This window comes from Malaclemys terrapin, chromosome 13 (genome assembly GCF_027887155.1).
Source record: "Malaclemys terrapin pileata isolate rMalTer1 chromosome 13, rMalTer1.hap1, whole genome shotgun sequence".
Lineage (NCBI taxonomy): Eukaryota > Metazoa > Chordata > Testudines > Emydidae > Malaclemys > Malaclemys terrapin.
Window position 1 is genome coordinate 38,335,637 of NC_071517.1, and position 70,441 is coordinate 38,406,077.

Here is a 70,441-nt window from a genome sequence, read left to right on the forward strand (position 1 = left end):
GCAGCTATCCCACAGAGCATCTCTTCCTATTCTGATGCTGAGGCTGGTGGGAAGGGGGAGGGCGGGCGCGCGGCATCCTGGGTCCAGTCCCAATGCCCCGTCCTGCATTGCTTCGCATCCCAGCAGTCCGTTCACTTCCTTCCGCATTTGGCGCCATCTTTCAATGGTTTTTGTACAGCGCGCTCTGTCTTCCCTTTCGATCTGCGGGAATGGATCCCAAACTGTTGAGGAATATGCTGATGGGTCTCGCCAGCATGTCATGAATGGCAGTCGAGTTATTCCTTAAACTACAAAGTGACACTGAGGAGTCTGACTAAGAGGTCCACCTGCATAATGCATACGACACGAGATTGCTTGTGGCATTCATGGAGGTGCTGACCAGAGTGGAACGCCGCTTTTGGGCTCAGGAAACAAGCACCGAGTGGTGGGATCACATCGTCATGCAAGTCTGGGATGATGAGCAGTGGCTGCAGAACTTTCGGATGAGAAAAGCCACTTTCATGAGACTGTGTGCTGAGCTCGCCCCCACCCTGCGGCGCAAAGACATGGAATTGAGAGCTGCCCTGCCGGTGGAGAAGTGGGTGGCGATCGCAATCTGGAAGCTGGCTACTCCAGACAGCTACTGATCAGTCGCTAACCAATTCGGAGTGGGCAAGTCTAACGTTGGAGTCATGTTGATGGAAGTGTGCAGGGCCATTAATCTCATCCTGCTGAGAAGAACCGTGACTCTAGGCAACGTGTGCGACATTGTGGATGGCTTTGCACAAATGGGGTTCCCTAACTGCGGAGGGGCGATAGATGGCACACACATTCCAATTCTGGCACCCAGACTACCTGGCCACCGAGTACATTAATCAGAAGGGGTATTTCTCGATGGTTCTTCAGGCGCTTGTGGATCACCGTGGGCGTTTAATGGACATTAGCGCAGGCTGGTCCGGAAAGATGCATGACGCATGCATCTTTCGGAACACTGGCCTGTTCAGGAAGCTGCAAGCCGGGACTTTCTTCCCGGACCATAAGATCACCACCGGGGAAGTCAAAATGCCCATTGTGATCCTTGGAGACCCAGCCTAGACCTGGCCGATGACAGCATCCCTACGGTTATAGCTGCATGCTGTACCCTCCATAACATTTGTGAAGGGAAGGGTGAAAGCTTCACTTCGGCATGGACCGCTGAGGTTCAGCGCCTGGAGGCTAAATTTGAACAGCCAGAGATCAGGACTATTAGAGGGGCCCAGCGCGGGGCCGTAAGAATTAGGGATGCCTTGAGGCAGCAATTTGATGCTGAAAGCCTGTAATATATGGTGCCCTGCATAGGAATGCAGTGGTTCCAATGCTAGTAGGCATGCTTGCTTTTAATTAATGCAATAAAGAATGTTTCCAAAACCAAAAAATTCATTTATTGAAAAGAAACACACATGGCATGACACATCTGTACTATGTGGGAGGAGGGAAGGGCGCGGGGTGGGGAATGGAACAATCACAGATTTGCATATGCCCTGGTATCATATTCAGCCTTTCTGTCTGTGTGCTACACTTCAGGCTGGCTAAACTGCATGGGGATGGGGGTGGAGTGCAGTGAGCAAGGGTTGGAGTTTGAATGGGTGGACGGTGAAGGTAAAGGTGATGGAGGCAGCTGGTGGAGATAAGCCAGGTGTTGGGTAAAGTGGGTTGGCGGTGACATTGGGGCGTAAGGGAAACAGTTTTGGGACAGGGGCTGGGGGTGGGTGGGGGCGGGCACGGATCTGCTCCATATGTGGTGCTACTAGTGCCTGCATTGAGTCTGCTTGGTGCTCCATGATGCTTAGGACCTGCTCTGTGGCTTGTTGCCAGCGATCTGCATTCTTCTGGCGAACCCTCCTTTTGGTGTCCCACCACTCCTGCACTTTTTCATTTTCGGTAAGGGACTGCTGCATGACTTCATGCAGAAGATCCTCCTTGCTTCTTCATGGCTGCTTCCTGAGGCTGCGGAGCCATTCGGCCATTGGTAACAAGGACAGCTGGGATCTCAAGGTTGCATCTGTAAAGCCAAAATGCAACATTTTACAGAGGCAGCGTTGTTCACACTAGACAGGGCAATGATTCGGCCGGACTTAAAAAACAGGCACAGCTCACACAATAGCACAAACTGCCTGTCCCAAGGTGAGCGCACATAACCCACAAGAGCCCTGAAATGGTGAGTAACCACAGAGGCAGGGGGGATTGATTGTTCCTGGGTTGTACTGTCCTCTGGGGTTCTGTTTCTTAGGGACAGCCAACAGGTGCAGGGGGCCCCTATACTCAACACTGTCCCCACATTTTGCACAGGCTGGGTGCGTCCTGGAAGATATCTTGCTGCTGAGGGTGACCTGGGAAGCAAGGGAGGATCTTCAGCAATAATGCGGCTTCTGCCCTGACCCTTATGCGGCTTGCCTGTGTGCAGCTATGGTCCCTGCACTGTCACGGCACAGTGGCGTGGGTATGTTACCCTTACTGGGACAAGGAGCACAGTACCTCTGGCAAGGAACCTCCGCAAGTGGATTGCCCAGCTTCTGCATGAGACCTTTGAAGAGATCACTGAGGTCGATTACCATGATGTGAGAGAGCACATCAACGCCCTATGCCGTATCTAGGCATGCATGCAGCCCCAAGCCTTCTTTCTGCAACCCTCCTCGCCCCAACAGCCCACACCCAACAACTCCCTTCTCAAAATAAAAGCCACTTACCGGGCACCTCCTCTGCTGTTTGCTCTTCCCCAAGCACCGCCTGCTGCAACTGGCTACCTTCCTCCGGGCTTGAAAACAGCTCCTGGCTGCATGCATCTATGGATGCCGGGCCGTCCTCTGGCTCTGGGCCCCCCCCCCTCAGCACCCTCTCTCCCACTTTCCTCCTCCTGGCTCGTTGCACTCTGGGCTGGCACAGCCTCTGAAGTGTCCATGGTGCTCTTCGGAGTGGAGGTGGGGTCACCCCCAAGTATCGCGTCCAGCTCTTTGTGGAACCAGCAGGTCATGGGGGCAGCACCGGAGTGGCGGTTTGCCTCCCGCACTTTGTGGTAGGCGTTCCGCAGCTCCTTTGCTTTCACCCTGCACTGCACTGTGTCCCGGTCATGGCCCTTGATATCTGTCCATAGTTATCGTAATTCCTACGGCTGAAGCGCAGCTGGGACTAGACAGCCTCTTCTCACCAAATGCTGATGAAGTCCAGCACCTTGGCATTGCTCTAAGCAGGGGGTCACCTGGCGTGTGGAGGCATGATCACCTGGAAAGATGCACTGAGAGCACTCCAAGCCTTGTTGAGCAAACAGGAAGGGGACTTTCAAAATTCCCAGAGAATTTAAAGGGCAGGTCTAACGGTTGGTCACATGAGGGCAGGGCAGTAGAGTTCAAACTGATGACCAGAGTGGGTAGAACTGGAGCTGGTCAGAGTGCACTAATAGACCAGGGCGTCCACACTGGCACCACGGCGCTCCAGCCTGGACGCAGCAAGCTCTATGCTTCTCGTGGAGGTGGATTACCAGGAGCGCTCCAGCCACGGAGTCCGGGTGCTCTACGTGCCTTGCCAGTGTGGACACCTCAGGAGTTAGGGTGCCCAGGGGTGATTTAATGTGCTGTAACTTGCAAATGTAGACAAGGCCTAAGTCTTTTGCGGACCCCTTAAACAGTGCATGGACCCCCAGGGACCTGCAGACCACAGGTTGAAAAGCACTGCCATACGCTACTGTAAACTATTATTCTTATCTACTGTATATTAACTACTATTCGCTTAATTAAACTCTCTTTATAGGTAACAATTTATGAACTAACAGATTTTTGAAGCAGAAAATCCAATGCACTAGAACAAACCCCCACTGTTACACGTTCACTGCAATCTTGCAGTTCTCTGCCCCTGTCAGCCCAGAGTTTGGAGGATGTTTAGTTTTGTCTTGAGGAATCCTCTTGTGCGATTGTTTACTGTTCTGAGTTCCAGCTTAAATAAAGCCACGTATTCCTGGGTGTGATGTGTTGGGTTCTATCCCTCCGCTCCTTTCTGGTTTACAGTTCTTTTGTGCTCTGACAATTTCTCCAGGCCTGTCATTCACCTTGTATGCTTTGGGGTGCTGTCCAGATACGTTGTTTTACAGTCCTTACTAGTTTCTTATTTTCACTACAACTCTCACCCTCCTTCTTTCTTATGTCAGTTTCTCTTTAATTACAGTTTATATTTTATGACAGCTTATATCCTTCACATTTCACTCTTGTGAATAATTGCTTTGTGGCCTTGGGGAATGTGGACTTTTGTCTGCTGCTTCATGATCCTGGAATACTGTGTGTACGTCTGTGTGTATGTGCACGCACATCCCTACAGATGGCCTGATAACTGCTTTCCCTAGAAAAAAGAACAGGAGTACTTGTGGCACCTTAGAGACTAACAAATTTATTTAAGCATAAGCTTTCATGGGCTACAGCCCACTTCATCGGATACATCGAATGGAACATATAGTGTGGAGATATATACACATACAGAGAACATGAAAAGGTGGGAGTTCCCCTACCAGCTCTAAGAGGCTAATTAATTAAGATGAGCTATTGTCAGCAGGAGAAAAAAAACTTTTGTAGTGATAATCAAGATGGCCCATTCCAGACCAGAATGTGTAAGGATACTTAACATGGGGAAATAGATTCAATATGTGTAATGACCCACCCACTCCCAGTCTCTATTCAAACCCAAGTTAATGGTATCTAGTTTGCATATTAATTCAAGCTCAGCAGTTTCTCGTTGGAGTCTGTTTTTGAAGCTTTTCTGTTGCAAAATTGCCACCTTTAAGTCTGTTACTGAGTGGCCAGAGAGGTTGAAGTGTTCTCCTACTGGTTTTTGAATGTTATGATTCCTGATGTCAGATTTGTGTCCATTTATTCTTTTGTGTAGAGACTGTCTGGTTTGGCCAATGTACATGGCAGAGGGGCATTGCTGGCACATGATGGCATATATCATGTTGGTAGATATGCAGGTGAACGAGCCCCTGATGGTGTGGCTGATGTGATTAGGTCCATGATGATGTCACTTGAATAGATATGTGGACAGAGTTGGCATCGGGCTTTGTTGCAAGGATAGAAAAGCGTAACATGATCCTCTTCAGATTCTAAGATTTCATTTCCATTAATGAATTAATTTCCAGCCATTGTGGCTGTGATAAAAATCTTCCCAATGTGAACTGAATGTATCCAATGCAGAGCTCTCTGCCTGAGCCTGCAGTTTTTTGTGTCAGAGTTTCACTTGTTATTTTTTCTCCCCACCTGCCTCTGTTAACGTGGTTCTGAGCAAAACTTGGCAAATACCAGATCTTTCCCCCTGACTGATTTTTTTTTTTTAAAGGGTTGAACCAAAAATGATTTTTGATTTGTTGAAAATTTTATACACAAATTTGACTTTTTCTTGGTCAAATGAAATGTTTCATTTTTGACAAAATCAAAATGTTTTGTTTCAATTTTGACCATTTCTTTTAAAATATATAATTATATTTAAAAAAAAAAAAACAAGGACACTTTCAAACAAAAAGTAATTTGAACTTTAAAATCCTGGAAAAAAATTAAAAGAAGAAAATGTTTTGATTTTTTATTTTATTTTATTTTATATATATATATGGAGATATACCTATCTCATAGAACTGGAAGGGACCTTGAAAGGTCATTGAGTCCAGCCCCCGCCTTCACTAGCAGGACCAAGTACTGATTTTGCCCCAGGTCCCTAAGTGGCCCCCTCAAAGATTGAACTCACAACCCTGTGTTTAGCAGGCTAATGCTCAAACCATTTTTGTAACAAAACAACTGGGTGACAGTGACAGGAATTCATGAAATGTTTCAGTGTCGACAAATTTGCATTTTCCTTGGAAAAAAATTTAGCACAGAAAAGGTCACCCAGCTCTAGTGTTGAGTGCTACCCCCTGCTGCTTTGGATTTGAATCTCCGAGGCCCTCGATAATGCACTGTCCGAACCATGTCAGACATGGGAAAAAGATTCAGGAAATGTTTTTTGTCAAATAGATTCCTTACTAGGCATATAAATACAGAACTTTGAGTAATTAATTTGAACTAGAATATAGAACCATATTTTCTGCCCCCCCTCAGAAGCAATGCAATGACTTGGGGGAGTCAGGGGAATGGAGGAGCTGAGAGAGAAGAAGGAGCCTGGGAGTGAACCTGGAGGATTGTTGACTGTGGGTGAGAGAAATATGGAACAGGATTTTGGCGGGGGAGGGGAGAGAGGCTGGGAGGGATTTTTAGGAAGCCTCCCCAATGCAGACCTTAGCTTACCCCTAGCCTCTCCCATTCAGTCAGCCACATCTGCCACTGTCCCCATGTGCCTTATACCCCCTCCCCATTGTCACCTTATGTCCCTCCATCCCCAGTCAGACACCCACTCCCCTATCCCCATGTGTCTCTGTGTCCCCACTCAGCCACCCCCTTCTCCCATGTGGCCCTGTACCCCTGTCCCATGTGGCTCTGTGCCTCCACTCCCATGCAGCCCCTGTTCCAATTGTCCTTCCTCAATAGCCCTTAGAATCCTTGTCTATGACCTGCCCCCAACCCCACGTGCCTGTCTCTCCGATATATATCCCTTGTCTCCTGACCTGGGGCTGCTCCCACCCAGGAGCGGCTGCTCAATTCTAGTGCCACAGCGGCCCCTGGTGGGCAAAAGACAGAACTGCAGCAACTTTCTGGCAGAAGTTACTTTCTGCAGTAAAAAATAAAAATGTGTGCAAGCCATTAATTATGCATGTGCATATGGCACAGAATTCCCCCAGAGTAGCTCTCCCATTGGAGTTTCTCACTCTCTTTCATTTATTGGGGAGATGCTCTCCCTCTGATGCTGCTCCCTTCCCTTCCCTTCTCTCTGGGCTGGGGTTGGGGTTACCCCACTCAATGACACTTCCTACTCTCTGGTCTTAAGCGGCTCTTTCCCAGTGCTGCACCTTCCTCTCTGTTCCCTGGCCTGGGAGTGGAGGCTGCATTAGGGGAGGGAGTTTCCTTCTGTGGGGTTTATAGCTGGTACCTGCTTCCTCTGCTCCTTTCTCACTAAAACTTTCTTGACACCTTCCTGGCTGTGTCTCTGATGCTAGGAATGGAGCAGCCCCAGCAGGGGGAGCTGAAGCCCCTGCAAGGAATTGAGAAACCAATAAAGTGTCTCCTATTAAACAGGCTGAAGAACTGCAGTGACATCTCTACTCATACTCAGGTGCCCAGGACAGAGGCAGCTCCCTGGGATCCAGGCATGTCCCAGCCAGAACGGTGCTGGGGAATATGAGAAATGGTTCCAGCCTCCCCCAGGGCTGAGCACTGCAACTAACGCTCTGATTTTCTCTACCCACAGCGAATGTGACTCTGGATCCAGACATGGCTCATCCCAAACTCGTCCTGTCTGAGGATCGGAAAAGTGTGAATGGTGGAGACACGCGGCAGCGACTGCCCAACAACCCTGGGAGATTTGACACTGTGTACTATGTGCTGGGCTGTGAGGGATTCACCTCGGGGAGACATTGCTGGGAGGTGCAGGTGGGGGATGGGCGATTCTGGGCCGTGGGGGTGGCAAGAGAGTCTGTGAGGAGGAAGGGATGGATCAGCCGTAGCCCTGAGGATGGGATCTGGGCTGTGGGGCAGTGGAAGGGTCAGTTCCAGGCCTTCACCTCCTCTGAGACCCATCTGCCCTGGCGACGGGACCCAAAGAGGATCCGGGTTTGTCTGCACTGTGACCGGGAGAGGTGACATTTATCACTGCTGGTGACAAGGCCCCAATCTTTACTTTCCCGCCGAGCTCCGTCCCTGGGGAGAGAATCCAACCCTGGCTCTGGGTGGGGGACAAAGACTCATGGCTCATACTGTATCCCTGAGGGGGATTTTCCCACCCATTCAAGAATACAAGAGTCACCAAAGAAGAAGTTTCAGAGTAACAGCCGTGTTAGTCTGTATCCGCAAAAAGAAGAACAGGAGTACTTGTGGCACCTTAGAGACTAACAAATTTATTAGAGCATAAGCTTTCGTGGACTACATCCGAAGAAGTGGGCTGTAGTCCACGAAAGCTTATGCTCTAATAAATTTGTTAGTCTCTAAGGTGCCACAAGTACTCCTGTTCTTCTTTTTACCAAAGAAGAAGACATTTTGATTACAAGGCACGGGCTAATCCCATAAGAGACTCCAAACAATAATTCAAAGTTGAATTCTTTAACCAGGTGCTAGATTGTGCAGTACAGTCAGTTGAAGAACGTTTCATGCAGCTCAAGGAACACAGCAGTTTATTTGGGATGTTGTAGGATATTCCAAAACTCCTCACTATACCTGAAGAAGACCTACACCAGCAATGCAGGGCACTAGAGACAGTGTTCACACATGATGACATGTGTGATATTGATGCGAGTGATTTAGGTGATGAACTGAAAGCCCTTTCAAGATACATTTCAGCAGGATCAACTCCAAAGGCAGTTCTGGAATATATGTGCACAAATAAGATGACCACCCTCTTTCCAAATGCTTTTGTTGCTCTGCGCATACTTCTAACACTTCCTGTAACAGTCGCCAGTGGAGAACGCAGCTTCTCCAAGCTGAAGTTAATAAAAACACATCTACGCTCCACAATGACACAGGAGAGGCTGGTCAGCCTTGCAACTATCTCAATAGAGCATGAGCTGGCCCAGTTTGTGGACCTTCAGCAGGAAACAGTTCAAATATTTGCCAAGAAGGCACGGAAAGCACCACTTTGATTATTCAAACAGATAAAAATGCCAGTGTTTATTATGCAGACAAGAAAAGTAACATTTGCTGTTCAGGCGTTTGAAAGTTAAGTGTTACTTAAAATTTTTGAACAAGGCATTTTAAGTTGTTAGTTCTCCTTTATTGGGGTAGGTAGCAGAGCAGTACCATGAGAGGAGTAGAACAAGAAGAAGGCAGAATTGAGACCTTTCAAAGTTTTGGCCCAAGTGAGGGGGCATGTAAGACAGGCATCTGTAAAAGCTACACAGAGGTTGAGTAGAATCCAGAGGTCGCTGTTGTAGATTTGTAACAATCAAATCTGCGTACTTTTTCAGCTGGCTTAACAAACATTTCTTGTCCTCTTCACTTAAGGATTCAATATAAATGCCTTCATTAGTCAACTTCTGGACTGAAGTCTTTGCTTCTTCCAGTACGTTTTCAATGGATTTCTCTCTAACTGATCCAAATGTAGCTTCAATTGCCGGACAGAGATCAACTATTATTGTAGCAGATGTCTGGATGCCATTGTTTAATGACCTGAGTGGTTTCATTAATAGACTTACAAGAGAGAGAATTGTGATTGTCTTCTCTGAACTTGAAAGCAAAAGTAGTCCACCAGCCTCACTACTTAGATCTGTCCCATCTTGGTAGAAACTTTCCACAGCCAATAATAATGGTAGCAATAATTTTAAGACTACAGTCGTGGATTGCTCATGAGAGAGTGAGTGGGTTTTCCCAGGTTGGACTAATTTGAACTTCAGTCCCAATGTATCTTTTATTTTTCCCCAAGATGTTCAGTCCTTTTGGACTCCTGCTGAAAAAAGAAAAAAGTATAATGAAGACATTACATTTATATCTTTTGAAGATTCTACTGCTCGTATTAGCCCTAGCTGGAGTAGATGGTCTCTGCAGTGCGGATAGGAGATATTAGGGTTCCCTACTTTTCTCTGAGGAAAGCTTGTACTCCACCATGTCTTCCAGGGAAGTTTGCAGCTCTATCAAATGAACAAGCAGCCGTCTGTTTTGGGTTCCAATTGACAAGCATTTAACTCTTCTAACATGCGGGTGGTCACAGATGCAGGCAATGTGTCTTCTATAACCTGAACATCTAGAAATGCATCTACAGGCCCACCGCTGACATCATGATAATGTACACAATGACTCAATACTTGATGCCTATTTGCATTGGTGCGTTCATCAGCCATGTATGCACATTTTTGGAATATGGTGAGAGAGTTCTTCACTTTTTCAACTGCTGAGTCTTTCATTGTTGCACTCCATGCTTCTAACCAGTCAGTTGAGTTTCTTGCAGAAAGATAATGAGCATTTGCAGGTCTTGTTCGGAATCACTGTCCAACTTCAGGATGAACAAGTGACAATGCACTTAACCCTGGCCTCCAGTTTCTAGTGTATGGTATCTCTTGCTTAAAGAGAAAGTATGATGTGGCAGCCATGTTTGTTCGCATAAACTGAGTTGTGTCTCCAGCATTCTTAACAGCCTCATTAAGTACTTCTAAAATTGGCTTTGACATTGACTGGCTTATAAGGCTTTTTGCATGTCAATGCAGTCCAGAGGATTGGTGTTTTGCAGCCTTTTCACATAATTGCTGATCAGTCTGGTAAACCAAGCTCCTCCACTTTTACTATATAAATCCATGGTATGCTCATATCTTGAATACTGTGTGCAGTCCTGGTCGCTCCACCTCAAAAAAGATATATTGGAGTTGGAAAAGGTACGTAATTCAAGTTGAAGTATCTGCTTACCACAGGGTCCACACCGCACTGGGTCAACAGGAGAAACTCTCCCGTCGACTCCCCTGATTCATCTCGTTCTGGTAGAGTGACCAGGGGTTGATTTAGTGGGTTCCCCGGTGGATTGATCACTGCAGCATTAATCCTGAAAAGCTCCATGCAGAGTTGTGGTTCTATGTAGCTATTTCATAATACTGATTCATGTTGCAGTGAAATTTTAGTGACAAGTCCCACAGCTGGGCTCCAGTTTTGTGTACATGTAAAAATCCACCTGATTAAAGAAGCTAAATAAAGAGTAACATTTCACCTAGACTTTGTATTAATCTTTAGCCTACGTTTGTGGAGTGACATAAGACCTGACAACCATCAACAGAGCCACCATTTACTCAGAAAGGTGCAAAGGGGTCATCCCCCACTGCCTATCTCAGGGCAGCTCTACGCTACAAATTTACAAAATTACATTGCGCTGCTGTGGCACTTCTGGGGAAGGCTCTCTAACCCATCGGTTTAATAACTCAATTTCCATGAGAAGGTAGCTATGTCAGCGGGAGAAGCTTTAGTCAATATGTCTTCATTGAATAACCCACACCCCTGATAGATGTGGTTATACCAAAGTAATTTTGTAGGGAAGACCAGGGCTGAATGTCCTTCTCTAACTAGCGGGGCACTCTGCATCCTACAGTCAGAGGAGTTATATACACCTCTACCCCACTATAATGCGGTCCTCGGGAGCCAAAAAATCTTACCACATTATAGGTGAAACTGCCTTATATCAGGTAGGGAAGGCTCCTTGTCCCCTGACTGCCCCCCGAGACCCTCTGCTCCTTATCCAACCCCTTGGCCCCGGCCAGGCACTCTTAACATGCCGCTCAGAGCAGCGTGTCGGAGCCGTCCCTAGAGGGGTGCAGGGCCCGGGACAAATCAGCCTCCCTGCTAGTCTCTTCACTGTCTGCCCAGCACGCCTGGCCACCACTCGCCTCCTCACCCCACCTACCCGCCCACCTGCCTGCCGCTCGCCTCCCCGCTAATCTCACTATCTGTCCAGCACGCCTCCCCGCGTCGCCCGACTGCTGCTCTCCTGCTCGCCGTCTTCCCGCCTGCCTGCCTCCTCACCCCCTTCCTGCCTGCCATTCACCTCCTCACCCCGCTTGCCAACCCACCTCCCACCCTTAACACGCCGCTCAGAGCAGCGTGTCGGAGCCAGACACACTGATGTGCTGATCCGCCGGAGCGCACTTTACCGCGTTATATCAGAATTCATGTTATATCGGGTCGCGTTATATCAGGGTAGCGGTGTATTGTATCCTGCTATTTATGATTTTTATTACTATTATAACGCTCCTCTGCTTTGAAATACAGAGAGAAAGACCCAGGTACCTGAGCCAGCAGCAGGGTGAATGTGTTTGATGGATCACTACAAATCTGAAGAAATACAGGCAGCAGCACAGTGCTGAGCTGGAGCCGGTTCGCGGGAACCGGTTGTTAAATTTAGAAGCCCTTTTAGAACTGGTTGTCCCGGTTCTAAAAGGGCTTTTAAATTTAACAAAAGCTCCAGCAGCTCCCTGCCCTGCCCCCGGCCCCAGCTCACCTGGCTCCGGCTCCGCCTCTGCCTCCTCCCCTGAAAGCTCCCGCTCCCAGCTTCCCACAAATAAGCTGTTCGGGCGGGAAGCCTGAGAGGGCTGAGAAGGAAGCAGCAGCTTCCTGCAGGTGAGCTGGGGTAGGGGGCGCGAGGAGGGCTCCAGGCGCCGCGTGGCTCCGGGCGGCCCCGGCCCTGACTCCGGGCCAGCCCCCGCCTTCAGGCCAGACAGCGGATCCGGACCAGCCCTTGGCTCAACCCCCGGCCCCAACTCTGGGCTGGTTCCGGGCCGGCCCCTGACTCTGGGCCAGCCCCCACCTCTGGGCTGACCCCCAGCACCAGCCCCTGGCCCCGACTCCGGGCTGGGCCCCGACTCTGGGCCAGCCAGCGGCTCCCAGCTCCCGGCCCCGACTCCGGATGGCGCAGCCCCCGCCTCCAGACAGTGTGGTAAGGGGGGTCGGGGGGGGTGGATTAGGGTCGGGACTCGGGGCTGTCAGATGGCAGGGAAAAGGGGAATTGAATGGGGGCAAGGGTCCTGGGGGGGCACTCAGGAAGGAAGGGGTGTTGGATGGGGCGGTGGGGGGCAGTCAGGGGCAGGGGTTCCAGGGGCAGTTGGGACAGAGAGAAGGGGCGGTTGGATGGGGCAGGGGTCCCGGGGGCCATCAGGAATGAGAGGAGGGGTTGGATGGGGAGGCAGGGGGCAGTTAGGGGACAAGGAAGGGGGGTGGATGGGGCAGGGGTCCCGGGGGTGTCAAGGAATGTGAGGGGTTGGATGGGGCACGATTTTTCACACTTGCCCTCTGGTCACTCTAGCAGCAACGGAGCAGCAGTGACTTCCTTCCCCTTAAAGAAAATCCTTCAGCCAACAGCAGCCAGGGAACAGCTGGGCTGGGGCAGTCACAGGTGTGGATCTGCTTTACTCACCTCAGTTGCAACATTATCTCCCTGAGCCACGTTGTTCAATTCCTGCCACATCAGTTCCAGAGAACCAGCTACATCCCCAGCAGCTTCTCCAGCTATCTTCACGGCTTCCCCACCACACTTGATTTTCCTCTTCTCAGGTGGCTTCTTCCAGGCTCCCAGATGCACACACCCCCCTTCGCCCCCCAATGGATGAGTGGCCTGAGCCCCTTGGGGCCCGCAGTTCTCTGTTTACCCCGTACCTGGGCAAGGCAGGAGACCCAATGCCAGCTGCCCTCACATATGCTGCCCTCAGCCAAAAGGCCCCAGCCTGACGTGGGGGCAGGCGTTCCTGGGCTCCAGCAAATTCAGGGCTGGGGGCAGGGTGGCTTCACCGTCGTTCGGGGCCAGGTCTCTCCCCCAGCCCCGCCTGCCATCCCTGTGCACCTCCCCCGAGCATCCCTGCCCCCTGCAGCTCCACACTGCGCTCCCTGGCTGGCCACTGCTGCTGCTGGCTACAAGGGAGCAGTGCCAGGGCCAGGCTGAGGTGGCTGCTACAGCTGTGGAGGGAGAAGGTGCAGGGCAGCCCCACCCCCCCCCAGTAGGTGACTCCAAGTCGACTCTGGGTGGGGGGCTTATCCTGGCTGGACCTCCTGAGTAGCATTCTGAGGGGGCCTTGGGTGAGTGTCGTGCCAGGAGGGGAGAGGAGGGGGACTGCTCCCCCAGAGCTCTCTGCTGCTGGTGGGGAGAGGGTTGTGGGGAGTCCTCTCTGACCCCCAGCCCTGGGGCAGCCTGCCTGCTGCACCCCAAACTCCTCATCCATGGCCCAGCCTCATGCCTCCTCCAACACCCCAACTCTCTGTCCCAGCCCAGAGCCCAAACCAAGCACCCAAACTACCTGCCAGACCCCACACCCAGTAGCCAGCACCCCAACCCCCACTCCTGCATCCCAATCCTCTGCCCCAACCCACTGCCTGCACGTAGTACCCAAACTCCCTCCCAGAGCCTGCACCCCTCCCAGACCCAAACTCCCTCCCAGAGCCTGCATCCTTCCCAGACCCAAACACCATCCCAGAGCCTTAGGCAGTTGGGGGGTGTGGAGGGGAACTGTACCTGTTCTGGGCATCACCAAAAATTATACACCCCTGCCTGGGGGAGAGAGGAGCTCCACACTCCATTGAGCCCTTGGTTTCTCCCCTGAGACTGATGACAAGGGGGCCAATCAGCACAGAGGTTCATGGAATCATGGAATATTAGGGTTGGAAGGGACCTCAGGAGGTCATCTAGTCCAACCCCCGGCTCAAAGCAGGACCAATCCCCAACTACTTTTTTTGCCCCAGATGGCCCCCTCAAGGGTTGAACTCACACCCCTGGGTTTAGCAGACCAGTGCTCAAACCACTGAGCTATTGTTCCCCCAAGTAACATCAAGGAGGTCTCCAAAGAGATATTGGGGAATAGTTCATTGCCTGACCAGGGACTTGAACCCTGGACCCTCAGATTAAAAGTCTGATGTTCAACCCACTGAACTAGCCAGGCTGACTAGTTACTAGCTATGTTTATGTATGACGGGAGACCTGCCCCACTAGGGACCAGGCCGAGATCCCGGCACATTCCAACCTTGCCCCTGAGCAACCACATACGGACTTTCAGCCACTGTCCACATAGGTGCAATTTGGCTTATTAAACCTGAGCCAACCAGCTGTGGGAGCTGCTGGGGAGGAAGCAACTTCGCCAGCTTAGAATCCAAACAGACTCTTTTTTACTGTATTTCCCCACCAGATCAGGAGCAAGGACTGGCAGAGATTGTGGGTGAGGGAGAGATGTTTGTTTCTCTGTTTCTCATCTCTTCCTCCCAAGGGCTCTGATTAGAAGCAGCGGTCACAAGTGGAGAAGTTTCTCTAGGGAACACAAACAGACCAGGAGAGGGGAAGGGCTGTGGGCAGCTGGGCCCTGAACACACAACATGACTGGGCATTGAGAGGCAGCCTGAGCATTGTAGATCAGGCCTGAGGAAAATAATCTATTTTCAATCTCACCATGTTCTCGATTCCTGTCCACTGTGACCAGCCGAATCTGCACAGGGCTGGCCCAGTGATTGTGGGGAGGGTCAGTCAGAGGTTTATTAGACAAACTTTACTGATGTATTGTCCCTGCGTGTATCTTTGTCTTTATCCTTCTGTGAAGGGGGGTGTATACCCCATGCTAGGCAAGAAAGAGCTAACCCAACACTATGGGTGGTGGAAGTTGCACCCCTCACACCATGCTGGGTATGTGCAAAGTGCTGCCTCAATGTAAAAGGGAGTGGCCCAGCTCATTCGCGGCTGACCACTGAGGAGGGAGGACATGTGGCGGAGGATCCTGCCCAGGAGTGGACTCAGAAGCTTAGGGAGCTCCCTTCACTGAAGAGCTCGGAGACCCCGATGACATATGGAGCCCGGCTTCAGGGGACACGGTAGGAAGTGGCCCAGGGAGGTGGGGTGAGTGGTATCTCCCACCCAAGGAAGGCCAGCGTGTTGCGGTAGGACCCCTGCTGACTGGAGGGTGACCACACTCACTGCTGACTGGGCCTTGGGCCAGGACCCCCGATCCCGGCAGTCACCTCCCCATCCCCCAGCCACTGGGTCATGCAGCTCTCAGCCTAGGGATAGTTGGGTAGATTGTAACAGCGGTAGCATCACAACCATGCCCTGCCCCAAAAGGGGATGGGTCTTGCATACACCATGACACCTCCTTTCCCAGGCTCCTAATGCAGACAAAAAGTCTGGTCTGGTGGTTTAACTCTTCGCTTGGAAGACCGAGGTTCAATTCCCTGCTCTATAACAGTCTTCCGGCGTGGCTTCAGGCAATCACTGCTCTGCTCTGCGTGTTCCTCTCTTTGAAATGGGGTCACAGCACTTCACCACCTCGTAGCAATGTTGTGAGGCTAAACACATGGTACAGGGATGGGAGGCAGATAAGGACCTTCAATAGTCAGAAGTGCAGCCTTTTCTTTTCCACATCAAATCACATTGGGGTTGCCACAAACTCATGATTTCAACTTGAGTCATTCAGTACCCAGTGTGTTTCCTAAATCCCCAGCTCCTGGAATCCTGTGATGCCATGAGTATCTCAGCTCTCATTTGAATAAAATGGGAAGCTTCTTGGGCGCATGGCAAAGTAGAAACGGTTGAGAACATGACCAGAGTTAAACTTCATCACTCAGAAACAAAAGAAACAGTTTGTTTTCTGGCTTGAGTTCTCCAGCTAAGGTCTAAGAACCTAAATATAAAAACAAACATTTTCCTTTCTCTTTTTAGATAAAGATTAAGATCTTTTCCCTGCTTCTGCAGGCTCAGCATCACAGGGGGACACGGATGCCCCTGTCAAATCCCACTGACCCTCCACACAAGCTAAAGGGCTGATTTCAGGACCAGAGCCTTAGTGGTACTTTTTTCACTAAAGCCTCCAGGGCTGAAATTCACAATGGGCTTATTCCTCTTTAACCAACAGCACGAGTCAGTTCCAGGAAGGGAAACACCCAGTTGTTGCTGCAGGTGGGGCATAGTGTGAACTCAGAAAATTGAAACATACGTTGTAACCATGTTCCACTGCCCAGAGAGAGCCATGGCTGCAGAGAACCCCGTGGAAAATCTCCAGGAGGAAGCTACATGTCCCGTCTGTCTGGAGTATTTCACAGAACCTGTCACTCTGGAGTGTGGGCACAATTTCTGCCGAGCCTGCATCAACCAGTGCTGGGAGGGATCCGATACAGCTGCCTCCTGCCCTCAGTGCAGAGAAACTGTGCAACAGAAAAACCTCAGACGCAACAGGCAGCTGGCAAATGTTGTAGAAATCGCCAAGCGGCTGAGTTTACAGGCAGCAAAGGGAACAGGACGGGATGGGGTGTGTGGGGAACACCAGGAGACTCTGAAACTGTTCTGTGAAGAGGATCAAACCCCCATCTGTGTGATCTGCAGAGAGTCCCGGGCTCACCGCGCTCACACTGTGGTTCCCATACAGGAAGCTGCCCAGGAGTACAAGGTACAGAGTTGCTGTCCAGTCTAATGGGTAATAACTTAGGCTTTTAATTACAGGTTAATGGCATCACAAGTTGCCCAAGACAGGTGTAACTGTGTCATTCAGCTCTGTGTAGCCTTCATTGCATGAAAGATGCTGTAGAAATAAATGATACTCCAGCCTGGCAGGAAAGGCAACAGAGGAGGATTTTAAATTTGTCTGATATGGGAAAGTTTTCTCTGAGCAGCTGAATCCTTTTCAAATCCAGCTTCCACCAGTGAACTATGGGAACTACAGACTGGAAGTTGTTAAATGATCAGTAAGGTTTGATCAGCGCTGCAGGCTAGTCTATGTGAGAGTGCTGCATTCAGACTAGAGAAGGGGGAGTTACATACTATGGCTGTTATTACTGATTTATCATAGAGTTTATAATTGTTATTTGCATCCCAGCAGCCCCTACAGACCCCAGATGAGATCTGACCTCGATTGTAGGGGGCCCTGCACAAATCCCAGTGAGGGACAATCCCTGCCCTGGGCCGTTCACAGTCTAACTGGACAAGGGAGACAAAAGGTGGGAGGAGAAACCGAGGCTGAGTGAGGGGAAGTGACTTGTCCAAGGTCATTTAGTGGGTCAGTGGCAGAGCTGGGTATAAACTACTTTTCTAAGGCCCAGTCCAGCATCCTAAGCACTAGGCTACGCTGACCCCCTCAGCAGCACTGAGCAGTGATGAAGTGCGGACAGTGGGAGGAAAAGACTCCTTGATAAAGGCCCCAGGCTCAGCAGGGAGAGTAAGTTTCCCACTGGGATTCTGAACTCCTGTGTTGCTCCATGAAGGGTTAAACTCAGATGCTGCCGGCCTGCGCTAGAGGAGGTCACTGGACTAAACGCCATGTGAACTCCAAGCATCTTGAGTCCACACACAAAAGGGCTCCAGACAGCTCAGGTTCATGCCAAGTACCACTGGGATTTCACTGGATTGTAGCAAAACTAACCACAGGCTGGAGCTGACCAGTGTCAGTCTGAACTGTTCTAGTGTGTACGTGGGCAAGGACCAGCCAGAGTGGTTCCTTTAGTCCCATAATGCAGCTTATGCAAATCTCTCAGGATCCACTGCTTCCGGGACCTTTGCTGAGGATGGTGGGGTAGCTACCTAGAGGCCATTGCCACGGAAAGAGGCTAGGACAGCGCTAGGGAAAACCCCAGCTGTTCCTAACACAAATCAACACATCTAATGGGGTTTGCCCTAGGCCTTCGATCAGTGTCCAACTCATCCCATCCCCAGGGGTACAGGGCTGAGAGTCAATGGAGTTGGGTTCTTTTGAGCATTGCAACCTATATGGCTGCCCCAGAGGCTTCTGGGATTGATATCACTGGTGTCACATGGTGGTGAATATTTAAGAAACAATTTCCTGCCAATTTAAATCAATGGAGAAAGTGGACGTAATAACTCAACTCTGAATATAAAACACTCCCAGTTTCCATTAATAAGGTTTCATTTCCTTGGTGTCTCTGATGTTCAACATCTAGAAGAACCCACTGTTGTACACAATGTTGTTGTAACTGTGTTGGTCCCGGGATATTAGAAAGACAAGGTAGGTGAAGTAATATCTGCTCATGGCCAGCTTCTGTGGGTGAGTGACAAGCTTTCAAGCTTACACAGAGCTCAGGTCTAGGAAAGAGTATGTTCCCCAGAGCTGAGCTCTGTGTAAGCTGGAAGGCTTGCCTCTCTCACCAACAGGAGTTGGGCCAATACAAGATGTTACCTCCCCCACCTAGTCTAGCTAGGAAGACTGACATATCTTGCATTTGAGGTGGGAAAATGCCCCCTACAAACAGACAGTCAGCCTCAAAATAAACCCACTAAATCATTTCTGTTTGTCAGGAAAAAATCCAGGCCCATTTGCAGACCCTGAGGGAAGAGAGAGAAAAGCTGCTGGGATTTAAAGAGGCTGTAGAGAAGAGAAGCCAGGAGTATCTGGTAGGTGCCTGTTGTTCTTCACCTGCTGGGACTTGGAGATGGGAGGGTTGTTTGCTGGTAGATTTCTCTGTGGCCTTGGTGAATGTGGGTTTGTGTGTGTTTCTCCATGATCATGGGATACTCTAAGTGTGTGTGTGTGTGTGTACACAGGTGTGTGAATCACAAATGTTCTCTCCCCGGAGAAAGACAACCGCACCTTCTGCAGCATCTAAGATGTGGCTTAATTAGTGAGTTAATTACTATTCCTTATGGTGTTCACAAAACTTCTCCCAGACTACACTGATTATATCCCAGTAGCTCCAGCTGGAGGCCCAATGTCTACACAGCTGTTGTTGGTGTGGTAGCGTGAGCTGCAAGAGCCTGAGTGTTGCCATGGGCTTGGAGGCTCGCTACTGTTTAGATGTACCCTCTGAGGCCATTGGACACAGTGTCCGAACCACGTCAGACATGGAGACATCCCTTTAAGAGACATTGGGGCCAAATGGGAAGCTGTAAGAAAATCCTCTCCTGTGTGATGAGAACATAGAGTCCAGTGCCACAATGTGAAAGATTGCAGATTTTGAACTCCAGTCCACGGGCCCCAGACAGTCACCACAACCCAGCAGCTCTCCAGAGCCAGCAGGGGAGGGGCTAGTGGAACTGTGGCCCACCAAAAGATCTGCCTACCAAACTCCTGATTGGAGCAGACGTTCAGATGCACGAGTTACACCAGCAGGAGTCACGGGAAGTTGTCCAAACAACCGAGTGAACTCCTGGTCTGCTGCTGGACTGGCCCCTGACTCTGGCTTGGCCCTGCCCTGGCTTTGTTCCTGGCTGAGGTTTGACCTGGAGTACTGCTATCTGACTCTGATTCCGGCCTGACTCTGCGTGGCTGACTGACTCCGACTCCAACCCTGACCCCCCTTGGTGAGATCCTGACTTTGACTCCAGCTCTGACTTTGGCTGTAGTTCCTGACTTCCAACTGCAGCTCTGAGCAGCAGGCCTGACAGCTCATGTCCTGGTCTCTAACCAGATGTGTTAGAGATTGTAAAGAAACTCTCTCTTGTAAGACTGTATGAAAGGCCCTCAGGCTTCATCCATGTTCCTGACCAGCCCTTTCCTTATTTATTCTAGAAACAGACAGAAATCGGGAGGCAGAAGATTGTGTCTGAATTTCAGCAACTGCGGCAGTTCCTGGAGGAACAAGAGCGACTCCTGCTAGCCGGGCTGGACAAGCTGGATGAGGCAATTGTGAAGATACAGAATGAAAATGTCAGTAAACTCTCCGAGCAGATTTCCCGTCTCAGTGAGCTGATCAGTGAGATGGAGGGGAAGTGTCAGAAGCCAGCGAGTGAATTCCTGCAGGTGAGACTGAGTGAGAAACATCCCATATCCCCACACAGGGAAGGGAGGGCTCCTGAATCATAAGCGCTGGGTCCAGCAGTCGGAGATCTCAGTGTAACTCAGCATGTGCGTTCCTGACATGTGAACGACTATTGTTCTTTACAGTGTTACAGAAACAGAGATATTAGAGATGGGGAAAACCCCATTAGCTCAGCGATTCATGGCTCTGGGTCAGGGCAGGCGTTCTTTTCCTCGTACTTGCTAAATCCCTTCCCTAGGATCCCCTGTGTGCATCAGATGGGACTGAGATTGTTTTCTCTCTCTCTCCTCTAGGATGTCAGAAGCACCTTGAGCAGGTATGTGGCTCTCTCACTCCCCCTCACACTTCACAATGCTGGGAAAGAGCTTGGAGATGGTTAGAGCCGCATCTCCACAGGGCTCTACAGCCAAATGTGTGAGGAAAGGTCATATTTTGGATACAAATCTCTCTGATCAACTTCATCCTCAGGTTCTCACCCTTTTATAGAAGACTCGGGAATTATCCCTTCATTGGGAAAGACTGACCTAAAGTATTTCCTAGCAATGTCACATCCCTGTGGGACTGGCTGCCTCAGGACTGTGGGGATGGAATACGGGCCTGTCACTGCTGGGGCACTGGTCACCATTCAGTCCAGGGCAGCAGTGGTCAAGAGACTTTCCCTCCTGATATCTGTATGGAATGAGCTGGGGAGGGGGGAGTTGGTGTCTCAGTCTAGTTCCTAGTGGATCAATTTCTACAGCACTTTGCATGGGAACCTCCTGTCCCTCAGAGCATGGAGGCCAATGAGTGAATTCACCCCGGAGACTCAATTCCCCTCTTATCTCCAGAGCTGGTCTCTCCAGGTGAGAGCCGAAGAATATTAATGGGACCGTAAGTGGGAATGTTTCACGGCCAAGGGCTGTGTTGCACCTGCTCTGACGGTGGGAGGTGTAGATGAATTGTAGCTCCAGGCCCATTAGAGCAGCAGCTCACTAGCCAGAACTTATAATGAGTCACTACATGAAAGATAACCATGTGACATTGTTTCTGTCTAGATTTGAGAAGGGGAAGTTCCAGCAGCCAAGGGAGATTTCTCCTGAACTGGAAGTGAGACTCAGTGATTTCTCCCAGAAAACTATTGCTGTAATGGAGACTCTGAGGAAGTTCAAAGGTACCGAGAAGGGACCTAGGAGGGGAAATTGGGATGAGCCTCTGAGACTGGGGGAGGAGAATGACTCTGGCCAATTGGTTCATAATTAGATGATGGATCTATTTAATTGTTGGGTGAGAATGCCACAGACTTGGGGTGCAAGACACTCAGGTTGATTAATTCAAACCCTTATTTCTACCAAAAGCCTGCCTTGCCATTACAATTACGGTTAAAGTAAGAAATGACTCATAGACTTTAAGGCCAGAAGGGACCATCACGATCATCTAGTCTGACCTCCTGCACATTGCAGGCCTCAGAACCTTGCCACCCACTCCTGCAATTGACACCTAACCTTAGGCTGAGTTACTGAAGTCCTCAAATCAGAGAATGCATCATTTATTCTAGTTTAATATCTGCTAACGATCCATGCCCCATACCGCAGAGGAAAGCGAAAAACCCCCAGGCTCTCTGCCAATCTGATGTGGGGGAAAATTCCTTCCCAACCCCAAATATGGTGGTCCGTTAGACACTGGGCATTTTGGCCAGACACCCGGCAAAGAATTCTCTATAACTCTGAGCCCTCCACGTCTACTGCCCCATCACCAGCCATTGGGATATTTGCTACTTGCCATAGCATATAGAAAGAAGTGCTGGCCAGTTCCCTTCTCCTGGGGCGTAGGCAGGTCATGGAGGATTTCTCCTATGAAGCTCTGACTATCCCTTACACTGTCTGACATATTATACACATCCAAATTACATATTTATTAGTTCTTTTCCAATCACCTTTGAGTGTTATTTAATATTCATATCTTATATAACTCATGCAATTCACATGCATGAACTTTTTTATTGGTAGGACTTTGCACTCCAAGATATTTTCATGTTATTCTCTTTTCTCATTGGTTTATTACCGCTAATTATGCATAGCTCACTTTGACTCTTTCCTCCGCATAGGGATTTTAGGACTTTGCTTACCACTCCTGGGCAGTACATTTTGGGTGTCTGTTCTTAAGCATATTGTGTGGTCAAAACATCTCAACTTAGGAACACATCACTTGATATGAAGGTCACTTAAGGCAACAATTCCCTTATGTCAAGCAAACTGCTAACCAGGCCAAAGCCAAGTCAGTCAGTATAAACGCTGAGTAAACAGACCCAGCAGCTCACAATTAAAGCCAGGATTTTGCAAACTCTCAACATCCAATTAGTGTCAAAGGGATCAAAGTGGGTAAAGTTACTGTGATGCCAAAGTCTTTGTATGATCTGGGTCTAGGTTACAACAAAAGCCCATAAGTGAATGAGACAAACCAACTGGAATCTGAAAGGTGGGAGGGGTTGATGAGGAGAAAATAAATCTGTTTTATGGATTATGTGTCCTGGGACGGTTGTGAGGCTGCAAGGACGTTGGTTCCATTGCTGAGAGATACCTGAATGAGAGAGGAAAGAGAAGGTTTTAGATTAGTTTATTTTAAATATCTGAGTGTGTCTCTGTGCCTCTCTGTCTGTTTCTCTGTCATGATGAAAATACAATTCTAAGAGTTCAGAGTGGTGATGCTGTTATAAATATGAAAGCCTGAAATCTCACCTCTCTTATCCTTTCCCCCTCCAGACATTCTGCCAGCTAAATTGGAGATAAGAAGAGTGGAACCCCTAGAAGTACATCGACAGGGTGAGATTGCAGATGGAGATAGTTTTACATTATCATAAAAGTCCCATGAAAACATTTTCATGAAATTGTACCTAAAGTTACCAACCAAACTGATAGTGGCCATGATGTTCACAGCCCTAAAAATGAAATCATAAATATGGAGGAGATCCCAAGCTGAAGTCACACAAACAATCCTGACACCAACTTTGGTGCTGAGTTCATGTCCATTCTGATGAACAGAAATGCTCTCCCTGAGCAGCATCCAAACACCCTTAAATCTGACCCTGGAATTTGTATAGACATTCACTGGCTTTTAAATATTTAATTGAGAGGAATGAGTAGAGAACTCACTTCGAGGGCTGACACATCCCTCTCCTTAACCTTGGCAGAGGAAGTCTCCCTCATCACTCTTCTCCAACATCCTACCTTTTGTTTGGGCAGGCTTGGGCTCTCTACTCCTGGGGGAATTCTGCACTAACACATTAAAAGTTCTGTGCCAAAAAATTACAAATTTTGCACACAATATTTTAAAATTCTGCATATTTTATTTGTCAAAAGAACACAATATAATCACAATAGTTTCAATTATTTTGGCAATTTATTTCAAAGTACCTGTCAGCAAGTATGTCTGTAACAATACAGACAATGAAAAAGATTCAGGAAATGTCTTTTGTCAAATAGATTCCTTACTAGGCATATAAATACAGAACTTTGAGTAATTAATTTGAACTAGAATATAGAACCATATGTTCTGCCCCCCTCAGAAGCAGTGCAATGACTTGGGGGAGTCAGGGGAATGGAGGAGCTGAGGGAGAAGGAAGGAGCCTGGGAGTGAACCTGGAGGATTGTTGACTATGGGTGAGAGAAATATGGAACAGGATTTTTTTGTGGGGGAGGAGAGAGGCTGGGAGGGATTTTTAGGGAGCCTCCCCAATGCAGACCTTAGCTTACCCCTAGCCTCTCCCATTCAGTCAGCCACATCTGCCACTGTCCCCATGTGCCTTGTACCCCCTCCCCATTGTCACCTTATGTCCCTCCATCCCCAATCAGACACCCACTCCCCTATCCCCATGTGTCTCTGTGTCCCCACTCAGCCACCCCCTTCTCCCATGTGGCCCTGTACCCCTGTCCCATGTGGCTCTGTGCCTCCACTCCCATGCAGCCCCTGTTCCATCTGTCCTTCCTCAATAGCCCTTAGAATCCTTGTCTATGACCTGCCCCCAACCCCACACACCTGTCTCTCCGCTATATCCCTTGTCTCCTGACCTGGGGCTGCTCCCACCCAGGAGCAGCTGCTCAATTCTGGTGGGCAAAAGGCAGAACCGCAGCAACTTTCTGGCAGAAGTTACTTTCTGCAGTAAAAAATAAAAATGTGTGCAGGCCATTAATTATGCATGTGCATATGGCGCAGAATTCCCCCAGAGAAGCTCTCCCATTAGAGTTTCTCACTCTTTCATTGATTGGGGAGATTCTCTCCCTCTGATGCTGCCCCCCTCCCTTCCCTTCTCTCTGGGCTGGGGATGGGGATACCCCACTCGATGACACTTCCTACTCTCTGGTCTTAAGTGGCTCTTCCCCAGTGCTGCACCTTCCTCTCTGTTCCCTGGCTTGGCAGTGGAGGCTGCATTAGGGCAGGGAGTTTCCTTCTGTGGGGTTTATAGCTGGTACCTGCCTCCTCTGCTCCTTTCTCACTAAAACCTTCTTGACACCTGCCTGGGTGTGTCTCTGATTCTGGGAATGGAGCAGCCCCAGCAGGGGGAGCTGAAGCCCCTGGAAGGAAATGAGAAACCAATAAAGTGGCTCCTATTAAACAGGCTGAAGAACTGTAGTGACATCTCTACTCATACTCAGGTGTCCAGGACAGAGGCAGCTCCCTGGGATCCAGGGCTGTCCCAGCCAGGACGGGGCTGCTGGGGAATATGAGAAATGGTTCCAGCCTCCCGCAGGGCTGATCTCTGCAACTAACACTCTGATTCTCTCTCCCCGCAGCGAATGTGACTCTGAATCCAGACACGGCTCATCCCCAGCTCGTCCTGTCTGAGGATCGGAAAAGTGTGAGCGGTGGAGACACGTGGCAGCGACTGCCCAACAACCCTGGGAGATTTGACACTGTGTACTATGTGCTGGGCTGTGAGGGATTCACCTCGGGGAGACATTGCTGGGAGGTGCAGGTGGGGGATGGGCGATTCTGGGCCGTGGGGGTGGCAAGAGAGTCTGTGAAGAGGAAGGGATGGATCAGCCGTAGCCCTGATGATGGGATCTGGGCTGTGGGGCTGTGGAAGGGTCAGTTCCAGGCCCTCACCTCCCCTGAGACCCGTCTGCCCTGGCGACGGGTCCCAAAGAGGATCCGGGTTTGTCTGGACTGTGACCAGGGGCAGGTGACATTTATCACTGCTGGTGACAAGGCCCCGATCTTCACTTTCCCGCCAGGCTCCATCCCTGGGGAGAGAATCCTACCCTGGCTCTGGGTGGGGGACAAAGACACCTGGCTCATACTGTATCCCTGAGGGGGATTTTCCCACCCATTCAAGAATACAAGAGTCACTGAAGAAGATGACATTTTGATTACGAGGCACGGGCTAATCCCATAAGAGACCTCAAACAACAATTCAAAGTTGAATTCTTTAACCAGGCGCTAGATTGTGCAATATAGTCAGTTGAAAAACATTTCATGCAGCTCAAGGAACACAGCAGTATATTTGGGATGTTGTATGATATTCCAAAACTACTCACTATACCTGAAGAAGACCTACACCAGCAATGCAGGGCACTAGAGACAGTGTTCACGCATGATGACATGTGTGTTATTGATGCAAATGATTTAGGTGATGAACTGAAAGCCCTTTCAAGATACATTTCAGCAGGATCAACTCCAAAGGCTGTTCTGGAATAAATGTGCACAAATAAGATGATCACCCTCTTTCCAAATGCTTTTGTTGCTCTGCGCATACTTCTAACACTTCCTGTAGCAGTCGCTTGTGGAGAACGAATTGCCCTATAGCAGCTCTAGAAATCAAACAGTGTCGTGCTCTCTTATTTGTCAGTGTTTGATTTTGCAAAGGGACACATTTCTGTTTAGCCAAAGTGAGCAGAGATGCCTCGTACTTGTGTGAACAGTGCAGATAACTTCTGCTATGTTTGTGGTGAAGTGACTTTTGCATCACAAAAGCGCAGTATAACCACTATGGTTAAGAAAGCCTATCACCTTTATTTTGGCTGCAAAATTGGAGATCAGGACAAGAGGTGGGCCCCACACATATGCTACAATGCTTGTACAACGAATCTTCGCCAGTGGTTGAACAGGAAAAGGAAATCTATGCCTTTTGCAGTGCCAATGATTTGGAGAGAGCCAACAGATCATACCAGCAGTTGTTACTTCTGCATGGTGCCTCCAGTTGGGAAAGGTGTGTCAAAGAAGAAAAAGTGGACTGTGCATTATCCAAACATTCCATCAGCTATACGCCCAGTAGCCCACGGAGAAGGACTGCCGGTTCCTGATGCACCAGAATCATTTTCACTTAAGTCAGACGAGGAAGAGGATGAAACTTCTGGTCCTGAACCATCAATGTCACAGGACCCACATTTTCTCCCATCCTTCTCCTCTGAACCACACCTCATAACACAAGGTGAACTGAATGACCTTGTCAGGGATTTGGAACTACCCAAGAGTAAGGCAGAGCTGTTGGGCTCCAGACTACAGCAGTGGAATCTCCTGGCAGGTGATGTTAGGGTTTCCATGTTCCGTGACCGTCAAAAGGATCTTGTCCCATTCTTCTTCATGGAAGGTGATCTTGTAGCCTGCAACAACATCGATGGTGTGATGGCAGCCCTCAACATCGTTCACGATCCAGATGAGTGGAAACTGTTCATTGATTCATCGAAGACGAGTCTTAAAGCTGTTTTACTGCATAATGGCAATGTTTTGCCATCAATTCCAGTTGGTCATGCAGTCCATATGAAGGAAACCTATGACAACATGAAACAACTTTTGAGGTGCATAAACTATGACCAACCTCAGTGGCAGCTTTGTGGCGATTTGAAGGTTGTTGCTTTCTTGCTTGGTCTGCAGACTGGATACACAAAGTACTGCTGTTTTCTCTGCGAATGGGATAGTCGTGCAAGAGATTCCCACTACGTCAAGAAAGATTGGCCACTCCGACAGTCATTGGAGTCTGGGAGGAAAAGTGTTCAGCATCCACCGCTTGTTGAATCAAGGAAGATTTTGTTACCACCCTTACACATCAAGCTGGGTCTGATGAAGAACTTTGTCAAGGCCATTGACAAAACACAAGCAGCTTTCAAGTACCTCCGTGGAAAATTTCCAAGGTTAAGTGAAGCTAAGATAAAGGAAGGTGTCTTTGTTGGTCCTCAGATTCGTGAACTTCTTCGAGATGATGCATTTGACCATGCACTGCGTGGCAAGGAATAGACGGCATGGAAAGCCTTCCAGTTAGTGGCAACAAATTTTGTCGGAAACAACAAGGCAGACAACTACAGGTTGTTTGGTGGAAAACCTCCTCAAGGCATACAAAGGCCTTGGTTGCAACATGTCACTAAAGATACATTTTTTGCACTCTCATCTAGATTTTTTCCACCGAACTGCGGAGCAGTGAGCGATGAGCACGGCGAGCGATTTCACCAGGACATTGCAACAATGGAGAAACGCTATCAGGGCAAATGGAGCCCATCAATGCTTGCAGACTATTGCTGGACAGTGACAAGAGATGCTCCATTTAATGAATACAAGAGACAAGCCAAGAAGCGCCGAGTAGACACTGAATAGGACTAAACTCTGTACAGAATAGTTTTTTGCCTTTTGTTTCATAATCAATTTTATTTATATATAACCCTTTTGCTGATTTTTAAAGTGTTACATAAACAGGACAGGTGAAATATTATCATGTAAAGCAACCATAAACACATGAAAAGACTTAGGTTTACAATTTATTATTAAAACTCTACTATCTACACAATATACATAGACATAAAAAGTAAAAACTTAAATATCTTAGAAACAGTAGCCAATCAGTTGTTTTAATGGTCATATTTGAATTCAGCACATCAAAATACATAATAAATAGCACATTTTATCTCTGAAGCAGACGACTTCTCAAAAACTGTAGACCAGTGTTATTCAAACAGATAAAAATGCCAGTGTTTACTATGCAGACAAGAAAAGTTACATTTGCTGTTCAGGAGTTAGAAAATTTTTGAACAAGGCATTTTAAGTTGTTAGTTCTCCTCTATTGGGGTAGGTAGCAGAGCAGTACCATGAGAGGAGTAGCACAGGAAGAAGGCAGACTTGAGACCTTTCAAAGTTTTGGCCCAAGCGAGGGGGCATGTAAGACAGGCATCTGTAAAAGCTACACAGAGGTTGAGTAGAATCCAGAGGTTGCTATTGTAGATTTGTAAGAATCAAATCTGCGTACTTTTTCAGCTGGCTTAACAAACATTTCTTGTCCTCTTCACTTAAGGATTCAATATAAATGCCTTCATTAGTCAACTTCTGGACTGAAGTCTTTGCTTCTTCCAGTACGTTGTCAATGGATTTCTCTCTAATTGATCCAAATGTAGCTTCAATTGCTGGACACAGATCAACTATTATTGTAGCGGATGTCTGGATGCCATTGTTTAATGACCCGAGTGGTTTTATTAATAGACTTACAAGAGAGAGAATTGTGATTGTCTTCTCTGAACTTGAAAGCAAAAGTAGTCCACCAGCCTGACTACTTATATCTGTCCTATCTTGATAGAAACATTCTACAGCCAATAATAATGGTAGCAATAATTTTAAGACTACAGCCAAAGCTTGCTCATGAGAAAGCGAGTGGGTTTTCCCAGGTTGGACTAATTTGAACTTCAGTCCCAATGTATCTTTTATTTTTCCCCAAGATGTTCAGTCCTTTTGGACTCTTGCTGAAAAAAGCAAAAAGAAAAGAGTATAGTGAAGACATTACATTTATAACTTTTAAAATGTCTTTTGAAGATTCTACTGCTCGTACTATCCCTTGCTGGAGTAGATAGTCTCTGCAGTGTGGATAGGAGATATTAGGGTTACCCTACTTTTCTCTGAGGACAGCTTGTACTCCACCATGTCTTTCAGGGAAGTTTGCAGCTCTATCAAATGAACAAGCAGTCGTCTGTTTGGGTTCCAATTGGCGACCAGGACTGCATGCAGTATTCAAGATATGAGCATAGCATGGATTTATATAGTAAAAGTGGAGGAGCTTGGTTTGCCAGATTGATCAGCAAAGCCAATGCTGACAAACTATGTGAATAGGCTGCAAAACACCAATCCTCTGGACTGCATTGACATGCAAAAAGCCTTATAAGCCAGTCATTGGCAAAGCCAATTTTAGAAGTACTTAATGAGGCTGTTAAGAATGCTGGAGACAAACTCAGTTTACGCGAACAAACATGGGTATCACATCATACTTTCTCTTTAAGCAAGAGATACCACACACTACAAACTGGAGGCCAGTGTTAAGTGCATCCTGAAGTTGGACAGTGATTCCGAACAAGACCGGCAAATGCTCATTATCTTTCTGCAAGAAACTCAACTGACTGGTTAGAAGCATGGAGTGCAACAATGAAAGACTCAGCAGTTGAAAAAGTGAAGAACTTTCTCACCATATTCACCAAGGAACGTGGGGGGTTGGATGGGGCACGACCCCCTCGTGGGGTGAGGAGGAGGGAACCGGTTGTTAATATTTTGGCAGCTCATCACTGCAGCAGCAACTAGGGTGACCAGATGTCCCAATTTTATAGGGACAGTCCCATTTCGGGGGCTTTCTCTTCTACAGGTACCTATTACACCCCATCCCCTGTCCCGATTTTTCACACTTGCCCTCTGGTCACTCTAGCAGCAACGGAGCAGCAGTGACTTCCTTCCCCTTAAAGAAAATCCTTCAGCCAACAGCAGCCAGGGAACAGCCGGGCTGGGGCAGTCACAGGTGTGGATCTGCTTTACTCACCTCAGTCGCAACATTATCTCCCTGAGCCACGTTGTTCAATTCCTGCCACATCAGTTCCAAAGAACTAGCTACATCCCCAGCAGCTTCTCCAGCTATCTTCATGGCTTCCCCACCACACTTGATTTTCCTCTTCTCAGGTGGCTTCTTCCAGGCTCCCAGAGGCACCCCCCCTCGCCCCCCAATGGACGAGTGGCCTGAGTCCCTTGGGGCCCGCAGTTCTCTGTTTACCCCGTACCTGGGCAAGGCAGGAGACCCAATGCCAGCTGCCCTCACATATGCTGCCCTCAGCCAAAAGGCCCCAGCCTGACCTGGGAGCAGGCGTTCCTGGGCTCCAGCAAATTCAGGGCAGGGCGGCTTCACCATCATTCGGGGCCAGGTCTCTCCCCCGGCCCCGCCTGCCATCCCTGTGCGCCTCCCCCGAGCATCCCTGCCCCCTGCAGCTCCACGCTGCGCTCCCTGGCTGGCCACTGCTGCTGCTGGCTACAAGGCAGCAGTGCCAGGGCCAGGCTGAGGTGCCTGCTACAGCTGTGGAGGGAGAAGGCGCATGGCAGCCCCACCCCCCCAGTAGGTGACTCCAAGTCGACTCCGGGTGGGGGGCTTATCCTCGCTGGACCTCCTGAGCAACATTGTGAGGGGGCTTGGGTGAGTGTCGTGCCAGGAGGGGAGAGGAGGGCGACTGCTCCCCCAAAGCTCTCTGCTGCTGGTGGGGAGAGGGTTGTGGGGAGTTCTCTCTGGCCCCCAGCCCTGGGGCAGCCTGCCTGCTGCACCGCAAACTCCTCATCCATGGCCCAGCCTCATGCCCAATCCAACACCCCAACTCTCTGTCCCAGCCCAGAGCCCAAACCAAGCACCCAAACTCCCTGCCAGAGCCCACACCCAGTAGCCAGCACCCCAACCCCCACTCCTGCATCCCAATCCCCTGCCCCAGCCCACTGCCTGCACGTAGTACCCAAACTCCCTCCCAGAGCCTGCACCCCTCCCAGACCCAAACTCCCTCCCAGAGCCTTAGGCAGTTGGGGGTTGGGGGAGGGGGAACTGGACCTGTTCTAGGCATCACCAAAAATTATACACCCCTTCCCGGGGGAGAGAAGAGCTCCACACTCCATTGAGCCCTTGGTTTCTCCCCTGAGACTGATGACAAGGGGGCCAATGAGCACAGAGGTTCATGGAATATTAGAGTTGGAAGGGACCTCAGGAGGTCATCTAGTCCAACCCCCGGCTCAAAGCAGGACCAATCCCCAACTACTTTTTTTGCCCCAGATGGCCCCCTCAAGGGTTGAACTCACACCCCTGGGTTTAGCAGACCAGTACTCAAACCACTGAGCTATTGCTCCCCCAAGTAACATCAAGGAGGTCTCCAAAGAGATATTGGGGAATAGTTCATTGCCTGACCAGGGACTTGAACCCTGGACCCTCAGATTAAAAGTCTGATGTTCAACCCACTGAACTAGCCAGGCTGACTAGTTACTAGCTATGTTTATGTATGACGGGAGACCTGCCCCACTAGGGACCAGGCTGAGATCCCGGCACATTCCAACCTAGCCCCTGAGCAACCACATACGGACTTTCAGCCACTGTCCACATAGGTGCGATTTGGCTTATTAAACCTGAGCCAACCAGCTGTGGGAGCTGCTGGGGAGGAAGCAACTTTGCCAGCTTAGAATCCAAACAGACTCTTTTTTACTGTATTTCCCCACCAGATCAGGAGCAAGGACTGGCAGAGATTGTGGGTGAGGGAGAGATGTTTGTTTCTCTGTTTCTCATCTCTTCCTCCCAAGGGCTCTGATTAGAAGCAGCGGTCACAAGTGGAGAAGTTTCTCTAGGGAACACAAACAGACCAGGAGAGGGGAAGGGCTGTGGGCAGCTGGGCCCTGAACACACAACATGACTGGGCATTGAGAGGCAGCCTGAGCATTGTAGATCAGGCCTGAGGAAAATAATCTATTTTCAATCTCACCATGTTCTCGATTCCTGTCCGCTGTGATCTGCCGAATCTGCACAGGGCTGGCCCAGTGATTGTGGGGAGGGTCAGTCAGAGGTTTATTAGACAAACTTTACTGATGTATTGTCCCTGCGTGTATCTTTGTCTTTATCCTTCTGTGATGGGATGTGTATACCCCATGCTAGGCAAGAAAGAGTTAACCCTACTCTATGGATGGTGGAAGTCGCACCCCTCACACCATGCTGGGTATGTGCCAAGTGCTGCCTCAATGTAAAAGGGAGCGGCCCAGCTGATTCGCGGCTGACCACTGAGGAGGGAGGACATGTGGCGGAGGATCCTGCCCAGGAGTGGACTCAGAAGCCTAGGGAGCTCCCTTCACTGAAGAGCTCGGAGACCCCGATGACATATGGACCCCGGCTTCAGGGGACACGGTAGGAAGTGGCCCAGGGAGGTGGGGTGAGTGGTATCTCCCACCCGAGGAAGGCCAGCGTGTTGCGGTAGAACCCCTACTGACTCACTGCTGACTGGGCCTTGGGCCAGGACCCGGTGGAGCAGGGAGGTCTCAGGGCCCACTATCCCGGCAGTCACCTCCCCATCCCCCAGGCACTGGGTCATGCAGCTCTCAGCCTAGGGATAGTTGGGTAGATTGTAACAGCAGTAGCATCACAACCATGCCCTGCCCCAAAAGGGGATGGGGTTTGCATACACCATGACACCTCCTTTCCCAGGCTCCTAATGCAGACAAAAAGTCTGGTCTGGTGGTTTAACTCTTCACTTGGAAGACCCAGGTTCAATTCCCTGCTCTATAACAGTCTTCTTGCGTGGCTTCAGGCAATCACTGCTCTGCTCTGGGTGTTCCTCTCTTTGAAATGGGGTCACAGCACTTCATCACCTCGTAGCAATGTTGTGAGGCTAAACACATGGTACAGGGATGGGAGGCAGATAAGGACCTTCAATAGTCAGAAGTGCAGCCTTGAGTCTTTCAGTACCCAGTGTGTTTCCTAAATCCCCAGCTCCTGGAATCCTGTGATGCCATGAGTATCTCAGCTCTCATTTGAATAAAATGGGAAGCTTCTTGGGCGCATGGCATAGTAGAAACGGTTAAGAACATGACCAGAGTTAAACTTCATCACTCAGAAACAAAAGAAACAGTTTGTTTTCTGGCTTGAGTTCTCCAGCTAAGGTCTAAGAACCTAAATATAAAAACAAACATTTTCCTTTCTCTTTTTAGATAAAGATTAAGATCTTTTCCCTGCTTCTGCAGGCTCAGCATCACAGGGGGACACGGATGCCCCTGTCAAATCCCACTGACCCTCCACACAAGCTAATGGACTGATTACAGGACCAGAGCCCTAGTGGTACTTTTTTCACTAAAGCCTCCAGGGCTGAAATTCACAATGGGCTTATTCCTGCTTCACCAACAGAACGAGTCAGTTCCAGGAAGGGAAACACCCAGTTGTTGCTGCAGGTGGGGCATAATGTGAACTCAGAAAATTGAAACATACGTTGTTACCCTGTTCCACTGCCCAGAGGGAGTCATGGCTGCAGAGAACCCCGTGGAAAGTCTCCAGGAGGAAGCTACATGTCCCGTCTGTCTGGAGTATTTCACAGAACCTGTCACTCTGGAGTGTGGGCACAATTTCTGCCGAGCCTGCATCAGCCAGTGCTGGGAGGGATCCGATACAGCCGCCTCCTGCCCTCAGTGCAGAGAAACTGTGCAACAGAGAAACCTCAGACGCAACAGGCAGCTGGCAAATGTTGTAGAAATCGCCAAGCGGCTGAGTTTACAGGCAGCAAAGGGAACAGGACGGGACGGGGTGTGTGGGGAACACCAGGAGACTCTGAAACTGTTCTGCGAAGAGGATCAAACCCCCATCTGTGTGATCTGCAGAGAGTCCCGGGCTCATCGCGCTCACACTGTGGTTCCCATACAGGAAGCTGCCCAGGAGTACAAGGTACTGAGCTGTCCAGTCTAATGGGTAATAACTTAGGCTTTTAATTACATGTTAGTGGCATCACAAGTTGCCCAAGACAGGTGTAACTGTATCATTCAGCTCTGTGTAGCCTTCATTGCATGAAAGATGCTGTAGAAATGAATGATACTCCAGCCTGGCAGGAAAGGCAACAAAGGAGGATTTTAAATTTGTCTGATATGGGAAAGTTTTCTCTGAGCAGCTGAATCCTTTTCAAATCCAGCTTCCACCACTGGGATTTCACTGGATTGTAGCAAAACTAACCACAGGCTGGAGCTGACCAGTGTCAGTCTGAACTGTTCTAGTGTGTACGTGGGCAAGGACCAGCCAGAGTGGTTCCTTTAGTCCCATAATGCAGCTTATGCAAATCTCTCAGAATCCACTGCTTCTGGGACCTTTGCTGGGGATGGTGGGGTAGCTACCTACAGGCCATTGCCACGGAAAGGGGCTAGGACAGCGCTAGGGAAAACCCCAGCTGTTCCTAACACAAATCAACATATCTAATGGGGTTTGCCCTAGGCCTTCGATCAGTGTCCAACCCATCCCATCCCCAGGGGTACAGGGCTGAGAGTCAATGGAGTTGGGTTCTTTTGAGCATTGCAACCTATATGGCTTCCCCGGCGGCTTCTGGGATTGATATCACTGTTTCTTAAATATTCACCACCATGTGAGACCAGTTTCCTGCCAATTTAAATCAATGGAGAAAGTGGACGTAATAACTCAACTCTGAATATAAAACACTCCCAGTTTCCATTAATAAGGTTTCATTTCCTTGGTGTCTCTGATGTTCTACATCTAGAAGAACCCACTGTTGTACACAATGTTGTTGTAACTGTGTTGGTCCCAGGATATTAGAAAGACAAGGTAGGTGGCTCTCCGAGCTGTGGTCAAGTGAAAAAATTCTCTAAGTTATATCTGCTCATGGCCAGCTTCTCTGGGTGAGTGACAAGCTTTCAAGCTTACACAGAGCTCAGGTCTAGGAAAGAGTATGTTCCCCAGAGCAGAGCTCTGTGTAAGCTGGAAGGCTTGCCTCTCTCACCAACAGGAGTTGGGCCAATAGAAGATGTTACCTCCCCCACCTAGTCTAGCTAGGAAGACTGACATATCTTGCATTTTAGGTGGGAAAATGCCCCCTACAAACAGACAGTCAGCCTCAAAATAAACCCACTAAATCATTTCTGTTTGTCAGGAAAAAATCCAGGCCCATTTGCAGACCCTGAGGGAAGAGAGAGAAAAGCTGCTGGGATTTAAAGAGGCTGCAGAGAAGAGAAGCCAGGAGTATCTGGTAGGTGCCTGTTGTTCTTCACCTGCTGGGACATGGAGATGGGAGGGTTGTTTGCTGGTAGATTTCTCTGTGGCCTTGGTGAATGTGGGCTTGTATGTGTTTCTCCATGATCATGGGATACTCTAAGTGTGTGTGTGTGTGTACACAGGTGTGTGAATCACAAATGTTCTCTCCCCGGAGAAAGACAACAGCACCTTCTGCAGCATCTAAGATGTGGCTTAATTAGTGAGTTAATTACTATTCCTTATGGTGTTCACAAAACTTCTCCCAGACTACACTGATTATATCCCAGTAGCTCCAGCCGGAGGCCCAATGTCTACACAGCTGTTGTTGGTGTGGTAGCGTGAGCTGCAAGAGCCTGAGTGTTGCCATGGGCTTGGAGGCTCGCTACTGTTTAGATGTACCCTCTGAGGCCACTGGACACAGTGTCCGAACCACGTCAGACATGGAGACATCCCTTTAAGAGACATTGGGGGCAAATGGGTAGCTGTAAGAAAATCCTCTCCTGTGTGATGAGAACATAGAGTCCAGTGCCACAATGTGAAAGATTGCAGATTTTGAACTCCAGTCCACGGGCCCCAGACGGTCACCACAACCCAGCAGCTCTCCAGAGCCAGCAGGGGAGGGGCTAGTGGAACTGTGGCCCACCAAAAGATCTGCCTACAAAGCTCCTGATTGGAGCAGACGTTCAGATGCACGAGTTACACCAGCAGGAGTCACGGGAAGTTGTCCAAACAACTGAGTGAACTCCTGGTCTGCTGCTGGACTGGCCTCTGGCTTGGCCCTGCCCTGGCTTTGTTCCTGGCTGAGGTTTGACCTGGAGTACTGCTATCTGACTCTGATTCCGGCCTGACTCTGCGTGGCTGACTGACTCCGACTCCAGCCCTGACCCCCCACGTGACTCCTGACACTAATTCTGACTCAGCCTTTGGCATGACTCCTGAGCTCGACTCCGTCCTCAGCCCTTGGTGAGATCCTGACTTTGACTCCAGCTCTGACTTTGGCCATAGTTCCTGACTTCCAACTGCAGCTCTGAGCAGCAGGCCTGACAGCTCATGTCCTGGTCTCTACACAGATGTGTTAGAGATTGTAAAGAAACTCTCTCTTGTAAGACTGTATGAAAGGCCCTCAAGCTTCATCCATGTTCCTGACCAGCCCTTTCCTTATTTATTCTAGAAACAGACAGAAACCGAGAGGCGGAAGATTGTGTCTGAATTTCAGCAACTGCGGCAGTTCCTGGAGGAACAAGAGCGACTCCTGCTGGCCCAGCTGGAGAAGCTGGATGAGGCAATTGTGAAGATACAGAATGAAAATGTCAGTAAACTCTCCGAGCAGATTTCCCATCTCAGTGAGCTGATCAGTGAGATGGAGGGGAAGTGTCAGAAGCCAGCGAGTGAATTCCTGCAGGTGAGACTTAGTGAGAAACATCCCATATCCCCACACAGGGAAGGGAGGGCTCCTGAATCATAAGCGCTGGGTCCAGCAGTCGGAGATCTCAGTGTAACTCGGCATGTGCGTTCCTGACATGTGAACGACTATTGTTCTTTACAGTGTTACGGAAACAGAGATATTAGAGATGGGGAAAACCCCATTAGCTCAGCGATTCATGGCTCTGGGTCAGGGCAGGCATTCTTTTCCTCGTACTTGCTAAATCCCTTCCCTAGGATCCCCTGTGTGCATCAGATGGGACTGAGATTCTTTTCTCTCTCTCTCCTCTAGGATGTCAGAAGCACCTTGAGCAGGTACATGGCTCTCTCACTCCCCTACACACTTCACAATGCTGGGAAAGAGCTTGGAGATGGTTAGAGCCGCATCTCCACAGGGCTCTACAGCCAAATGTGTGAGGAAAGGTCATATTTTGGATACAAATCTCTCTGATCAACTTCATCCTCAGGTTCTCACCCTTTTATAGAAGACTCGGGAATTATCCCTTCATTGGGAAAGACTGACCTAAAGTATTTCCTAGCAATGTCACATCCCTGTGGGACTGGCTGCCTCAGGATTGTGGGGATGGAATACGGGCCTGTCACTGCTGGGGCACTGGTCACCATTCAGTCCAGGGCAGCAGTGGTCAAGAGACTTTCCCTCCTGATATCTGTATGGAATGAGCTGGGGAGGGGGGAGTTGGTGTCTCAGTCTAGTTCCTAGTGGACCAATTTCTACAGCACTTTGCATGGGAACCTCCTGTCCCTCAGAGCATGGAGGCCAATGAGTGAATTCTCCCTGGAGACTGAATTCCCCTCTTATCTCCAGAGCTGGTCTCTCCAGGTGAGAGCTGAAGAATATTAATGGGACCATAAGTGGGAATGTTTCACGGCCAAGGGCTGTGTTGCACCTGCTCTGAGGGTGGGAGGTGTAGATGAATTGTAGCTCCAGGCTCATTAGAGCAGCAGCTCACTAGCCAGAACTTATAATGAGTCACTACATGAAAGATAACCATGTGACATTGTTTCTGTCTAGATGTGAGAAGGGGAAGTTCCAGCAGCCAAGGGAGATTTCTCCTGAACTGGAAGTGAAACTCAGTGATTTCTTCCAGAAAACTATTGCTGTAATGGAGACTCTGAGGAAGTTCAAAGGTACCGAGAAGGGACCTAGGAGGGGAAATTGGGATGAGCCTCTGAGACTAGGGGAGGAGAATGGCTCTGGCCAATTGGTTCATAATTAGATGATGGATCTATTTAATTGTTGGGTGAGAATGCCACACACTTGGGGTGCAAGACACTCAGGTTGATTTATTCAAACCCTTATTTCTACCAAAAGCCTGCCTTGCCATTACAATTACGGTTAAAGTAAGAAATGACTCATAGACTTTAAGGCCAGAAGGGACCATCACGATCATCTAGTCTGACCTCCTGCACACTGCAGGCCTCAGAACCTTGCCACCCACTCCTGCAATTGACACCTAACCTTAGGCTGAGTTACTGAAGTCCTCAAATCAGAGAATGCATCATTTATTCTAGTTTAATATCTGCTAACGATCCATGCCCCATACCGCAGAGGAAAGCGAAAAACCCCAGGCTCTCTGCCAATCTGATGTGGGGGAAAATTCCTTCCCAACCGCAAATATGGTGGTCCGTTAGACACTGAGCATTTTGGCATTTTGGCCAGACACCCGGCAAAGAATTCTCTATAACTCTGAGCCTTCCACGTCTACTGCCCCATCACCAGCCATTGGGATATTTGCTACTTGCCATAGCATATAGAAAGAAGTGCTGGCCAGTTCCCTTCTCCTGGGGCGTAGGCAGGTCATGGGGGATTTCTCCTATGAAGCTCTGACTATCCCTTACACTGTCTGACATATTATACACATCCAAATTACATATTTATTAGTTCTTTTCCAATCACCTTTGAGTGTTATTTAATATTCATATCTTATATAACTCATGCAATTCACATGCATGAACTTTTTTATTGGCAGGACTTTGCGCTCCAAGATATTTTCATGTTATTCTCTTTTCTCATTGGTTTATTACCGCTAATTATGCATAGCTCACTTTGACTCTTTCCTCCGCATAGGGATTTTAGGACTTTGCTTACCACTCCTGGGCAGTACATTTTGGGTGTCTGTTCTCCTTAAGCATATTGTGTGGTCAAAACATCTCAACTTAGGAACACATCACTTGATATAAAGGTCACTTAAGGCAACAATTCCCTTATGTCTAGCAAACTGCTAACCAGGCCAAAGCCAAGTCAGTCAGTATAAACGTTGAGTAAACAGACCCAGCAGCTCACAATTAGAGCCAGGATTTTGCAAACTCTCAACATCCAATTAGTGTCAAAGGCACCAAAGTGGGTAAAGTTACTGTGATGCCAAAGTTTTTGTATGATCTGGGTCTAGGTTACGACAAAAGGCCATAAGTGAATGAGACAAACCAGCTGGAATCTGAAAGGTGGGAGGGGTTGATGAGGAGAAAATAAATCTTGTATGGATTATGTGTCCTGGGATGGTTGTGAGGCTGCAAGGACGTTGGTTCCATTGCTGAGAGATACCTGAATGAGAGAGGAAAGAGAAGGTTTCAGATTAGTTTATTTTAAATATCTGAGTGTGTCTCTGCGACTCTCTGTCTGTTTCTCTGTCATGATGAAAACTGTCTAGGAGTTCAGAGTGGGGATGCTGTTATAAATATGAAAGCCTAAAATCTCTTCTCTTTTCTCCTTTCCATCACCAGACACTCTGCCATCTGCACTGGAAACACCAAGAGGGGAACCCCTAGGAGCACACAGACAGGGTGAGGTTGGAGGTGGAGATTGTCTTTAAATCATGAGAAAATTCCAGTGAAAACATTTTCATGAGATTGTAGCTAAAGTTACCAACCAAAGTGACACCGACCACGACACACACAACTCCATAAATAAACACATTAAACAGGGAGGAGATCCCAAGCTGAAGTCACAGAAACACTCCTGACACCAACTTTGGTGCTGCGTTCATGCCCAAACAGATTAATAGAAACTGTGGCACTGAGCATCACCCGAACAAAGCTCTCTGCCCTGACACATCCCTCTGCTCTACCCTGGTGCAAGAGGTCTCTCCATCGCTCTTCTCCAACATCTGGCCTTTCCTCTGGGCAGGACTGGACACTCCCATTGGAGCTGCTCCCTGCTTCCTGGATTGGGGAGATGCTCTCCCTTTGACACTGCCCGCTCCTCCCTTCTCTCTGGGCTGTGGATGGGGCTACCCCACCCAATGCCACCCCCTACTTTCTGGTGTTAAGCAGCTCTTCCGCAATGCTGCATCTTCCTCTCTGTTCCCTGGCCTGGCAGTGGAGGCTGCATTAGGGGAGGGAGTTTCCTTCTTCTGTGGGGTTTATAGCTGGTACCTGCCTCCTCTGCTCCTTTCTCACTAAAACCTTCTTGACACCTTCCTGGCTGTGTCTCTGATTCTGGGAATGGAGCAGCCCCAGCAGGGGGAGCTGAAGCCCCCTGCAAGGAATTGAGAAAGCAATAAAGTGTCTCCTATTAAACAGGCTGAAGAACTGCAGTGACATCTCTACTCATACTCAGGTGCCCAGGACAGAGGCAGCTCCCTGGGATCCAGGACTGGCCCAACCAGGACAGGGCTGCTGGGGAGTGTGAGAAATGGTCCCAGCCTCCCCCAGGGCTGAGCTCTGCCCCTAACGCTCTGATTATCTCTTCCCCTAGTGAATGTGACTCTGGATCCAGACACGGCTCATCCCATCCTCGTCCTGTCTGACGATCAGAAAAGTGTGAGATGGGGAGACACGCGACAGCGACTGCAAGATAACCCTGAAAGATTTGACTCTGATCCCTGTGTGCTGAGCTGTGAGGGATTCACCTCGGGGAGACATTGCTGGGAGGTGGAGGTGGGGGATGGGCGATTCTGGGCTGTGGGGGTGGCCAGAGAGTCTGTGAGGCGGAAGGGAGGGATGAACTGTAGCCCTGAGGGGGGGATCTGGGCTGTGCGGCGGTGGTGGGGTCAGTTCCGGGCTCTCACCTCCCCTGTCACTCCCCTGCCCCTGAGCCGGGCCCCCAGCAGGATCCGGGTTTGTCTGGACTGTGACCGGGGGCAGGTGACATTTATTGATGCTGGTGACGAGGCCCCAATCTTCACTTTCCCGTCGGCCTCATTCAATAGGGAGAGAATCCAACTCTGGCTCCAGGTCTGGGACCCAGACACCCGGCTCAGACTGTGTCTCTGAGATGGGGTGGGGAAGATACCACTGCGAACCCTGAGAGCAGCCTCTCAGACAGCACAGTCTCTGTGACCCTGGAGATTGCTTTGGGTCTCAGCCTTTGCACTGTCAATCCATAGAGAGCATTCATTGAGTGAGGTAGAGAAGCCAATCTCATTGTCCCACCAGGCATTGTGCAGCCTGTTTGCCACAGTCCTCTATGATCCAGGACGACTCTGGGGATTCTGGGTCAGACAGTGTCACTGAGACATGGGGGTACAGCCCACTGGGAATGGAAAAATAGGCTTCTCTAGCCACAGTCCTCCTAGCCCCTATGACCTGGAGCATTCCCATCTACCCAGCATTAGGGCTTATCTCTATGACCCGGGAAGACTCCTGTCTACCCAACCTTTGAGCTCTATGACCTCTGCAAGCCCCTCCCCCTCCCTTCTTACAGCCCCAGAGATGGGAGTGGGAGGTGTGAAGAACCCCTGGAGCTGCAGGAGGAGCAGGTTTCAGAGTGGTTGCCGTGTTAGTCTGTATCAGCAAAAACAACAAGGAGTCCTTGTGGCACCTTAGAGACTGACAAATTTATTTGAGCATAAGCTTTCGTGGGCTACAGCCCACTTCTTTGATGCATAGAATGGAACATAATATTGAGGAGATATATATACACATACAGAGACATGTGGGAGTTGTCTTACCAACTCTGAGAGGCCAATTAAGTAAGAGAAAAAAAACTTTTGAAGTGATAATCATGATAGCCCAGTACAGACAGTTTGATAAGAAGCAAGTGATGATGTTAGCACCGCATCTCCTCAGGCCTCTACAGCCAAATGTGTGGGGAAGGTCACATGCTGGATACAAATTCCTCTGATCCATGTAAACCTCAGGTTCTCACCCTGTTATAGAAGACTCTGGAATTACCTGTAGAATGGGAAAGATTGACCTGCTTTGCTACTTTGTAGCAGAGGCAGACCAAGCAGCAGCTACAAGGCCGGGTCGCACCCCGGCTGGCAGATAGAATCTCAGTGACCGAGAGACTTTTTCCTCTGGACCAGATGAACTGGAACCATAAACTCACCAAATGAGGGTTAATCCAGCCTCATCATCATCTAGGGGGAGGGATAGCTCAGTGGTTTGAGCATTGGCCTGCTAAACCCAGGGTTATGAGTTCAATCTTTGAGGGGGCCACTTAGGATTTGGGGCAAAATCAGTACTTGGTCCTGCTAGTGAAGGCAGGGGGCTAGACTAGATGACCTTTCAAGGTCCCTTCCAGTTCTAGGAGATAGGATATCTTTATTTATTTATATCCACTCGTTATACTCCACACCTGAACATAGCTATCATATGAACAACATCCCCTCCTAGCTCAGTGTCCGTACTTTGACCCGTTAACCTTTTACCCCCAATTGGGGCTATTGCAGATTATGTATTCCTTACGCCAGCTGATCTTAAACCGAACTTCACACCCCTTGTTAATCTGTAGGTTATTCCCTGATCACCAGAAACTTCTACGCCTAAACTCTGTACCGTACACTTTTTTTTTTAAACATCATCTTAATAAAATGTTTATATTCTAGTGATGTCACGTCCCTGGGGGACTGGCTGCCTCAGGATTGTGGGGATGGAATACGGGCCTGTCACTGCTGGGGCCCTGGTCACCATTCAGCCCAGGGCAGCCGTGGTCAAGAGTCTTCCCCACCTGAGGGCTGTTTGGAGACCTGTGTGGAATGAGCTGGGGAGGGGAAGTTAGAGTCTCAGTCTAGCTCCTAGTGGACAGATTTCTGCAACACTTAACATAGGAACCTCCTGTCCATCAGAGCATGGAGGCCAAGGAGTGAATTGGCCATGGAGACTCAATTCCCCTTTTATCCCCAGAGCTGGTCTCTCCAGGACAGAGTTGAAGAATATTACTGGGTCCTTTGAGGGGAAGGTTGCATGGACATGGGCTGTGTTGCATATGCTCTGAGGCTGGGAGAAGTCAAGGAATTCTAATTCCAGGCCCATTAGAGCAGCAGCTCACTAGCCAAAACTTATAATGAGTCATTAAGTGACAGATAACCATGTAAAAAGCAACAGAGAGTCCTGTGGCACCTTTGAGACTAACAGAAGTATTGGGAGCATAAGCTTTCGTGGGTAAGAACCTCACTTGATTCTTACCCACGAAAGCTTATGCTCCCAATACTTCTGTTAGCCTTAAAGGTGCCACAGGACCCTCTGTTGCTTTTTACAGATTCAGACTAACACGGCTTCCCCTCTGATACCAGATAACCATGTGACATTGTTTCTGTCTAGATGTGTGAAGGGGAATTTCCAGCAGCCAAGGGAGATTTCTCCTGAACTGGAAAAGAGGCTCAGTGGTTTCTCCCAGAAAACACTTGGATCTAATATGGTAGCTAGTCGGGATCTAGGAGGGGAATTTGGGATGAGTCTCTGAAACTGTCAGAGGAGAGTGGCTCTGGTCAATTGGTTCATAATTAGATTGTGCATGTTTTTAATTGTTGGGTGAGAATGCCACACACTTGGGGTCTAAAACACTCAGCTTGATTAATTCAAACCTTTATTCCTACCAAAAACCTGCCTTGACATGACAATTACTATTAAAGTAAGAAATGACAGACATACGGAAAGAAGTACTGCCCAGTTCCCTTCTCCTGAGGGACAGGCGTCTCACGGGGGATTTCTCCCCTGATGCTCCGACTCCTCCTTACATTGTCTGACATATTATAAACATCCAAATTATATATTTATTAGTTCTTTTCCAATCACCTTGGAGTGCTATGAATATTAAGTATCTTCTATAACTCATACATTACACAGGCACGAACTTTTTAAGTGGCAGGGGTTTTGCTGTACAAGATATTTTCATGTTATTCTCTTTTCTGATTGGTTTATTACCACTGATTATACATAGGTCACTTTGACTTTTCTCCACATAGGGGTTTTTGAACTTTGCTAATTGCTCCTTGGCAGTACGTTTGGGGTGTCTGTTGACTTAAAGCAAAGTGTGTGATGAAAATATCTCTTTGTCCCACATAGTGACTTAGGAACAGATCACTTAAGGCAACATTTCCTCTATGTCAAGCAAGCTGCAAACCAGGCCAAAGCCAATTTAGATGGGGCTACTATAAGGTGGGTGCATAACTGGCTGGATAACCGTACTCAGAGAGTTGTTATTAATGGTTCCCAATCCTGCTGGAAAGGCATAACGAGTGGGGTACCGCAGGGGTCTGTTTTGGGACCGGCTCTGTTCAATATCTTCATCAACGACTTAGATATTGGCATAGAAAGTACGCTTATTAAGTTTGCGGATGATACCAAACTGGGAGGGGTTGCAACTACTTTGGAGGACAGGGTCATAATTCAAAATGATCTGGACAAATTGGAGAAATGGTCTGAGTTAAACAGGATGAAGTTTAACAAAGACAAATGCAAAGTGCTCCACTTAGGAAGGAAAAATCAATTTCACACATACAGAATGGGAAAAGACTGTCTAGGAAGGAGTACGGCAGAAAGGGATCTAGGGGTTATAGTGGACCACAAGCTAAATATGAGTCAACAGTGTGATGCTGTTGCAAAAAAAGCAAACATGATTCTGGGATGTATTAACAGGTGTGTTGTGAGCAAGACACAAGAAGTCATTCTTCCGCTCTACTCTGCTCTGGTTAGGCCTCAGCTGGAGTATTGTGTCCAGTTCTGGGCGCCGCATTTTAAAAAAGATGTGGAGAAATTGGAAAGGGTCCAAAGAAGAGCAACAAGAATGATTAAAGGTCTTGAGAACATGACCTATGAAGGAAGGCTGAAAGAATTGGGTTTGTTTAGTTTGGAAAAGAGAAGACTGAGAGGGGACATGATAGCAGTTTTCAGGTATCTAAAAGGGTGTCATAAGGAGGAGGGAGAGAACTTGTTCACCTTAGCCTCTAAGGATAGAACCAGAAACAATGGGTTTAAACTGCAGCAAGGGAGGTCTAGGTTGGACATTAGGAAAAAGTTCCTAACTGTCAGGGTGGTTAAACACTGGAACAAATTGCCTAGGGAGGTTGTGGAATTTCCATCTCTGGAGATATTTAAGAGTAGGTTAGATAAATGTCTATCAGGGATGGTCTAGACAGTATTTGGTCCTGCCATGCGGGCAGGGGACTGGACTCAATGACCTCTCGAGGTCCCTTCCAGTCCTATAATCTATGAATCTATAAGTCAGTCGTTATAAACAAACACACGATCTGGGTCTGTCTGAACTGCTGCATAAGAAATAACCCTTGTACCCATTCTCGATATTGAACATAATAAATATTAGAAATGTGGCAGATGGAGCAGGGGCCCAGGCAGCAGGAGGTCTCATATTAATTCACGACTTACCAAAGGTCACAACATTCAGGCCCAGATTGAGCAAAATGGCCTAATTTGGGACACCTGAGTTTCTCTCTCCCAACTAGAGAGCTGCAGGGCAGGTGCTCCAGAGCTGTGCAGCCTCCACAGCTGCAAGTGGAGTCAGTGGAGCTGCAGGTGCCCAACCCCTCTGAGAACCAGGACCATAAATTAAAAGCTGCTTATTAAATCTGGACCCAGCCTGTCACTGAGCTCTGCTCCCTTACAGCAGATAGTCTGGGCTGGAGGGAAGGAGAAAGCCCCTCCCCCATGGTGAGGGATCCCTCCAGCACAGGAGCCTCTTGTACCTCCTCCCCAGCAGCTGCAGGCACAAGGTGGGTTCCTGAGAGGGCTGGGAATGGGGTGGGGGGTGAGGGCGGGTGGAAGAGGGAGGGGGTGGGCAGGGACAGAGGGACATGGGCAGTGTAAAGCTGGGCCCCTGACACTCTGCACACTGGGCAAGACACACGGAGGCCATTGTCATAGGGCTGTAACTCTGGCTGCTTCAGAACTTCCTCAGCCTGTGCCAAGGTCTGCACCGGCCCCTGCAGCCACGGAACAGCAGAGTCACCCCTGTCCTGCTGGTACAGGGGTGAATCTGTCCCATTGAGTCAACCTTCCCCCACCTCAATTTTCACATTTATAAAAGGGTTTTACTATTATTTCTATTTCTGCCTATGGAGGATGATGCCCCATCATGCTGCTTTCTGTAGAAACACTGAGTAAACAGACCCCACAGCTCATAATTAGAGCCAGGGTTTCACAAACTCTCAAAATCCCGTTGATGTCAAAGGGACAAAAGTGGGTAAAGTTACTTTCATGCCAAAGTCTTTGCTTGATCTGGGTCTAGGTTATGACAAAAGGCATTAATGAATGAGAGAAACCAACTGGGGTCTGAAGGGTGGGAGGGGATGATGAGGGGAAAGTAAATCTGTTTTGTGTGTCCTGGGATAGTTGTGAGGCTGCAAGGATGTTGGTTCCATTGCTGAGAGATGCCTTAATGAGAGAGGAAAGAGAAGGTTTCAGATTAGTTTATATTAAATACCTGAGTGTGTCTCTGTGCCTCTGTGTCTGTTTCTCTGACATGATGAAAACACAGTTTTAAGAGGTCAAAGTGGTGATGCTGCTATAAATATGAAAGTCTGAAATCTCGTCTCTTTTCTACTTTCCCCCTCTAGACACTCTGCAGTCTGCACTGGAGACAAAAAAAGGGGAACCCGTAGGAGCACACAGACAGGGTGAGATTCCAGAGAAAACATCTTCCTGAGATACTAGCTAAAGTTACCAACTAAACTGATAGAATCCATGACCCCCAGAGCCCTAAAAATAAACACATAGAATAGTGAGGAGATCCCAAGCTGAAGTCACAGAAAAAATCCTGACACCGGCATTGGTGCTGAGTTCATGCCCATGCTGATGAACAAAAACACTCTCCCTGAACAGCATCAAAACACCCTTAACTCTGACCCTGGGGATTTTCATAGACGTTGACAGGACTTTTAATATTGAGAGGAATGAGTAGAGAGCTCTCTCCCCTGAGGCCTGACACATCCCTCTCCTTTATCCTGGCTGAGGGGGTTTCCCCCATAGGCACCGACTCCGTGGTTGCACGGGGGCTGGAGCAACCACAGGAAAAAAGGAGTTGGTGCTCAGCACCCACTGGCAGCCGCTCCTCCACCTCTTCTCCAGTGCCTCCCACTCGCCCGTGGCCCTGCCAATCAGCTCTTCCCCCTCCCTCCCAGCGCCTCTCACCCACTGCAATCAGCTTTTCAGCGGCATGCAGGAGGTGCTGGTGGGAGGGGATGGAGCGAGGGAGGGCATGCTGAGGGGAGGACTCATAATGGGATAAGACGGGGCGGAGCAGGGGTGGGAAGAGGTGGGGCAGAGGTACATGGGGGGCAGGAAGAGGCAGGGTGGGGTGAGGCCCTGGGGGAAGGGGTGGAACTGGGGAGGGGAAGGGTCTTGGGCACAGCGGAGGGTCAAGCATACCCCAACCCCTGCACTCACCTCCTGTGCTCCAATGCCTGCACCCTCTTCACTCCTACCACCTGCACATCCCTCCTGTGCCCCTAACTCCTGCACTGTGCCCCCTTTGCCCCTCACCCCTGCATCCCCCTCCTGCACCCATGTGGGAAAACTGACCTGGATGCAGGGATGCAGCAGCTGGCATTGCTGCTTGCTCCCCCACTGGACTGCTGCTCCCCTGCCCCATGCATCCCTAGGGGGCTGTGAAGGGAGGAGCAAGGAGCCACATCAGGGCTCCCAGCATCCAGGTAGGGTGACCAGATGTCCCAATTTTATAGGGACAGTCCTGATTTTTGGGTCTTTTTTTTATGTAGGCTCCTATTACCCCCCACCCCCGTCCCGGTTTTTCACATTTGCTGTCTGGTCACCCTACATCCAGGTCACTTTCCCCAGGTGGGCTAAGTAAGGAGAGGGCAGGACAGCAGCAGCTCCTGATGCCTCACAGAACAGGTGGGACGTGACCTGGATGCAGGGAGCCCTGGTTTGTGTGTTGGGGGGACTGTGTGTGTGTGCCTGAGTGCACTGTCTCTTTAAGAAAGCACTCAGGGTCATGTGCCTGAAGGCTTTTTCAGACACAAGCAGCTGCCAGCAGCTCCAGACCCAGAGAGGCAGCAGCACAGACAGATTTTCCTCTGTTCCGTCACCCCAGCTTAGTGGAGCCCGGGTACATGGGTGTGGGGCAGGAGACAACCCCAACATCAGCCCCCCTTCCCCGCACAGCAGAAAGGAGGATGCTCCAAGTCCAGAGTGGCCAGAGGCTCCAGGAGGAAGGGTGGGGGACAGAACTAGGAGCAGCAGCAACTGCACACGGCAGTGGAGCAGGGGGGAGGAATCAGCTGGCTTGGCTAGTCATCCAACTTCCCCCCGCTGGTCCCTCACTCGCCTCCAGACACTGCTGCTCACCTGCCTGCCTGCCACCTCTGCCAGCCCAGCTGGCTCTCGGCAGGTCAGGTGTCACTCAGGCAAAACCTGCGCATGGCAGTGCCCTCTTTGGCCGGCCGCCCTGGGCCATGGCCCATACACCCACCCCAAAGGCTGGCCCTGTCCTCGAGTCCCAGCACACGTCTCCACCACTTGAACTTCAGGAGGAATTGCCATTATTTCTGAGGCCAATCACTGCAGGGGGACTTGACACACATGGTGCCAGCAGGTTCAGAAATGCTTACTAGACAGATTAGAATATTAGTGATCAGAGCTCTAGGGTTCCCTTCCTGGCTCCATTGTGCAGTGGTGGGTAGTGAGGTAATCGGACTCTATTTATTTTAGGTATTCAGCCCAAAAGGCAGTAGGAATGCGTGGCTAGTGCCTGGGCTTTCCATATTGGAGACCTGGGTTCTCTTCCCAGTTCCACCTGAAATGACCCCGTGCAGCCAATGCTCCAGGTCAGTGTGATTGACAGGGCAGGCAGGTAATGAGGGAGTCAGGAGGCCAGTGGGTCCCGTCCTCTGTGTGAGCTGGAACTGCCTAGCCCGGAGTGGGGCCAAGCTAAGGAGAGAGCAGGGGCCCGAGCTGAGCTGGGGAGCAGAGCCGTGCCAGCCAGAGAAGCAGCCCAGGGAGCAGGTCAGTGCTGGGAGAAGAGCTGCAGCAACCGGGGCTAGAGGAGCAACTCAGGGAGCTGGGGCAGAGCAGCAGGAATGCTGGGGGTGGAGTTGGAGCTTGAGCTGGGGCAGTCTGGAGCCGGGTGCGGTGAGCAGCTGGGGAGAGGGAGCGGGGGAGAGGCGGGGTGGCACAGGGTCCAGCGCAGGGAGATGCCCCCAGCCAAGAGGCCTGGCAGGCCAGACTTGGGGTGATCATAACCCCAAGGGGGGGGGCGACACTGGGAAGAAGGGTCCTGCCACCTAGAGCCTGAGGGTATGAGGCCACCGCCAGTGCAAGTGTCCGACCTGCAGCATCCCTGAAGCACAGCTGGGGCCTGGGCAGGAGGCCTGGGACATGTCAGGCACAGACTGTGAACTTCCCTGACATTCCAGAGACGGTTGTTTGTAATGTCCCTGTGCCACAGAGCAGGGTGACGTGTTTTCCTTTCATCTTTCCTGTTTTTTCCTTATTTTTTTTAATTTGGTTGCTCTTTAATAAATTGTATTAGCTTGAGCTATATGTAATGATATAGGAGAGTGGATGGGGAGTCCTAAAAGTCAGACAGGCCTTTGGGTAAAGGAAATGGGAAGCAGTGAAGTCAAGAGGAGAACTCACACGCACACAGGTAAGCACATTCCGAACTGTTTGCAGGATCCTTATCTTCAAAACAAAGCTCCCAAAGAAGGATGAGATTTTCAAAAGCACCTGAGGGAGTGAGGCACACAAGTCCCATTGACTTTGAATGGGATCTGTGCACAAAACACCCTTTAGTGCTTTTGAAAATATCGCCCCCAAATAATTAATCACAGAGCAAAAAGCGTATCGTGTGGAGTGAAGATTGTGGCTACATGTCTAGCTTATGTTTACTTTACATGAGTTAAGGAAGAAATCAGGGAGATTCCAGCTGAATTGTGTGTCCAAATCCCTTGTCTTGGAGGCTTTGAAAAATCTCAGATTGACAAACTGTCAGTGGATCGTCACTTAGAACATGCTAGCCCCATGGCGAGCTAGGGAAGGAGAGGAGAGTGTTTGGCACAGGTAGATAATCTATGGAAGGGCTCATGTGATGTCCCTCTGATTAAGACTGCTTGAAAATTTTGTGGATTTTGATGGAAAATTGGGGCTTGGATTAAACCAATATTTTAACAAAATTGTCGCTGTTTTTATTTTTTTTAAATAAAAATGCTTCTAAATAAAAAAAATTAAAAATGGGTGTGCAAATACAGTGTCCCAGGGGAGATGTAGTATGGTTGCTTCATGTCCCCATTCTATTGTATGGGCTAGGCAGGGCTGGTGCAACCACTAGGCGAGCTAGGTAGTCGCCTAGGGGCCCAGTGGTTGGGGGCATCTGAGATTTTTCCTCCCTTCCCCTCCCACAGAGTGCGGCGCGGCTGATTGGGTGTCTGGGTCTGATTTAGCTGCTCCCATTGGCCTCCAGCAGGCAGAGTCCCTCCCCCGCTCCCCCCTCCCCTTGCCTCAGACTCCCGTCCCAGCACGCTGCGGGGGAGGGGCTGTGTGCTCCGCAGCCTGTTTGTTTTGGTTCCACGTGGAGCCAGCGGCTGGAGCGGCCCGGTGGTAAGGGGAGTCCGGGGGGCTGTCGGGGGGCCGGGGGCAGGGTTGGATGTGTCGGGAGCTGGGGGGAGGGGTCTGTCAGGGAGAGGGTTGGCTGGGTCGGGAGTTCTGGGGGGGGATTGTTAGGGGGTGGGAGTGTGGAGAGGGATTGGCGCAGTCAGGGGACAGGGAGCAGGGGGAGGGTTGGATGGGTCAGGAGGTCTGGGGGGGCTGTCGGGGCGGGGGGAGTGTTGGATGGGTTGGGAGTTCTGGGGGGACCTGTTAGGGGGTGGGAGTGTGGAGAGGGATTGGCGCAGTCAGGGGACAGGGAGCAGGGGGAGGGTTGGATGGGTCAGGAGGTCTGGGGGGGCTGTCGGGGCGGGGGGAGTGTTGGATGGGTTGGGAGTTCTGGGGGGACCTGTTAGGGGGTGGGAGTGTGGAGAGGGATTGGCGCAGTCAGGGGACAGGGGGAGGATTGGATTGATCAGGGAGTCCGGGGGGGGGGGCTGTCGGGGGGGGGGAGGGTGGGATGGGGCTGGAGTTCGGGGGGGGGAGGGTGGGATGGGGCTGGAGTTCGGGGGGGCTGTCAGGGAGCAGGGGTGTGGAAAAGGATCTGAGCAGTCAGGGGACAGGGAGCAGGGGGAGGGTTGGATGGATCAGGGGGTCCGGGGGGGTTTCTCAGGGGGCGGGGGGAGGGTTGGATGGAGCGTGAGAGTCCCGGGGGTCTGTCTGGGGGCGGGGTGTGGATAAGGGTTGGAGCAGCCAGGGGACTGGTAGGGTCCTAGGGGGGCAGATAGGGTGGGAGGGTCTCAGGGGCGGGGCAGTCAGGGGACAAGGAACAGGAAGGCTTAGGTAGGGGGTGGGGTCCTGGGGGGCTGGTAAGGGCAGGGGTCCCAGGAGGGGGCAGCCAGGGGACAAGGAGCGGGGGAGGGGTTGGGCGTTCTGAGGGGAGTGGGAAGTGGGAGGGAGTGGATGTGGGTGGGGCTCTCCTCCCCCCATCCTCTTTTTTGATTGTTGAAATATGGTAACCCTAAAAAAGTGGTGCCCTGGCTCGGAAGGGAGGAGCTGCCTTCCGGAGGGACCGGAGAGCCAGAGCGTCGGCTTGCGGGGGTGGCGAGCCCCAGCCATGGAGGAGCCGGCGTGGCACAGGGGGGCGGCACCGCTAGCGGAGAGCAGCTGCACCTCCTGCCCAGGCTGCGGCCCAGCGTGCTCCCACCCTGGGGGCTCCTGCAGGCTTTAGCAGTTGCATGTGGTCGGCGGCCCCCGTCTGCCCCCTCTCGCCGTGCTCGGGCTCTGCGGCTCCCAGGCATGTGAGCTACCAGGGTGCAGGGCCCTGAGCCTACTCTGGGAGGGGCAGCGTGCGACAGTGGCGGCTCACGCTCCCGGGAGCCGCAGAGCCCGAGCGTGGCAGGGGGGAGCCGGGAGGTGCACGGGGGCTGCCGCCCACATGCATCCACTGCAGATGCCCCTGGGGGGAAGCCAGATGGGTTGCAGCCCAGGCAGGCGCACCCCCCAGCTTACCCCTAACCGCGCTCGGGTTCTGTGGCTCCCGGGCGTGTGAGCCGCCACTGTCGCACGCTGCCCCTCCCAGAGTAGGCTCAGGGCCCTGTGCCCTGCCGGTGGCTCACATGCCCGGGAGCCGCAGAGCCCGACTACGGCGAGGGGACAGCTGGGGGGCGCATCTGCTGCAGCCTGTAGGAGCCCCCGGGGGGGTGCCCGGCCGCAACCTGGACAGGAGGGGCGGGGGGGTGCAGCTGCTCCCCGCTAGCCGCGCCACCGCTTTTGCAGGGCTGCTGCCCCCCTGCATCGCGCCGGCTCCTCCGTGGCTGGGGCTCGCCACTGCCGAAAGCCAATGTTCTGGCTCTCTGGTGCCTCCAGAAGGCGGCTCCTCCTTGCCGAACTGCTGCAGTGGCCCAAGCCCAGCAAAGCCAGTGAGTGGACTCGGGACGGGGACCGGTGAGGAGGGCTCGTGGGGGGGCTGTGCACCCTCCAGGGGCGTTCAGGGGGGGGGGGGGGTTAGGGGGGATCCTGGTCTGGGGACCGATGTGCGGGGGGAGGGGGCGGCGCCGCAAGGTGGAAGTTTTGCCTAGGGCGCAAAATATCCTTGCACCGGCCCTGGGGCTAGGTTCCCCATGGGACTCCCATGATGCAGTGCCTCACCAAGAGAAGAGACCCTACTGCATCATGGGAGATATATTCTTATCAGGGACCCCAGTCTGCATAGGAGAATGGAAGCATGAGTAAACGGAGTGACAAGTCCTGTCAGGTACCACAGTGATGTTTCCAAATTGAAATATTTTGGGTTTTAGCCAAAATATTTCAGTATTCAATTTTTCACTGAACATTGGAATTTTCCAAGGGGTGGCGGTGAGAGGAAAAAGAACAGGAGTACTTGTGGCACCTTAGAGACTAACAAATTTATTAGAGCATAAGCTTTCGTGGGCTACTGCCCACTTCTTCGGATGCATACAGAGTGGAATAAATATTGAGCGCTCGCGCACACACACACACTCTCTCTCTCTCTGACCTTTCAAGGTCCCTTCCAGTTCTAGGAGATGGGATGGGATACAGAGAGCATAAACAGGGGGGAGTTGTCTTACCAACTCTGAGAGGCCCATTAAGTAAGAGAAAAAAAACTTTTGAAGTGATAATCAAGATAGCCCAGTACAGACAGTTTGATAAGAAGTGTGAGAATACTTACAAGGGGAGATAGATTCAATGTTTGCATGTTCTGATCCTCTCTACTTCTCCAAAGTGACTTTCATGAGAAATGCATATGCTGATTTGATTCTTGAAGAAATGGATAGTGAGCAGTGTAGTTACTGGAAAGGGTTCCATGGCTGTCTCACTGAAGGAGGTGCGAAGAAGTAGCTAGAAATGTGGGCACAGAAGTTCAGACTTCAGTCACAGGTATTTTGGTATTGCTGTCTATGTGGCTAGTGTGCTGGATGTGTCTAGTAACATGTAGAAGGAATTGGTGCTTTTCATTGGAACGGTGCAGGAACCAGAATGTCCATTTTGTGGGAAATTCCATTTTTATTTTTTATATAGAATCAGAATGGGAAAAAACCTTCCAGCAACACTAAATAGAAATTAATAATTTGGGGTGAATTGAAATGTTTCATTTCAATAAACTTGTACAGTTCTAGTCTGATTTTGACTTTTTCATTTTATATTATAATTGATAACGTAATGTAAAATAAAATTTCAAACAAAATTGTTTCAAACTGAAAATCCAGATAGGAACATTTTAACCTTATTGAAATGCTTCATTGAAAAATAATCTTCCAAGTGGACACATTCGCATGGAAAGTTTTGATTTGAACAAAATGGCATTTTCTGACGGAAAGATTGTTGGATTAGAATTTTTTTTGACCAGCTCTAATTTTTACAAGCGAGTGACTAAAGGACAGGGTATGTTGCAGGGCAGTGGGGCATCTGCAACATTTTGGAGGAGTTAGTGTCAATTTGTACCCATCAGACTTCATTCAAAGGCTCATTACAGTCCACAAAAGACAAACAGCATGAGACCGCACCGAGAAAGCCTAACGACTATGTCAAGTTCAGTCAGCCCATTTTGAGAAGGAAGTGAAATTAAACTCCTTTCTGGTCTCTTTCCTGCACTAGAAGCCATGGCTGCTGCGAATCCAGCAAAAACTCTCCAGGATGAGGTGACCTGTCCCATCTGTCTGGAATATTTTAAAGATCCGGTGTCTCTAGACTGTGATCACAGTTTCTGCCGAGCCTGCATCACCCAGTGCTGGGGGAGATTCGCTTCAGACATTTCCTGCCCTCAGTGCAGAGAGATCTTTCCCCAGAGGAACCTCAGGCCAAACAGGCAGCTCAGGAATATTGTGGAAGCAGCCAGAGAACTCAGGTTGCAGACAGTGAAGGAACCAGAGAGACTGTGTGAGAAACACAAGGAGCCTCTAAAACTGTTCTGCAAAGAGGATGAAATCCCCATCTGCCTGGTGTGTGACAGATCCAAGCAGCACAGAGATCACACCGTCATTCCTGCAGAGGAAGCTGTGGAAGAATTCAAGGTAGGAAATGACCAACTGTTATTTTTATAGCTAGCGAGAGGCTTGGGGAAACTTCTACCAGCATTAGAGTTTCCCTGAGCTCCAGACAGCCACTCAGTGAGCCTCCACTGGAGAGGAATAAGGGATTTCAGGCCTAAATAGGTTTCCCAGCAACTGGGAATCCTCCAAAGGCTCATACAGGTGAAGTGTGGACCTCGATAAACATCCTGTGCGCCTCAGTCCCTCAGGCTAACACGTTGGTATGTGGGGGAGTGCTCCTACTCCCATTGGGACCAAGGGAGCAGTAAAGTGCAGCTGGGGCTGTCCTCTTGGCACACATCCCCTTCCCCTTTTCCTGCAGAGCTCTCAGGAGGCTTACAGAGCCTCATGAGATTTACGGGGGGCACTGGAGTGGAGTCTGCCTGATAAAATCAAGGGTGGGATTGAAGGAAGCAGGGACTGGGTGGAAGGGGGCAGCAGCAGGGCAACGTAGCATTTCCTGGGGTAGCTCTGCAGAGGCCCTGACTCAGTTTCCCTTCGAGGATCCCAGATAGAAGCCACAAAGGCTTTTTTTGTGGCCAATAGCACCCCTGCTCTCCCAGCAGTGACTCTCCGGACTTCTAGTCTGGAGTTCGGCCTTATCACCCCGAGGAAGGTCCAAGTCCTCCTCCGCCTTCTAAACAGGGCTCCTCCCTCTGGCTCTCCAAAGGCCTCTGTTTTACCTACCCCAGGCATGATTGGATCACATGATCCCCCGGTCACCACTCCTTCATTGTCCCCACCTGGGGAGAACTGGCTATGTCACAGGTGGGGCAGAGACCCCTCTCCCTTTATAGGGCCAGCCACCCTGTGACTGGCATCGTCCCTCTTCCACGTCTCCTAAGGCCATGGGGAGAGAGTCCTAGGCCTGTACCCATGAAGGTTTCCATCTTGACATTAATGATAATTTGTAATCAATAAAAGGTGCTGATTTCTATTGCAGTGGCATCTCTGGGCCCCAATGAGAGATTAGGGGCCCATTGTGCCAGGCACCGTTCAGACAGGTCAGGCAAGGAGAGCTCACAGTCACAGTCTAAGACAATATGCTGCAAGTGGATAAAGAAAGAACCGGAGTGGGGGATAAGTAAAGAGGACTGTGTTTGCATACACTAGAATCGCAATAGCTAGGTCATAATGGGTGGCCATAATTTACGGTGACCTGGTGTCCGTTTTTTTACTGGAACACCTGGTTGAAAAGGGACCCTGGTGGTTCCGGTCAGCACCACCGATCCGGCTGTTAAAAGTCTGGTTGGCGGTGCTGAGGGTCTAAGGCAGGCTAGTCCCTACCTGTCCTGGCTGGCACCACGCCGTGCGCGCCCCGGAAGCAGCCAGCAGGTCCAGCTCCTAGGCAGGGTGGCCACGGGGCTCCCCGTGCTGTCCCTGCCTCAAGCACAGGCTTGGCTAATGGGAGCTGTGGGGGGGGCGGTGCCTGCGGGTGAGAGTGGCGCGTGGAGCCTCCTGGCCCTGACTCCCCCACCCAACCCTCAGGACTGGGACCTGCTGGTTGCTTCTGGGGCACAGTGCAGTGCCAGGACAGGCAGGCAGCCTGCCATAGCCCCCTCGCTGCACCGCTAATCGGGAGCTGTCCGAGGTAAGCCCACGGCCCCAACCCCAACCCTCAACCCCCTGTCCCAGCCCTGACAGCCCCCAAACCCGGAGCACCCTCCTACACCCCAACCCCCTGATCCCCAGAGCTCACACCCCCAGCCCAAAGACCTCCCCTCCCCTTGCACTTCAAACCCTGCCCCAGCCCAGAGCCCCCTCCCACACCCTGAACCCCTCATTCCTGGCTGCACCCTAGAGCCCTCAATCCCTCCTGCCTCCCTATCTCCTGCCTCAACCCACAGCCCCCTCCCGCACTCCAAATCCCTCAGCCCCACTGCCCAGCCTGGAGCCCCCTCCAACACCCCAAACCCGTTATCGCCCACCCCAGAGCCCGCACCCCAAGCTGGAGCCCTCACCCCCTTCCGCACCGCAACTCCCTGCCCCAGCCCTTTGCCCCCTCCCACACCCTGAACCCCTCATTTCTGACCCCACCCATATCCCCAGTTAGAGCCCTCACCGCCTCCCACACCCCAACTCTGTGCCCCAGCCCAGTGAAAGTGAGTGAGGGTGGGGGAGAGCAAGCCACCGAGGAAGGGGGAATGGAGGGGGCAGGGCATCGAGGAAGGGGCGGGGCTAGGGTGATCGGTTTTGTGCGACTAGAAAGTTGGCAACTCTACCACCATTCCAGATATCAAAGCTGTCCATTTTCCATGGTGCAGACTTAGATGCCCGTACTTTTCTATGGAGAATGTTTTTTAGGTGCTTGAGTGGCATCAGACACGAGGGGGAGTCCATGGCTCAGTCTCCCATACGCGGCAGGTATAGTAGGCCAGGAGAGGCTACGCAGCTGCCGCCGGCCCACAGCTGGACGCCTGGACCGTGGGACCCTGCCTGCGTTCCACCTCTTCCTGTCCCTGCTTCGCCCCTTCCCTGAAGCCCCCAACACCAGCCGCTACCTGGCTGAGTCCCTCGTCTCTCCTCTCCTCCACATCCCCAGTCTGGAGGTCCCCGCCGCTCATCGCGTTCCTCCTCTCCTCCAACCCCCTCTGCTGCGAGGCCCCCCCGCCAGTCACTGCATCCATCCTCTCCTCCACCCCCTCCGCTGCAAGGCCCCCCACAACTGCTGCTTGTTGCATCCCTCCTCTTCTCCACCTGCCCTCCCCTGCGAGGCCCGCTCCTCCTGCTGCTCGTCACCTCCCTCCTCTCCTCCACCCCCTTCCTCGTGAGGCCCCCTGCCACTCGACATGTCCAAGAATGTGATGCCAGTTTCATGTTGGTGTAAATCAATGAAGAAACAAGGTCAAACAATTTCAGAGTCTGAAAATAAAATACTCCCAGTGTCCATTAATATGATTCCACTTCCTTGGTATCTCTGATATCATAAACCTACTGGGTTCTCCAGTCATCAGTAGAGTGTGTGTTTGTTTGTGCTGGAAAAGCTCTCACCCTCCTCCTAAAAGTAAAAATAACACCACTTAAATCATTTTCTGTTTCTTCAGGAACAGATTCAGGACCATTTGCAGACTCTGAGGGAAAAGACAGAAAAGCTGCTGGGATGTAAAGTGAGAGGAGAGAAGAGAATCCAGGAATACCTGGTAGGTGCCCGTCATTATTAACCTGCATTTGTAACAAACTGGATGGAGGGACGTTCTGAATCAGAGCAATAAGGGGAGGCCGGGGCAATCTAGAGGCCCAATTATGCTTTATCTCAATCAGTTTGGGGTAAAGCAGAAATCTGTTAAGTGGGGAATAATCAAAAGTAAATCAAAATCAGTTGTTTTCACAGAATTATTACTTGGGCTTATACCATAAACCAGTGGGTTTCAACCTTTTGCATTTGTGGATCCGTCGGGAAATTTCGAATGGAGGTGCAGAGACCCCTTTGGAAATCTGTTGTCTTTGTCTATAGTTGAATTCTGTTCAGTCTTTTGCAAATCCCTTAGACATTGTCTGCAGACCCAGGCCCTCTCAGAGGTCCAGAGAGGCCTGGGCCACTTCCAGCTTTTGAACCCCTAGTCACAATAAAAATAAAAAATGATGCACATAAAAACAAAATAAGGCACCAAAAAAAAAAAAGTGAGACATCATTTGAATATTTTTTTTATTTAACAAACGCTCTTCTAGGCTTTTTCTGTGCAAATGCACTAATTTGTGAGGAAAAATCTAGCTTTTGTGCAATGTCACAGTTGATATTAAGCATGGCAAGCCCATTCAAATGCTGTTGTCCCATAGTTGAACAGTGATAGTTCTTTACCTGCTTCAACATGTTGAAGGTGCGTTCACCGGAAACCACTGATGCAGGCAAACTGACAAAAATATGCAATGCAATCATATTAGGAAACACCCCTAAGGGTCCAAGTTCGAGTATTTCTTGAAGCAATTCCTTTGGCTCGCAATCCAGTTTAAAGTTCGTGGAATATATTCATTTGAGGAAGATGACCTCGTCACTGAGATCTTTTGAGATTTCTTTGTTGTACTGTTGCTGAAATTGTTCAGCTGCAGAAAGTAGATCTTCATTATTCAGTCTGTTGAACTGCCAAAGAAACCCCCAAAGGGTGCAAATTAGGGCATGTCTACACTACGAAATTAGGTCGGTTTTATAGAAGTCGATTTTTAATACGTGATTTTATACAGTCGATCGTGCATAGCCAGAGCATGGCAAGCATGGAGCCCGTTCAGCTGCGCACTGCTGTTGTGAGCGTTGTAAACACCTCGCGCATTATCCTGCAGTATGTGCAGAGCCTAGCTAGGAGACGGCAGCATGAGAAAGATTGTGAAGAGGACATGGACACAGACGTTCCTGAAAGCATGGGATGTGGCAATTGGGATATCATGGCAGCATTGGGGCATGTTGATACAGTGGAATGCTGATTCTGGGCCCAGCAAACAAGCACAGACTGGTGGGACCGCATAGTGTTGCAGGTATGGGATGATTTCCAGTGGCTGCAAAACTTTTGCATGCGTAAGGCCACTTTCATGGAACTTTGTGAGTTGCTTTGCCCTGCCCCGAAGTGCAGGAATACCAAGATGAGACCTGGCCTGACAGTTGAGAAGTGAGTGGCGACAGCCCTGTGGAAGCTTGCAATGCCTGACTGCTACCGGTCAGTCGGGAATCAATTTGGAGTGGGCAAATCTACCGTGGGGGCTGCTGTGATCCAAGTTGCCAGGGCAATCAAGAAGGGTAAGTGCTAAGAAGGGTAGTGACTCTGGGAAATGTGCAGGGCATAGTGGATGGCTTTGCTGCAATGGGGTTCCCTAACTGTGGTCGGGCAATAGACAGAACGCATATCCCTATCTTGGCACCGAACCTACTTGCCAAAGAATACATAAACCACAATGGGTACTTCTCAATGGTGTTGCAAGCCCTGGTGGATCACAAGGGCCGTTTCACCGACATTAACGTGGGATGGTCAGGAAAGGTGCATGACGTTTGCATCTTTCGGCACTCCGGGCTGTTCGGAAAGCTGCAAGAAGGGACTTTCTTCCCAGACCAGAAAATTACTGTTGGGGATGTTGAAATGCCAATAGTTATCCTTGGGGACCCAGCCTACCCCTTGCTCCCATGGCTCACGAAGCCATGCACAGGCAGCCTGGACAGCAGTAAGGAGCAGTTCAACTATAGGCTGAGCAAGTGCAGAATGGGGGTAGAATGTGCCTTTGGGGGTTTAAAAGGGCGCTGGCACAGTTTGCTGAGTAGGTTAGACCTCAGCGCAACCAATATTCTCATTGTTATTGCTGCTTGCTGTGTGCTCCATAATATCTGTGAGAGTAAGGGGGAGATGTTTATGGCAGGGTGGGAGGTTGAGGCAAATCGCCTGGCGGCCAATTTTGAACAGCCAGACACCAGGGCAATTAGAAGAGCACACCGAGACGCGCTGCACATCAGAGAGGCTTTGAAAAACAGTTTCATGATTGACCAGGCTACGGTGTGACAGTTGAGTGTGTTTGTCTTTGATGCAAAGCCGCCCCCTTTGGTGAATGTACTTCCCTGTAAGACAATCCCTCTTCCCCCTCTCCCCCTTCGACCACAGCTGGCACAGGAAATAAAGTCCCTATTGTTCTGAATCCATTCATTCTTTATTTATAAAAAAAAACTTGAGATCACTGACAATGCTGACTAGTAAAAGGAATCCTGGGTGTATAAAGGATTTGATAACGGAGTGAAGTGGGGGAGGAGGAAAAGACAAGGCCACATTCCTTACTGTAGCCACACTACAAATCAAAGCTGTTTGAATGACCGCCTTCTGTTGCTTGGGCCATCCCCTGGAGTTGAGTGGCAGGGTGCCTGGAGCCTCCCCCACCCCCGCGTTTTTGGGCGTCTGGGTGAGGAGGATATGGAACTTGGTAAGGAGGGCAGGCAGTTACACAACATGACATCAGAATGCATTCAAATTTGGACATGTGCTTCTCAATAGACTGAAGTTCAGGTCGAGCCTGTGCAGTGAGATTGAGAGATTGAAGCTCATTTAAAGCCTTTCTCAGTGAATTCAAATGCTGCGCAACTGGTTGAATACCATCAATCTGTGCAGACCATCTAGTATTGGACATCCCATGCAGTGAAACAGGAAGATATTGCTTCAGAATTTCCCATCTTTGTGGACTGCTACTGAAGAGATGGTACATTTGCTGAACAGTTCCAAAGTAAGTAATTGCCTCCTCGCATGATTCAGCACAGTCAACAACTACAAGGTTTAGCATGTGGTTTCCACAGCTGGAGAAAATACAGTTTGAATTATGCTCAAACAGAACTGCTCGTACACCTTTCACCGTGTCAAGTATCAGGGGGTAGCCATGTTCGTCTGTATCCACAAAAACAACGAGGAGTCCGGTGGCACCTTAAAGACTAACAGATTTATTTGGGCATAAGCTTTCGTGGGTAAAAACCCCACTTCTTCAGGTGCATGGGCAAATAAATCTGTTAGTCTTTAAGGTGCCACCGGACTCCTTGTTGTTTTTGTACACCTTTGTACTTCCCAGCCATATTAGATCCATTGTCATAGGCTTGACCAATGCAGACTTGAAAATCTAACTTAAAACCTTATGGAATTGCTAGTACTCGAGCAGCAATTTCTTTTCCAGTTTTTCTCGTGAAATTATCAAACAAAATAAACCTTTCTTCAATTGAAAATATTGAGCTGTCTACAATGTTAACATATCGAATAACCATAGTAGTCTGTTCCTTGTGAGAACAATCTGGAGTGGCATCAACAATGATTGAAAAACACTTGGCATTTCGAATCTCATCAAGAATTGTTGTTTGTACGAAAGACCCACATAGCTCAGTAAACTCGTTTTGTATACGTGTGGAGAGATAATGGACTTGCATGTGCTTTTGACTCTCTTGCGATTCTCGAACATGTTTAACATGCTCTGATAAAAGTGGGTCATATTTGCTGAGGAGCTCAACTATGCCTAGAAAGTTTCCATTTGCACGATCACCAATACGTTGACTGGAACCAAAGAAAGGCAATCCCTGCGCAGAAAGAAAAAGGATGACATTCAGGATGCGCTCAAGAAGTTTTTTCCAGTTATTAGTTTCTGTAGAGAATTCAGTCAAGATTAAATGCTCAACGAAGGAATACTAATTAAGAACACAAAATCAAACAGTCAGACAAGTTATTATCCTTATCACTGAATCAAAACTCAAGCACGCAAAGTATAATATAACAGGCTGAGCTGAAGACAAAGAGATGGCATATATATCATAAACACAGATACAGACAGAGGGATAATGTCCAAAAATTTCAAACGTGTCTTCACGAAACTCAGTCTACAAGATTGCTCTCACAAATTTTCACCTTGAATCTGGGCCTATAGACTATGGAAGCCTATGATGATGGCTCAACCAACCAACCAGTCACCTCTTTTAGCTACCATAGGAAGATAATAATGAGGAATTCTCACACACAAATAATTCCTTAGTCAATTAGACATAAAACTATAAAAACACTAAAATGTAACAGTTCTCTACCTTTCAAAATGCACTTGATCCAGTACCAGCCACTAGTAGTGGTTTGTTTCTAGAATCAGCTGATCTGAGAGGACACGTTCATCACAGTCTAATCTTGTGCCATCAGAACCGATATATTTTTATTAATACTTATGACATTTTTAACTACTTTAATATGACAAAATCTATATCAGTTAACAAAAAAAAGTATGTCTTTTACCAAATCACACCTCTTATTTGCTTAAATTTGCAGCTCTAAGCTGAGAGAGTGTGTCACATTTTGGCCCAATAGGGATGCACATAAAGACAAGTTGTGAAACTTATCAAATGCCAAAAAATTAACGTGTCTAAATTTGAGGCTCCCTTTGAGCTTGAGGCCCAGGCCAAATGGCACTCCTGGCTCCCCTCTGATTGGCCAGGTGCGGATCCTGAAAACCACGGCCGTAAACTACTGTAAACTATTATTCTTGTCTATTATGGGTTAACTACTATTATTGTCATTAAACTCACTTTATAGGTAACAGCTTATATTTATGAACTAACAGAATTTTGAATTAGAAATCTAATGACCTAGAACAAACCCCGACTGATACACGGTCACTCTGCAGTTTCACAGTTTTCAGCCTCTGTCAGCCCAGAGTTTGGAGTATGTTTAGTTGTAACTTGAGGAATCCTCTTCTGAATTCTTTGTTTACTGTCTTGAGCTCCAGCTTAAATAAGGCCGCGTATTCCTGGGTGTGATGTCTTGGGGTATGTCTTCACTACCCGCCAATTCGGTGGGTAGTAATTGATTTATCGGGGATCGCTATATCGCGTCTCGTTAAGACGTGATATATCGATCACCGAACGCGCTTCCCATCGACTCTGGAACTCCACCGGAGTGAGCGACAGTAGCGCAGTCGATGGGGGAGCCGCGGTCGTCGATCCCGCGCCATGTGGACCCCCAGGTAATTCGATCTAAGATACTTCGACTTCAGCTACGTTATTCGCGTAGCTGAAGTTGCGTATCTTAGATCGATTTCTCCCCCCAGTGTATACCAGCCCTTGGTTTCTTGACTGAACAACTATCCCTCTGCTTCTCTCTGGTTTACAGTCCCTTTGCACTCTGACAATTTCTCCATTCCTGTCAGTCCTCTTGTATGCCTGAGGGTGCTGTCCAGAGATGTTGTTTTACAGTCCTTATGACTTCCTTATTTTCACTACAGCTCACACCCCACTTATTTCTTAAATCAGTTTCTCGTTAATTATAGTTTATCTTTTATTACAGCTTATGTCCTTCACATTTCACTCTTGTGAATGATTGCTTTGTAGCTTCATGATCCTGGGATTTTGTGTGTGTGCGCACATGCACACAACCCTACAGAGGGCCCGAAAAATCCTTTCCCTAGAAAAGGGCAACATATTCCCCTTCAGATTCTAAGCTTTCATTTCAATTAATGAATTAATTTCCACTTTTTGTGGCTGTCATTAAAAATCTTCCCAATGTGAACTGAATGTATCCAATGCACGGGTCTTTGCCTGAGTCTTCGGTTTTTTGGGTCATAGTTTCATTCTTTTTGTTCCCCCTCCTCCACCCCCTGTCTCTGTCAATGTGGTTCTGAGCAGAGTTGGGTACATACCAGATCTTTTTCCCTGGCTGGATATTTAAAAAAAAAAATGGCCTGAACCGAAAATTGTTTTATATAACATTTTCAGCAAATCATAAAGTTGACTTTTTCTTGGTCAAACGAAATGTTTCATTTTCACAAAATCAAAATGTTTTGTTTCAATTTTAACCATTTCCTTAAAATATATATATAATTATATAAAAAGAAGGAATATTTCAAACAAAAAGTAATTTGAACTTTAAAATCCTGGAAAAAAATTAAAACAAGAAAATGTTTTGATTTTTCATTTATTTCCTTTTGTAACAAAACAAATGGGGGGTATTGTCAGGCGTTCATGAAAAGTTTGAGTATCAACAAAGCTGCATTTTCCCTGGGGAAAAAAATTTTGTGCTCAAAATGTCACCTAGTACTGAGTCCTACCTCCTGCTGCTTTGGATCTCCATCTCCGAGGCCATAGATAACGCACTATCCAAACCAGGTCAGATGTGGGAACATCCCTTTATGAGATTGTGGGGCCAAATGGAAAGGTGTGAGAAAAATCCTCTCTCTAGTGATGACAAGATATTGTTCAGTGTCAAATGGGCCTATAGACTATGCGGGGAGGGATAACTCAGTGGTTTGAGCATTGCCCTGCTAAACCCAGGGTTGTGAGCTCAATCCTTGAGGGGGTCATTTAGGGATCTGGGGCAAAAAAGTAGTTGCGGATTGGTCCTGCTTTGAGCAGGGGGTTGGACTAGATGATCTCCTGAGGTCCCTTTCAACCCTGATATTCTATGACTTAGAATTTACAAAGAAATTCTCCTTCCTGCACAACTCAGCACTCCATGAAAGGATCATTGGCTCTATCCATGTCCTTGACCAGCCCTTTCCCTATATTTTTACAGCGAAAGACACAAACCGAGAGAAAGAAGATTGTGTCTGAATTTCAGCAACTGCGGCGGTTCCTGGAGAAACAAGAGCGACTCCTGCTGGCCCAGCTGGAGAAGCTGGACAAGGAAGTAGTGAAGATACAAAAAGAAAATATCACCAAACTCTCAGAGGAGATTTCCCATCTCAATGAGCTGATCAGTGAGATGGAGGGGAAGTATCAGAAGCCAGCAAATGAATTCCTGCAGGTGAGAATGAGTTAGAAATACTCCAGATCCCACCATAGGGACAGGACTGCTCCTAAAACATGGGCATGGGAGTGCATCAGTCAGAGACCACAGTGTAACTCAGTGTGTATATTCCTGAAATGTGAATGACTATTGTTCTTTGCAGACTCACGGACACATTGATATTAGAGATGGAAAAGCCCCGTTAGCTCAGGGAATCCATGGCCCTGGGGCCAGAGCAGGGCCTCTTTTCCCCATACTTGCTAAATCCCTTCTTTGGAATTAAAGTGTGTGTCAGGTGCCACTGAAATTCTTTCTCTCTATTTCTCTCCTCTAGGATGTCAGAAGCACCCTCAGTAGGTATGTGGCTCTCTCTCCCTCCCACTCCCACTTCACAAAGCTGGGAAAGAGTTTGGAGATGCTGTTAGCACCGCATCCCCCCAGGGCGCTACAGTAAAATGTGTGGGAAAGGTCACATTTTGCATACAAATCTTTCTGATCAACTTCATCCTGAGGTTCTCACCCTGGTACAGAAGACTCTGGAATTTCCCATTCAGTGGGAAAGACTCACCTCAAGTATTTCCTAGAGATGTCAAAATACTGGGGGACTGGCTGTCTCAGGTTTGCGGGCGTGGAATACGGGCCTGTCACTGCTGGGGCACTGGGTACCATTCAGACCTGGGCAGCAGTGGTCAAGAGTCTTTCCCACCTGAGGACTGTTTGGAGACCTGTGTGGAATGAACTGGGGAGGGGGAAGTTGGTGCTTCAGTCTGGTTCCTAGTGGACAGATTTCTACAGCACTTAAAATGGGAACCTCCTGTCCTCAGAGCATGGAAGCCATGGAGTGTATTGGCCATGGAGACTCAAACCCTCTTTTATCCCGAGAGCTAGTCTCTCCTTGCCAGAGTTGAAGAATATTAATGGGACCTTAAGTGGGAATGTTGCACGGCCATGGGCTGTGTCGCACCTGCTCTGAGGCTGAGAAAAGTAGAGGAATTCTAACTCCAGGCCCATTAGAGCAGCAGCTCACTAACAAGAACTTAGTGATTCATAAGTGAAATATAATCACATGAAATTGTTTTTGTCCAGCCGCAAGAAGGGGAAGTTCCAGGAGCCAGAGGAGATTTCTCCTGAACTGGAAGTGAGACTCAGTGATTTCTCCCAGAAAACTGTTGCTCTAATGGAGACTCTGAGGAAGTTCAAAGGTACCTAGAAGGGATGTAATATGGAAAATTGGGCTAAGTCTCTGAGACTATGGGAGGAGAATGACTCTAGCAGAAAGATTCATATTTAGATGATGGATCTATTTAATTGTTGGGTCTGAATGCCACACACTTGGGGTCCAAGTCACTCAGGTTAATTAATTCAAAGCTTTGTTTATACAACAAGCGTGCCTTGCAATTACAATTGATATTAAAGTAAGAAATGACAGCTATACTGAAAGAAGTACTGTCCTGTAACCTTCTCCTGGGGCGTAGGTGGGTCACAGGGATTTTTCCTATGAAGCTCTGACTACCCCTTACACTGTCTGACATAAAATGCACATCCAGATTATATATTTATTAGTTCTTCTCCAATCACCTTTGAGTGTTATGAATATTAAGTATCTTATATAACTCATAAAATACACATACATGAACTTTTTAATTGGCAGGGCTTTTGCTATCCAAGCTATTTTCATATTATTGTTCTCTTTTCTGATTGGTCTCTTACCACTGATTATGCATAGCTCACTATGACCCTTGTCTCCGCATAGGGGTTTTAGGACTTTGCTAACTGCTCCTTGGCACAACATTCTGGGTGTCTGTTGTCCTTAAGCACATTGTGTGGTCTAAACATCTCTTTGTCCCACATGGTGACTTAGAAACACATCACTTAATAACAAGGTCTTTTAAGGCAACATTTCCCATATGTCAAGCAAACTGCTCACCAGGCCAAAGCCAGGTCAGTCATACAAAGGCACAATCTCCGTCTGTCCAAACTGCTGCATAAGAAATGACCCTTGTACCAATTCTCAATACTGAACGTAATAACCAGTGGAAAGCAGACAAATGGAGCAGATGTAGCAGGGACCAGACATCAGGATGTCTCCCATTAATTCAGGACTTACCAAACGTCACAACATTAAGGCCCATATTTACGAAAAATGGCCTAATTTGGGACACCTGAGTTTCTCTCTCCCAACGAGAGAGCTGCAGGCCAGGTGCTCCAGAGCTGTGCAGCCTCCACAGGTGGAGTCAGGGGGAGCTGCAGGTGCCTAGCCCCGCTGAGAACCAGGTACCTAAAGGTCAGGACTATAAATTAAAGGCCATTTGTTAGAGCTGAACCCAGCCCATCACTGGGCTCTGGTCCCATACGGCAGCTAGTCTGGTCCAAATGGGCTGCAAGGAAGGAGAAAGCCAAGTCAGTCAGTATAAATGCAAATCTCCATCTGTCCAAACTTCTGCATAAGAAATGACCCTTGTACCAATTCTCAATACTTAACCTAACAACTAGTGGAAAACAGATACTCTGAGCAGATGTAGCAGAGCCCCAGGCATCAGGATGTCTCCCATTAATTCATGACTTACCAAAGGTCACAACATTAAAGCCCCAATTTAGTAAAAATGGCCTAATTTAACTGCAGGGCAGGTGCTCCAGAGCTGTGTAGCCTCCAGAACTGCAGGTGCCCAACCCCTGCGAGAACCAGGCCCCAGGTGTCTAAAGATCAGGACTGTAAATTAAAGGCCGCTTGTTAAATCTGGACCCAGCCCATCACTGGGCTCTGGTCCCGTAGGGCAGCTAGTCTGGGCACATGGGCTGGAGGGAAGGAGAAAGCCCCTCCCCCATGGTGAGGGATCCCTCCAGCACAGGGGCCTCTTGTGCTTCCTCCCCTGCAGCTGCAGGCACAAGGCGTGTTCCTGAGAGGGCTGGGAATGGGGGGGGGGGGGGGGTGAGGGCGGGTGGAAGAGGGAGGGGGGGTGGGCGGGGGACAGAGGGACGTGGGCAGGGTAAAGCTGGGCCTATAACACTCTGCACACTGGGCAAGACACACGGGGCCATTGTCATAGGGCTGTAACTCTGGCTGCTTCAGAACTTCCTCAGCCTGTGCCAAGGTCTGCACCGGCCCCTGCAGCCACTGAACAGCGGAGTCACAAATGGCCCCTCCCCTCTCTCCTTTCGCCGGTACAGGGGGGAATCTGGCCCATGGAGCCAACCTTCCCCCTGCCTCAATTCCCACATGGATAAAATGATTTTATTATTATTCCTATTTCTGCCTATGGAGGATGAGGGCCCCATCGTGCTGCTCTGCTGAGTAAACAGACCCAACAGCTCACAATTAGAGCCGGGATTTTGCAAACTCTCAATATCCTGTTAGCGTCTAAGAGACTAAAGTGGGAAAAGTTATTTTTACTCTAAAGTCTTTGCGTGATCTGGGTCTAGGTTACAACAAAATGCAGTAAATGAATGAGAGAAACCAACTGGAGTCTGAAGGGTGGGAGGGGATGATGAGGGAAAATTAAATCTTTCTTCGAGATTGTATGTTCTGGGATGGTTGTGAGGCTTCCATTTCTTTGAGATGTCTGAATGAGAGAGGAAAGAGAAAGTTTCAGATTAGTTTTTACTAAATAGCTGAGTGTTTCTCTGTGCCTCTTGGTCTGTTTCTCTTTCATGATGAAAACCCAGCTCTAGGAGTTCAGTGTGGGAATGCTGCTAAAAATATGAAAGCCTGAAATCTCGGCTTTTTTTCCCTTTTCCTCTCTAGACACTCTGCCGTCTGCACTGGAAAAAAAAAGAGGGGAATCCGTAGGAGCACACAGACAGGGTGAGATTCCAGAGAAAACATCTTCATGAGATTGTAGCTAAAGTTACCAACCAAACCGACAGCAACCATGACACACACAACAACAAAAATGATTAGGGGGCTGGAGCACATGACTTATGAGGAGAGGCTGAGGGAACTGGGATTGTTTAGTCTGCAGAAGAGAAGAATGAGGGGGGATTTGATAGCTGCTTTCAACTACCTGAAAGGGGGTTCCAAAGAGGATGGATTTAGACTGTTTTCAGTGGTAGCAGATGACAGAACAAGGAGTAATGGTCTCAAGTTGCAGTGGGAGAGGTTTAGGTTGGATATTAGGAAAAACTTATTCACTAGAAGGGTGGTGAGGCACTGGAGTGGGTTACCTAGGGAGGTGGTGGAATCTCCTTCCTTAGAGGTTTTTAAGGTTAGGCTTGACAAAGCCCTGGCTGGAATGATTTAGTTGGGAATTGGTCCTGCTTTGAGCAGGGGGTTGAACTAGATGACCTCCTGAGGTCCCTTCCAACCCTGATATTCTGTCATTCTAACCCTAAAAATAAACACATTGAACAGTGAGGCAATCCCAAGCTGAAGTCACACAAACAATCCTGACACCAACATTGGTGCTGAGTTCGTGTCCATGCTGATGAAGAAAAACCTCTCCTTGAGCAGCATCCAAACACCCTGCCGTTTTCATAGACATTGACAGGACTTTTAGTATTATATTGAGAGGAATTAGAAGAGCGCTATCTCGTCTGAGGACTGACACATCCCTCTTTGTTATCCTGGCTGAGGGGGTTTCCCCATAGGCGTTGACTCTGTGGGTGCTCGGGGGGCCTTTCCCCTAGCATCTCCCACCCATCTGTGGCTCTGCCAATCAGCTCCTCCCCCTCCCTCCCAGTGCCTATTGCCTACTGTGGTGTGCAGGAGGCTTGGGGGAGGGGATGGAGGTAGGGCGGGGTGCGCTTGGGGGTAGGGCGCAGAATGGGATGAGACGGGGCGGAGCGGGGGTGGGAAGAGGCGGGGCAGGGGCGGGAAGAGGTGGGGTGCAGTGAAGCCTCGGGGGAAGGGGTGGAGTCGGGTCGGGGTCTTGGGCGGAGCGAGGGGTCAAGCACTCCCCTGGAAAATTACAAAGTCAGGGCCTCTGGTCTCCCCCATCACTGTTCTCCAACATCCTACCTTTCCTTTGGGCAGGGCTGGGCTCTCCCATTGGAGCTTTTCTCTCTATCATGGATTGGGGAGATGCTCTCTGATGCTGCCCCCTCCCTTCTCTCTGGGCTGGGGCTACCTCACCCAATGCCACCTCCTACTCTCTGGACTTAAGTGGCTCTTCCCCAGCGCTGCATCTTCCTCTCTATTCTCTGGCCTGGGCGTGGAGGCTGCATTAGGGGAGGTCCCCTCTGCAGTTTAAAGCTGGTACTTCCCTCTTCTGTTCCCTCCTCACTAAAAGCTTCTGACACCTTCCTGGCTGTGTCTCTGATGATGGGAATGGAGCAGCCCCAGCAGGGGGAGCTGGGAGCTGAAGCCTCTGCAAACAAATGAGAAACCAGTTAAGTGGCTCCTTTTAAACAGTGAGGAACTGCATTGACCTCTCTGCTCAGTCTCAGGTGCCCAGGACAGAGGCAGCTCCCTGGGATCCAGGGCTGATCAGGGCTGCTGGGGAGTGTGAGAAATGGTCCCAGCCTCCCCCAGGGCCGAGCTCTGCCCCTAACGCTCTTGATTCTCTCTCCCCAGCGAATGTGACTCTGGATCCAGACACGGCTCAGCCCCACCTCGTCCTGTCTGAGGATCGGAAACGTGTGAGATGGGGAGACACGCGGCAGCAACTGCCCAACAACCCTGAGAGATTTGACTATTTGCCCTATGTGCTGGGCTGTGAGGGATTCACCTCGGGGAGACATTGCTGGGAAGTGGATGTGGGGAGTGGGCCATATTGGGCTGTGGGGGTGGCCAGAGAGTCTGTGGAGAGGAAGGGAGTGATCAACCGTAGCTCTAAGGCGGGGATCTGGGCCCTGGAGTGGTACTGCGGT

The 70,441-nt window shown here is 49.5% G+C and overlaps 3 protein-coding genes and 2 non-coding genes across 5 annotated transcripts in view; 3 read left to right on the forward strand and 2 right to left on the reverse strand.

Moving 5' to 3' along the window:
- Positions 1-14,391: 14,391 nt before the first annotated feature.
- On the reverse strand, positions 14,392-14,464 carry TRNAK-UUU (transfer RNA lysine (anticodon UUU)). Its single transcript has one exon. It is a non-coding gene; the product is annotated as a tRNA-Lys (tRNA).
- Positions 14,465-16,507: 2,043 nt separating this feature from the next.
- LOC128847239 (zinc finger protein RFP-like) lies at positions 16,508-25,627 on the forward strand. Its single transcript, XM_054046617.1, has 7 exons — positions 16,508-16,948; positions 18,808-18,903; positions 20,018-20,248; positions 20,561-20,583; positions 21,302-21,417; positions 23,006-23,065; positions 25,034-25,627. The coding sequence occupies exons 1-7, from the start codon at positions 16,508-16,510 to the stop codon at positions 25,549-25,551; spliced, it is 1,485 nt and encodes a 494-aa protein (XP_053902592.1). The 3' UTR covers positions 25,552-25,627.
- A 5,775-nt stretch (positions 25,628-31,402) lies between these two features.
- TRNAK-UUU (transfer RNA lysine (anticodon UUU)) lies at positions 31,403-31,475 on the reverse strand. Its single transcript has one exon. It is a non-coding gene; the product is annotated as a tRNA-Lys (tRNA).
- Positions 31,476-33,480: 2,005 nt separating this feature from the next.
- On the forward strand, positions 33,481-42,399 carry LOC128847253 (zinc finger protein RFP-like). The gene is given in 8 exon segments (XM_054046642.1): positions 33,481-33,915; positions 35,123-35,218; positions 36,395-36,625; positions 36,938-36,960; positions 37,679-37,794; positions 39,388-39,447; positions 40,361-40,842; positions 40,845-42,399. Coding segments are annotated over 8 exon segments (1,572 nt in total). The 5' UTR covers positions 33,481-33,498; the 3' UTR covers positions 40,992-42,399.
- Positions 42,400-50,331: 7,932 nt separating this feature from the next.
- Positions 50,332-70,441, forward strand: part of LOC128847238 (zinc finger protein RFP-like) — a 23,560-nt gene continuing 3,450 nt past the window's right edge. The window contains exons 1-8 of the mRNA XM_054046615.1: positions 50,332-50,400; positions 54,004-54,419; positions 57,482-57,577; positions 64,424-64,654; positions 64,971-64,993; positions 65,723-65,838; positions 68,379-68,438; positions 70,146-70,441. The exon at positions 70,146-70,441 is cut by the window's right edge and continues 3,450 nt beyond it. Coding sequence (XP_053902590.1) covers positions 54,009-54,419; positions 57,482-57,577; positions 64,424-64,654; positions 64,971-64,993; positions 65,723-65,838; positions 68,379-68,438; positions 70,146-70,441 — 1,233 coding nt within the window. The 5' untranslated portion in view covers positions 50,332-50,400; positions 54,004-54,008. The remainder of the gene's footprint in view (positions 50,401-54,003; positions 54,420-57,481; positions 57,578-64,423; positions 64,655-64,970; positions 64,994-65,722; positions 65,839-68,378; positions 68,439-70,145) is intronic.

Bases quoted from the DNA above. Each gene is read 5' to 3' on its own strand.
- LOC128847239 (XM_054046617.1), top strand. From the start codon at position 16,508: ATGTTCCACTGCCCAGAGAGAGCCATGGCTGCAGAGAACCCCGTGGAA. The intron at 18,904-20,017 runs GTAGGTGCCTGT...TATTTATTCTAG, and splicing joins AGAGAAGCCAGGAGTATCTG to AAACAGACAGAAATCGGGAG. The intron at 23,066-25,033 runs GTGAGATTGCAG...CTCTCCCCGCAG, and splicing joins CCTAGAAGTACATCGACAGG to CGAATGTGACTCTGAATCCA.